General features: G+C 43.5%; 1 protein-coding gene across 3 annotated transcripts; it reads right to left on the bottom strand.

Moving 5' to 3' along the window:
* Positions 1-2,106: 2,106 nt before the first annotated feature.
* UNK (unk zinc finger) lies at positions 2,107-60,296 on the bottom strand. Of its 3 annotated transcripts, none has more exons than XM_024214109.2 (17): positions 60,142-60,296; positions 36,464-36,673; positions 33,932-34,108; positions 33,348-33,478; positions 33,083-33,218; positions 31,329-31,446; positions 30,305-30,389; positions 28,070-28,212; positions 26,819-26,866; positions 25,829-26,029; positions 18,018-18,086; positions 17,238-17,412; positions 15,852-15,953; positions 14,169-14,357; positions 9,603-9,784; positions 8,578-8,835; positions 2,107-8,190 (listed from the first exon to the last, which is right to left on the bottom strand). In XM_024214109.2, exons 1-17 carry the CDS (start codon positions 60,237-60,239, stop codon positions 8,035-8,037), a joined length of 2,478 nt encoding a protein of 825 aa, XP_024069877.2. In that variant the 5' UTR covers positions 60,240-60,296; the 3' UTR covers positions 2,107-8,034. The 3 variants fall into 3 exon arrangements, with proteins under 3 accessions (XP_024069877.2, XP_024069878.2, XP_024069879.2); XM_024214110.2 differs by having other exon boundaries at positions 9,603-9,700; XM_024214111.2 differs by lacking the exon at positions 15,852-15,953.
* Positions 60,297-61,200: the final 904 nt, after the last annotated feature.

Here is a 61,200-nt window from a genome sequence, read left to right as displayed (position 1 = left end):
GGCTGGGGCCAGATGTCAGCGGGCGGCTACGGCCGCTTAATGACTTACTCCAGCCCATGCCCCGTTTCCTGTTGGAAACCTGACCGTGAGCCAGGGCTGCTGAGGTGCAGAACCAAACGTTTGGTGGCTGAGAGGTGGCAAAACCTTAGCTACTTATTACCATTTAAAAATAACGTTGCCCTTGGAGCTACTCCAGGCCAGGAAAGAGGTGAACCCACCACAGAGCTACAGCAGAGGCCATGCAGTGTTATTTTTAGTCCTCTAACTCTCGCTAGGAGCATGGCTTTGGCAGGGACTTTGCCACATTGACTCAGAAGGCTTGGGGGAAAATGTTGGGAGCTGGGACGACACAGGAGATTGGTCTCCCACTCTAAGTGGAAATGGTGACCGGTGTCTCTTGGCCTTCCTGTTACTCAGACAGGCTTGTTACCAACCCCTGCAAACGGTTCACCTAGTAACAGCCCCCATGCCGTAGGTGATGAACACAAGGGGTAATTAAACAATGTTATTAATGATTGCTGCGGCGCAGCCGTGGTGGAGGAGGGAGCAGTTGGCCACATAGTGACTGGATGCCTCTTAGAGAGATTAGCTACTGAACTGACCACCAGTGGCTGACACTAGTGTCAGCAGAGCAGCAGAGAGAGCGGAGACAACCTGGCTGCCTTTTCAGGATGCCGTACGGGTCTTGTGAGTGAAGCTCTCTAGGATCTTTCGTGAGCAATGTGGGCTATTGGAATAGAGGCCAGACCTTCCCAAGGTGACAGACAATTTTGGATGCAAATTAGAGGCATCTTAAACAGCCTGGGGCTTCCTGAAAATTTCAGCCTTCTTAGGGTGTCTCAAGTTGGGCACCAAAAACCACGAGTGACTTTAGCAAATCTTGATCAGCCCCCTCTCATTACACTGCAGTGAAATCCAGATGCAGGGCAGCACCCGTGCTCAGGGTGTGCTGTGCCGGCTCCAAGAGTCACACCCAAGCTAAGTGGCCTGCTGGTGAGCTAATGTTAAGTCTTTGACTTGCGGTGCCCTGAAGGGAACTCAGGCGCTGGGCTCAGGCCGTTTGTCCTGGGGTGCTTTCTTGCATGGCTCCAGCAGGATAAAGTTCAATGCACAAGAGGCGTTTAAATAATAAAAAAGGTAGAGTCTGGGGGAGGGTATGGGAAAGCTGCACGAGACACTCCAGCCCCTAATGCACCGGGGGGCAGGGGAACAGAGAGGCTACATGGGCCCACTCCAACCCCTGACACACCATGGTGGGGATGGGAACCCTGCATGAGCCCCTCCAGCCCCACACAGAGCCAGGACAGATGCTGCAGGGCCCCCAGCTAGTTCCTAACACATATAAGGCCTGATCCAAAGGCCAGTGACATCTGTGTTAAAAATGCATTTTCCAAAGATCTTCATTCTCTCTCTGTGACAGCTGCCATCTTCCATGCCACCAATGTACCCTTATAGTGCCTTTCATTCAAGGATCTCACCATGCTTTTAATGCTATTTCACACAGAAAGTGGCAAATTTGGGAACAGATCCAAGGTCCCACTCCCAGGGTCCTGCTCTAACACTGCCTTTGATACTTTTACTGATTACATCATGGGACCGCTTCTTCACCCGCGCTACGTCTCTTAGGGTGACCAGACAGCAAGTGTGAAAAATTGGGACAGGGAGTGGGGGGTAATAGGAGCCTATACAAGACAAAGTCCCAAATATCGGGACTGTCCCTATAAAATCGGGACATCTGGTCACCCTACGTCTCATTCCTCTTGAAGGAGTTTGAGACCTGATCTCTCAGCCAATCCCATAAATCTGGCTAGTTTGGAGGCACCTGCCAAGAGTCTCATGTGGCTCAGTCATTCCATTGATGGGACTGTCTCAGCCCTGTTACATATTATCGTATAGATACATCTTGATTGTAAACTCTTTGGGGGAGGAATGTGAGCTACAGAGCTGTCTGGGAGGTGCCCAGCCTCTCTTAGCGCTGTATCCCAATGAGCTGGGTCTGTAATTGGCTTCATTTCAGGAACTCTTTCGCTCCCAAGAGCAGGGCCAAGGCGCACGGAAAGTTCACCCCACTGCCCGGATGCACTGTGCGCACATACACACACAAGCTGCTTGGTTTTTTTTTATTAGCAAAAAAATAAAAATTTATTGTCCTCTAGAAAATCCATCCTGCCCTTGGAAACTGTGACACAGATTGCATTTCTTCCAGCCCCACATGCAAATTCACTCTGCCGAGAAAAAGAGTCTAAACCAGGTTTCCGACAGCCAAAACACGTATTTACAGAATACGAGAAAGAACGACAGCTGAAATCACAGTCTATACATGGAATCAACAACACATTGTACACACCACGGATTACCATTCTGCCACCGTCTACACAGACTGAGGGACGCTCCTTCCCAATGCTCCTTCTCCGGGAAGTCCAAGAGAGAGATTGGTCAAGAACTGCCACCAGATCTACTGTAGTGTGTATTGTTTAACGCATTTATTTTGTTTTAACATCGGAAGCTACAGAGTGGGGAAGCCCCATAGATATCTTTGATCCACAGTCACTAATTTGCAGGAATACTTCACTTTTGCAATACTTTTCTTGACACCAGTAACATCTATTTTCGGTTTGCAATGCTCCAGGGATTATTATAATCCTGGAGGAAAACACTGGTAAGAATATTCTGCCTTCTGGGAGGAGGAAGAGGGAACAAGAGGATGAACTGTGGCTAGTGGAACACCAATGAATTACTGCGTCCATTCAGCGTTAAACTCTTCCTCACACGGTGAGGAATTCTCTTCATTGTCTGAACTGTGCAAGCCCTTGCTAGTGGCTCAGATTAAGCTTTGGAGATGTATGGAAAGTATAAACCCCTTCTGTATGAGAACAGCTGCAGCGATCCCTTTGGGGGAAGATAACATGTGTTCCTTAGTTGGGCCATTTCCCTGTATCACCTGACTACTATGCCACATACCCCTCTGCCACAGTTTGGGTTTGGCTGGGTGTCCATATGGTCAGGAGATGATCTAAGCATGGTATGTAAATGCACTGTAGCCTCCCAAACATGGAGAAATGCTCAGGCTCATAGCTATTCTCTAAGGAGATTTTCTAGCATTTATATATATATATGTAAGTATGTATGTAGAATATTGTTGCTCTAATTCATCTGTTTCAAGTGGACAGACTTGTATATTTTTCATAATAAAGTACAAGTTTATTGACCTTTAAGAATACTGTGGTTTCACAACACAATTAATACTCCCTTCCCTCAAATCATGGCTAGGAAACTGCCAAGCAGGCAGAATTAGTCATTGAGGTCAGCGTTTCTAATGAACCCTTCCAACGCTACTTATCCAATAAGGACTGTGTGTGGAGGGGTGGAAGCTATGGGGGGTGTTCCCAGACATGCCCTATCTATTTAGCATCAGCCAACTGTGCTGCTAATTCAGAAGGGCTGGAAATTGTCCACTTTGACTAAGACTTTTTTTTTTTTCTTTTAATGTGACTCAGTCCATAGAAGGGTCCCCTTGGTCTGATTTAATTATTCCATTCATTACACTATGGACTTTTCTGCTCCAAAATACACAGCATGTGACAATACATTAGCGGGGCTGGATGCATTAGCACCAATATTTCAGCAGGCCCCCTTTTTATAACACACAAAAGCTGACCACAGAATTCTGTTGCTTTAAGAGCAGCACAGTGGCTCCACGCAGGTATCACCTGGCTCAGATGATGTAAAGTCAACAGCTGCTAGAGAGAGTCAGAGCCTTTACCCTTTGTTTTGCCCCCACCCCCCAACTCACTCTTATTTTATTTCTAATTTCTAGCAAGAAAAGGGCCCCAACATTATTTATCAAATACACAAAGATCAATTTCTCTGTTCCATCTGGAGCAAAAGAAATCATTCACATTTCAGATATTTCATGTTTTGAAAGAGCAGCAATTAAAAATTCATAGAAACCTAGATTTTAAAAGCCTTTGTTGAAGGACCAGAGGAAGGAGAGAAAAAGTCACTGTGTGTACAAAGAGAGAGTCAAAATACACTGTATTGGGGAGGAGAGTCACACTTCACACCTGGTGCTAATCCAGTCAACCTGTTCTGCTAGGACTGGTGTGGGGCAGGGGAGAACCAGGATTTGAGGGCAGGGAGGGGGAGGATTTAGATTCTTTCCAATTTGGATTCTTTGGTCCTTCAGGATACAGAGAAACTGTGTTTTGCTCAGAAGGCAAACTATGTAGTTCTCTAGGTTGGAATTTCTCTTGTACCCCACTTGGCTAAGCAATCTGCCAATGGGGAAAAGTCTGAGCCCCCTAGCATGACCAACTAGTTCTGCATTACTGAGGAATTACCAAATCCTAATGGGACAGACATGAGTATGCTGATCATGGGTCAATGTTACTTTGGGAGGAGAGGGGAACACATCCATAGAACCTCCCCTGTGGGAATCAGTTGCAATTATGCAGCCAGTTCTCTGGACAAACTGATTTGTCCAAAGAGCACAGGGTCACAATGGACAATCCTACAGGAAGGAAGGAAGGAGAGTAATAAACCACAATGTTAACAAAAACAAACATTACAAACTAATTTCCATCCAGTAGCCACATGGGCTGATCAGCTTCAGAGCTTATAAATATTACAGACCTGATTCAAGAGTTTATTTCCTATTATTTTTCCATTAGTTACCAAAACAGTTTAGTAAATTTCATTTTCATTGGGTTTTTCCTTCCCCCTTTTTTTGTGGTTTTTCATTTGTTTTTAAAAAAGAATGTTCATACATTTAAACAAATGATCTTTCCTTAAGATCAAACTGAGGCAGGTTTGCAGGCCTTTGAGACCAGTCCCACCTCATGGCACAGACATTCAAAGGCTATAACCAAACAACATAGCCACAATAGTCACCCAGCATTATCGCTCCATACAAAAAAAATTAAAAAATTGATGCTAGTTGCAATAAAATATACATGGAAAAAAGCATTTTTACCAAAAACAAGTTAATGGGGGGGGAGGGGAGGGGGAGGGAACAACTACACAGAGCTGCACTTAGAGATCATCTGGGAATGCATATTAATCCCTTCCCTGCAGAGGAAGGATGGAATCATGGAAGCAAATCTAATTATTTCCTTGCATTAAATACGAAATACTTTGAAAGTCTCTGGTAACAGTTTAATTGTTCCTATTAACAACCATGGGCTGCTGGGGTTTCCGGTGCACTTCCAGGGTGGGGAAGGTGGGCAAACTAGCCCCAAACACCCAGAACCAGGAGTCACTGATGGGATTAAAGATCCAATCCTGCAGTTTTTAATGCAGGTAAAACTCCCAGACATGGAGGTTACTGTCCTTTCAGACAGAACGGATACTTTTCAATGTGTGTTATAGTGTCTAGAGGCTGCCTGCAGTAGGTGCATTAAAAAATGCTTAAGAAAGAAAGAGAGACTCTGATGGGAGTTTTGCCGCTGCAGATGCTGCAGGATTGAGCCACAAATGGGTAATAATAAAACAGTGTCAAACTCAGGCCTCAGATATGCACACACTGTGAGCCATGCATTTGTACCTGAGAGCAGAGTTTGCCCCATTAGTGTCAGCCTGTTTGCAGTGTCTGTTCAGAGCTGAGAGACCCAGGGCCTGCCCGCCCCGTCCGGCGAAAGAGAATACAAACGAATTAATGACCTGGTTGGCCAGTTGGTTGGGAACCCAGCAGGTTATTGCCTCCCCCTGAAATCAGAAGTCAATTTACACTTAGGAAATGGTTGTAGAAAAGCTCAGCTACTAGACAGGGTCCTGGCCAGTGGCATTTTGTTTTTTCCTGGAGGGAAACAATGAACTTGAACATTTGTTGCTGGTGTAGGGCTAATCTGGAGGTTACCCCCCCTCTCCTTCCCCACCATACTAACCTAGGAGTAAACTGCAATGCCAGCCCAAGTGAACAAGTAGAAGGTAGCATGAGCTCCCCTGCTGATGGTGCTGGGAGGTAAAGAACTATGGTGCTCACAGCAGGACAGATCCCCTAGAAGGATCCAGTCAGACTTTGCAGAAAGCTACATGTCCAAGAGATGAACCTGCACAGCAGGAGGTGGGAGAATGAGAGAGAGCCCAAGGACACCGGAAGATTTTCCTTGCAACAAGGAAAAGGAATGTCTTGGAAAAGGAAGTGTGTTCATGGGACCCGAGTTCCTCCTTTCCCTTCTGTCCCCATTACCAGAAGGAGATTGAGTTTGGTGGCACCATATCTTTCCTGTTACACTCCCCAGGTCCAGCTGCTGTCTGCTAGACACCTGCAGGTTAGACTCTATTGCTAACTCCACCAAGTCACCAGGAATGTTTGTACACAATGGTTGGTGGTTTGAGGATTTTCAATGTCCAGTTGAAATTAAAGTTCTTTTCCTTTCTCAACTGACATGGTATCTCGTCCCAGTAACTGTATAATTACCCTGTGGAACTCTCTGCCACTGGACATTACTGAGCAAACTAGCTTTAGTAAAGTTTCGAATCAGTGTTATGTATGTGAATAAGAATAGTATCTGCAGTTACACTTGCTAAGTTTAAAAGTCACAAGTGTTATCAAATATCATGCTTCAGGGCATAAAGCGGTCAGCTGTGATCAGGAAGAAATAACTTACACCTGTCTCTGCAGCCTCTGGCATTGGCCACTGTTCAAGGCTGGAATAGATGGAGCAGTGATTTGCTCCATGATGGAAATTATTTTGTTGCCACCGGCATAATGCTGTGTCAACAGCATGAGTACTAGTGGCACCTGTAGCAAGAGTGCAGCTGGGGAACAGCAGACGGAGCATGTATCATTGTCCTGCGAACTGCCTGCCTGTTTGGGCTGAACACCCCAATAGTGACACAGAAATAAGTGGGTTGGTGTGGATACCTCTGTTTACCATGGCACAGCAATGGCTCTGCCCATGGAAGGAGAACCCCTCACAGAGATCTTCTGAGAATTCATTACTGAAAGTGCTAAATATTAACCAGATGCACTGGCAGAGAAAAATTACAAACTTCCTGGGTTCTGATCCCTGCCTCAGAACCCAGGAGCAGCTCAGGCTTCACCTTCACCCACCAGAAAATCATGGAGAGCACAGAGCTGTGGGAGCCCTGTTATCCTTGAGGCAGTGACACAGGAAATATCTGGCCAGTTCAAGTAGGGTCATCACCTCACAGCTCATCTCCCAACCTGACATTCTCACTCACCAACTGGAATCTCTTCCACATGCATCAGCAATTACAAAGCAAGTCCCCAGACTACCATCCGACCTGAAGCTGAAATACCTCTCGACAAGACGCCACCAGGGGGAGAGACGGAACCTGTGGTTCCACCTTCCTTCTATGGATTAGCCTTAGCTTGCCGTCTGGGCAGTATTTCTAAGGACTCTCAAACCCAGGACCCCAAAGCATACCTACAATGTACACTAGCCACTGGCCTGGCCTGGCCTGAGTTGCTTTAAATTCAGTATTTTTTCCCTTTTCTTGTTTTCTTACAAATATACAAATTGTGTAAAAAAAACTTCTAAAAAGTGAACTTTGTTGTTTAAATGGACAGGCAAAGTTCTTGTGTATTCAGAGATCAGCAAGCATCTGAGTGAGCAAAGCTCTAACCCAGCAGACACCCAACAGGGCTTCTGTCAGTGGGGATGGCTTTAACAAGCTGGGTCAGTAGAAGAGTAAAGGTTTGAAGACATGATCAAGCAATGGGAATTCATCTCCTTCCTCCGCCATGAGTCCAACCCTCACTCTGGAAAGCACCTGGAGGCCCCTCTCCCCAACTCCAAAACTCCCAAAATAGTCAAAAATTTGTTATATCCTAAATAGAAAAGAGGAAAAACACAGACTCTTCGCAAATGGCCCTTTGCGCTGTATTAAAAACAGCTCTCAAAGTTCCTAAACGGTTAGAATTAGTGGGGAGTGGGAGAGGGGCAGTTTAGATGGGGGATGTAAAATATTAAAAAGTGCTCTGCAACTAATTTTTGTTTTTTATATATATATATATATATAAAGTTAAAAAGTTCTATGTGATATGAGAAACCAAGTGTCCTTGAAGGGTCACGATTGGAGAGTGTGTGGCCTGTTGGGATGGCAGATGGGGCATTCGCCCTCCTCGGCACACATTTCACACAGCACGGCATGTTGGCACTGTAACACCACCCGGTTCTCCTCCTGACACTTAAGACATTTCACTGATTGCATCTGAAATACTGCCTGCAAGAGAGGACAAACCAAAACACAATCATCACCAACCTGCACACGGTGGAGTATATTCCCATCAGCTTTGTGAAGTGAAAGTGAGGCAGCACAGGCTGGTGTATTGAGCGCTGGGTTCCTGGGTACTTTTAGGTTCTATTCCCTGACCTACTTAGATTTAAAATTGTACTCTAGCTATAGCCCTGGTCTCTGTAGCTGTAGAGACCAGGGCTACAGCATTTGTTTAATCTGATTATAACTCAATTTGAGTATGTTCACTCAGGCTGAGCAAAAAAGTTGCTAACTTCTGTTTTGGCTGGATAGACAAGGCCTTAGATCTCTACAGACCAATTGGAAAGTAAGAGGTAAGCGAAATGCTCCCACCCCAAGGTCCCTCATGCTCACCTTGTCGACTCTCTCCAGGTTGGCGCGCAGCTGTTTCTGTAGGGTGTACAGTGTGGAGAGTGAGAGGGTCTCTAGATCAGAGAATGAGCGCAGGAGCTGGGGGTCCTGGCCAGCATGGATCCTCTCCAGCTCCTCCTGGAGTTTCTTCACTTGCAGCTCCAGGGCTTCCCTCTGCTCCCGGGCCAGCTCACATTCCATGTTGGCTGTGCTGGCACGATCGTTCGCTTCCTCTGCTTCCTTCTTCCAAGCATCACATGCCTGCAAGTCCGAGCAAAAAGAGTCAGTATAAACCCTCTGCCAGCATCCGAGACTAGCTGAGACTCCCTTTTACTTATCTACCTATTTAGATTCACACCAATTTACCAACATGAAATTTACACCCCCTTAAAGTCAGTGGGCCAGATTCCGAGGTGGTGTGTGCCCTGGCATAACTTGAATGCTGAGAGACCAAAGGAGAGGTGTAGCAAAAAAAAGTGGCTAACTGAAGGATGTAAGAAAGTGCAAGTTAAATCATTGCTACTCTCTGCAGTAACTAAGGCCTTGGCTACATGGGAAAGTTACACTGGTTTAATTAAGGTGTGATTTTACACCAATTTAATTAAACTGCTGTGAGCCTCTGTATGGAGATTCTTATTTCGGTTTAAAAGTGGCTGCTTTCAGTTTAGCTTAAACGGATTCCTAATTGACTATGCTAAAATGAAATAAACTTGCTTTAAACTGAAATACGAAGTGTCCACACAGACTTTTGTGCCACTTTAACTAAATCAGTTTAAGATGGCGCCTTTTGTTAAACTGGTGCAACTTTAGTGTGTAGACAAGGCCTTATACCATTCCAGCTCCTAAGCACATGAAGTACACCAGCTCTCATTCCCTTACTCATTGGTAAGTGGGTGTAAAGAGGTCTAAGGGATTCTGGCTCTAAGAGGGTCTGAATTACATCACCTTACATCATCTCTATGTTTGAAATGCCTCTTTGGCTATGCCTTGACATCCCGTTGCCACATCCCCTGCAAATTGCACTGTACCTGTTTGGCTTGTTTCCAGGACTCCTCCCACTGCTTAATTGTGCTGTTGGCTTCATCCAGTTCTTGTCGCAGTCTCGTCAGCTCAGCAGCACCTGGACCTGACAGAAACGCAGGTGAGGTACTGGGCGAAAAACTCCCAGAAGCAATGTGCTCCCATATGCTGCTGTTCATCCCATTTAAACCTGTTTCACGAGGAGACAGAGAGGGTTATGTCACAGGTGTCGGAGGTTTCCCCACTTGTTCCCTGCCCCTGTGAAATCCAGGGCTCACAGTGAATGTTTAGGAGGCAGAGGATTGTTTTAGGAACCAGTTCACTCCTTCAGGAGATAGTCATCCATTTGGGGACAGCAATGCTCACATACTGAAGGTCTCACGCTTTTAGGTAGCTGAGTGTGTAGTTTGGGAACTGACGTCTCCTGCCGCCAGACAGAAGCTCCCCTTGAATGTGGCTCTGTCTACACAGGCTCTAAAGGGGAGTTTTTCAATCAAGTTAGCTTACCCCAACTGAAATCCCCCCGTTTGCACCTGTAACAGACAGTTTAACTTCCTCAAGATCATGTCAGCTTGCCATGCAGTAGCCTAGTTAGCCTTACGCTAGCTCAGCAGTTCTCAAACTTCATTGCACCGCGACCCCCTTCTGACAATAAAAACTACTACATGACCCCCAGAGGAGGGAACTGAAGCCTGAGCCCGCCCGAGCCCCACTGCCCTGGGCCTGTAACCTGAGCCCCGCCACCCAAGGCTGAAGCTGAAGCCTGAGCTCCGCTGCCCAGGGCTGAAGCTATCAGGTTTGGGCTTGTGCCCTGGGCGGTGGGGCTTGGGCCCTGATGGTGGGGCTCGGACTTGGGCCCCAGGCTCCAGTAAGTCTAATGCCAACCCTGGTGACCCCATTAAAATGGGGTCATTGGGCATCTCAACTCACAGTTTGAGAACCGCTGCGCTACCTTAACTGCAAACACCCACTTTGTTTGCCTGTGTAGACAAAGTCAGGTGTGACTTCTCCTTCAGATTCCACAGTAAGCAAATTAGTGCCACGCATGCCATCTTCGAGCACTAAGACGGCAGTGATCTAGCTATAGCCACATTCCTGCCTAGCATATTCAAATCCATTTCCCCTCTCACAGTAGGACTCAGGGCCTTGGGTGACACAGTGGAAGGAAATATATGATAAACAAGGCCGCACATTGGTCATGGAATCCAGGATTTGTGTCTTGCCAATAAAAAAGTCTCTGTTTTTACTCAGAATGAACCTCTGCAGCCCTCATCCAGGGCAGAATCAACAAGAAGCTACGGGATGACTGGTGCACACACAGCAGAGAGCTCTGGGTACTCAGGCCTTGTCTCCTCACCAGCTTGCACCAGTTTAATGAAAGGGTTGTTTAAAAGTGATGTAGTTTAGAAGCGATTTAGTGGCAAATCCCTGTGTGGACACTCTTAAATCAATTTAAACCTGGCTTATATAGGTTTATCTTAATTCAATTTCTAACTGCATTAAGCAGAATTGATATAAGTCAGGTTTAAATCAATGTAAGAGTGTCCACACAGGGGTCTGCACCAGTTTAACTCAAACTAATTTAAAGACCAAATTTAAGATAAACCAGTGCATACAGACCAGATGCAGAGAGCATCTCAGTCAGAAGCAGCACTCAAGAACCAAGAAGCTGGTTACCTTTGCTGGGCATAGAATCATAGAATATCAGGGTTGGAAGGGACCTCAGGAGGTCATCTAGTCCAACCCCCTGCTCAAAGCAGGACCAATTCAAACCCAGTGGCAGAAACTGGTTAGTTTGGGGTCTCTACTGCTTCTTTCAGGGCTTGTCTACACTAGAATGTTGTACCACTTTAACTAAATTATAAAAGTAACACAACGCCCTAGTGCACATGCAATTATAATGGTGGAAAGGTGTCTTAAACTGGTATAGCTCATTCCTGTATGGGAAGGGGAATAAACTATACCGGTGTCAGGCACTTTTATAGCAGTATAACTGCATCCACACTAGAGGTGGTATAATTATTTTGGCAAAAAAAATAAATCCCACCACAACCGACATAGTTATGCCGGTTCAAAAACTGTCCCTGGCTTCCCACAGCTCCCATCTCCTGCCTCTAGGGAGGGACTGTCTGTCCATTTGCCCTCCTGCTGGTAAAGCAAAAGGATTGGCAGTGGGGGAAAGGGAGCCCTACAGAAGTTTAATGCTTTATTTTTATTACTGTTCTAGATTTCTTGAAAGGGAATTTGGCAATGATTAGGTTGCTGGTGTGCTGATACCACAGCCTATCATGCTGACCATGAAGTCTGATTGTTTCCTTGTACTCCCCTGCCTGTCTGGCTCCATCTGTGGTCTCTTGTCTTGGACTGTAAGCTCCCTGGGGCAGAGACCATCTTTTCTGTGTTTGTACAGCAGCTAGCACTCTGGGTCCATGACTAGGGATCTTAGGCCCTACAGTAATACAATACAAATAATAACATTCACACTAGGCATTCTATCTCGGCTGCATTCAATGAGCTGTATGGACAAGTCCTACATTCTAAACCGGTAAGTTACTATGTCAAAAAACCTTAGCAAAAGCTGAAAAGACTCAAATTATCCCCACTCCTCTACTGTGTTCTAAGATGTATTTTGCTTTTAAAAAAAATTCAGATCACTAAATGCATTTTGCAATTTTATTCCATTTATTTGATTCTGCACTCTGTGTGGTGCACTCTGTGTGGTTAGATGAATACAAGCTATTCAACACTTTTCTGCTGAAATAAAAAGTATAGCTTTATTAAAATAATGTTTTCTGTTACGTTTCCCTTTTCTTACTGAAATTGTGACTTTTCCCATGATAAAAACCAGCTGTAATTAAATACCATTGCCTTCTGATAGGTCTTTTCTCATTAATGTCATTGTATAAGCCAGTGGTCCCTAACGCGGTGCCTGCGGGCACCACGGCACCCGCCGGGGCATCTATGTGCACCCACGTACTGGCCGGCGGACAAGCATCCGCCGAAATGCCGCCAAAAAACGACATCATCAAGAGGCATCGCCACCGAAATGCCGCTGATTTTCGGCAGCATTTCAGCAATGATGCCTCTTGATGATGCTACTTTGGCGGCATTTCGGCAGCGACGCTGCTTGACGTTGCCGCTTCTCAGCGGCATTTCGGCAGATGCTTGTCCACCGGCCACGGTCCTCGGTGGCTCGTCGTCCGGCGCCCGCCACCCGGAAAAGGTTGGGGACCACTGGTATAAGCCATTCAAGCAAGACCAAAAAGGCTTGTTCTGAACAAGCAAAGAATGTGATTGCAAGATATGAGACACAGCGTTGTTAGATGCATGAAGCAACAGATTAGCAAAGCATTTAGCTGAGATTTAGCATTGAAAATTAAAAAATCTCCCAAGTTTGATAAGTGCTCTCACTATTGTCTAAAGGAAGCCCTGTTGTCTGTTGTTGTCAGACACATTGATAACAAAAGAGTCACTATAACATTCAGCCAATCAAATGATTTGATTTCTTGAAATATCTGTGGGTTCTTAACAGATCCTGCTCCCCCATTCTGCCTGTGTTGTGCCGCTCACAGCCCTCAGTGTAGGGGGCACACCTTTGGGAGTGGAGGTAGGGATGGAAGGGAATGTGGCTGGAGCACTGCTGCACTCGGCTGAGCCCAGGTTATAGAATGGCAAAGTGAAGCGAACTGCAGCTGGGCATATTAATGGGCAGCAGGTTTAAAACAAATATAAGGAAGTTCTTCTTCACACAGTGCACAATCAACTTGTGGAACTCCTTGCCAGAGGAGATTGTGAAGGCTAGGACTATAACAGGGTTTAAAAAAGAACTGGATAACTTCATGGAGGTTAAGTCCATTAATGGCTATTAGCCAGGATGGGTAAGGAAGGGTGTCCCTAGTCTCTGTTTGTCAGAGGGTGGTGATGGACGACAGGAGAGAGATCACTTGATCATTGCCTGTTAGGTTCACTCCCTCTGGGGCACCTGGCATTGGCCATTGTCGGTAGACAGGATACTGGGATACTTTGGTCTGACCCAGTACGGCCATTCTTATGTTCTTATATTCTACAGTATGCTTGAGGATGCTCTTAATTACTCCAAGGGCCAGTCCAGCCCCCATTTGTTCTCAAGAACTGAAGGCGGCCTAAAACCATCTTCCCTTCTCCACCTCAGCTCTGTTGCGCTGAGGATTTAAGCTATAATCACTCATCCTAAGCTCTGAGCAGAAAGAGATGCAGTCTATTTGTTTGAGCACAAGATGGGGAGCCAGGAACTCCCAAGTTCTCACCTCAGCAAGTCATCATTAGCGCTATGTGAACTTGGGCAAGTCACTTAACCTTTCTTCTTCAATTTCTCTATCTGTAGAATGGGGATATTTGCTCCCTTTAACACAGAAGTGCTGTGAAGATTCATTAATTACATGTTGGTAGCAGCTTGCAGTATTGTTGTTATTATGGGAAGGAGAGGTATAAATGGCAACACTGAAATAAGACATTCAAATTAAAGTTAACTTAAAAGAAAATACTTACATGGTATAGACACGTATGTACATGTAACACACACACTGTGCATTTACCTAATGATCCATGAGAAGCTGATGTCCCCAAGAATGTGTTTTCTGATTGGCTTAAGTGTCCCTGGGGCTGATGGAGGAAATGCGATGATAGGCTGACCGGTGGAGAAGGAGAGGCAGAGTGAAAAGAGGCGGAACTTCCAAGGGACCCAGGGATATTTACAGGAGCAGAACTTTGCAGCAAACTCCCACCTGGACAAAGAACACACAAAGAGGATGGGAATGTATGATCATGAAGTATGGACCAGAGCACAGCACAGGAGTTTACAACAGCAGATGTTAGCTTCCCTCTGCTTATCAAAAAGGGGAGCCCTGGGAATTCCCACCATTTCCCTTCTACATTACACAGCTCTCAACCTTCAGAAGGGGCACTGTGACCAGCATCCTTCTGGCCAATTAGGACCAGATGTGACTCCCTTCAGAGTACGCCAAGACTGCTGGTCAACTGGCCAAAGCAGAGAGAGGCACTCCCTCCAGACCCTGAATGCGCTCCCCCCGTAGAGTTCACAGTCCCTGCCAGCCTACGGAAGACCAATTGTTTTCGATATCAAGTGAGCAGCTTTGGAATGAAGATTCACTTGCAAAATTTGCTCTTCCTTTTTTTAATACCAATAAACTACCGGCAGTCACCAGCAAGAGGATCACATCACCACTCGGTCAATCTAAAATGAGCAACTGGCTTCAGCTGTACTTGAAAGCTTGCATCTAATGGTAACGGAGTCAAGCTCCACTACACCAGAGAGCAGTCTCCTCTTGCTGCACAGATAGCTCCAAAGAGTTTTCTCCCCACCCCCTTCCATTCTGTACTGATATATCCCAGCTTAAAAGGCAATGGTTAACACCCAGACCTAAAGGAAGTGACAGAAAGATCACAATTCCTCTATTCCATGCTTCTTGTCTCTCTAGGCCAACAAGGCTGAGCTGTGGCAGGAATGGGGCCCTCAGAGCACACAGAATCTGGATGTTGAATCAGTATGTTGATCCTTTGAGGGGGATCGGATCTAAAATCGTCCACAGAATGGAGTTTGGTTTCTCAGGTAAGGTTCTGAGCAGTAGCTGCATAGGCAAATAAAAGCCATTATGGAGCGAGCATTAGGTTATACAGAAGAACCTGTTTCACTGAGTATGGGAATGGAGGCAGCTAGTCACCAATGCTCTCTGCAAAGAGTCCTGAGATCTATAACTTTCAAGCCACTAGAGACAGGCAAAATGGATCTCGGTTCAAATGTCACATACAGAAGATGAGACATACATTGTATGCTTTGATATAAGGCCATACACTATCAAATGATCCTGTGACAGTAGAACAGTATTGCCAGGTCACTGGGTTCCCTGTGACTTTTCCTGGAATTTTCCTCAGGAGATGTGAGTTGCTATATTTTCAGCTGTTTTTATAGCTACCAGACACATTTTAGATGGTCGGTGTTTACAGACCAAGACAAACAAAACATGCTCATCTCAGAAACATTCCTAGGCCACTGGCAAGAACTCATCTCTGCTAGCCATGGAGAGTGATCTTTTGCTCTCAGGACTCTCACGGGTTGCCTGAGTTAGTTACAATTGTTGCTTCCAACCAATAAATCTTTTTTGAGGCTGGTTTTAGAGCTTTGTGGGCTGGTTCAGCCTAGCTGATCTGGCAACACTGCTTGGCAGACGATCACAGAAAGCTCTGTTGCTTTCATGTACCTATCATGATGCCACTCGTGTGGGGCACCGTGCTGCTGTCAAATGTCTTCTCCAGGGCAGCCACTCCGAATTCGTTCAGGTCCAGGTCATCCAAGGCAGATTCTGCCGGACACAGAGGTACCAATTACGTTACAAAGGACCAACAACTTCAAGAGATAGTGTGGCCCAAAGAGCCTACATACTGCAACAGCCATTGCTGTCTCCTGGACAGTGTACTCAGCCCTTTTCTCGATCCTGTGCAGTCGCTATTAAATGATTCGTTGTGAGTGTAATAGGCAGCTTTTCATATTGGTTTCCGTTGCCTGACCTGATTCCCCAAGATTTTATATCAGCTCGTTCCCAACAGTTACATGAAAATAGACAAACAAATCTGAAATAATAGCAATCCTCACAGATATCCCCCATAGTGATGTTCTGGTTCTGTCCGTACTATGCGACAACACCTACCCATGTTCTGTCTGGTTATGGCTAGTGCTGTATCACCAATGTACTGAGGAGAGGCCTAGAAATGGACTAGAAGCAGCAGGCAGATTGCAAATCAGGTCTGAGGTTCAAAGACAGTATAAGGTGAAGAAAGCTTACACAGTGCCTGCCCAATGCTATATCTAACCATCTCATTAAAATATACCTCATCACAGACCTACAGATATACATATCCTTATATACATACATATATAGACGTTCCCCCGGGCCTGTTTATTTGGATTAACTACTTTTATTGTTGTAATTAATTTACATCAGAAATGCTGGCTCATGAAAGAGGATATAAAGAACCTGACTGGCAGAACAGCAGTGACTCCCCTATGGGAGCCCCTTGCTCTACTCTTCTAGGGACTTTGTCCTACACTTGGACCTCTGGATGGGGAGAGATCAGCATATAGCTGACCAGCCCCTCCTGTTAAAATCCGCAAAGGGAAAATAAAGAAGTTGTAGCTGTGGAGACGGTCACTGATTTTCTGCTCTACACAGTGTATACCCCAAGTCTGACAAACCCACGCACTCTCTCAGGAACGGATGTTATTCATATAGAGTGAAAATCACCCCTGTGCAGAGGGCCAGCTTACGATCTATGCACCATCAAACCTCACTTAAGCACTATTTTGAAGGCCCAAGTTGCACTTAAGGAGTGCATAGCCCTGGTGCTGATCCTCTGTGCAGGGGTGAATGTCATCCATAATGACCTGCAGAAAAGATCTGCCGAGCCATAGTCATAGAAACCCTAGAATCGCAGGGAGGTGCCAACACTCCCAGGGAAGTGTGGGATAAGAAACTAGAGCACACGGTAACATCCCTCAGCCTCATGGCTGCAACATGTTATTCCAATTCTCATGCCTGAAGAGCCCCTCCTGAGAGCCCCGCTCCATGTAAATAAACAAGCAGTGTTACCTATAACAGACTCCACTGTGTCACTGGTAGGGTAGAAAGGAAGGGCATTGGCGTTCATGCCTGGGATGCTGCTGGTGCCAGCTGGGCTTGGTGGTGTTGCTGCCAGACTGGAGGTGATACTGGAAGAGATGCTGGAAGTCAAAGGGCTGCCCACTGGAAGAATCCCCAGTATGTCCTGAAACAAGAAGGGGGAGGTAAGAAATTAAACATATCCACAAAAGAATCACTTCAATAACATGCAGAGATATGGCATCAGCCAAGGCACATTGGTGAACGTGTTCTTTGCTGCTCCCATTCAGACAGATGGTTACTGCCACCAGTGTGGGGGCGGGGAAAGAGGGGGAGATTAACTGTTTGTGTTTCATTTCTACAGGTTTGTTTCTTTTCAGTCTTACAAAGATCCTTCAGGCCTCACTGAAACAAACTCACATGACCCACATGTAGTATACAATCAGGGGTCTGGGTCACTCACTCAGCAAACACATTTCCTGGAAACTGACAGGAAACCCTCTTTACAGGGACTCTTTCTCTGCCACAGTCCAGAACTGTGAATCTACCCTGAACTCACGCAGGCCTTGGCCTACACACACAAATCTCCAGAAACCCCTGGAGGGTCCTCCCTTCTCAAAAGATCATTTCTGACCTAGAGTGCCCCGACTTTGTCTGGCCTGTCACTGGCTTCCTGCCGATTCATTTGGCTCCACAGATCTGGCTAGCATTCTCATTTGAGGTGGGGTGAGCTCCAAGCAAGGTCTCAGAGCTCTGTTGGCATTACCGTACCTGTTTGGGCTGTAACAGAGGCTGCTCCTGGGTCCTGTATTCCAGTGAATGAGATTTTATTTTCGCCTGCTGCAGTAAATAAACAGAACAAAAGATAAGCAGGGGGATTAACAGCTAAATTGGAAATGGCTGACTGATGGCTTTTGGAGAGGCCATGAGGAACATGGACAGCCCCCACCCCTTCTATTAGGCTGTCCTGGATGCTTTAGAATCCAAAAAGCGGAGCTGGGTGTTTAACAAATGGAGAATCCCCCTGAATCGCTCGCCCTCTCGATACACGGACATTCTGCTCAGTTATTTATGGATCTATTGCAATTATGTTTGCATTTAACTGAATTACCCCTTCATTAACATTAATAACTTCTTAAGAATACAAGACCAAGTATGGATTACTTTCCATTGCCCATAGTCTCTGCCATTCTCCAATAAAATTGGTAGGAAGCACATTACATTTTTATTTACTTTCAGAATTATTTATTTTTAACAAGATGCTTTACTGTTTATTTTGCTACTTCTCCAGACAAGGTCCCAACCAGGATTACCTAGTTTAAAAAGGAGAGGGAAAAGAAGTGATATCAATTTCCCCATCTGCAAAATGGGGATAATGATACTGAGCTCCTTTGTGAAACGCTTTGAGATCTACTGATGAAAAGAGCTAGAGATTATTATTACTACTACAAAGGGATGTAAAAAAGATGGGGTAGAGATGAGCCAGATGCTCCTACTTTCATTTCCCATTAACAAAAACAATAAAGGCACATGTAATGAAATTAAAAAGCAACCAAAAAAACAGACTCAAAGAAATCATTTTTTTAACCTGTGGAACTCAATGCCATTATAGATGCCACTGAGCCAAGAGCTTAGTGGGATTCCAAAACAGAGTGGATATCTATATGGAAAAAAATATATCCACAGTTCCACTACCTCAGATAAAAAAAATTACAAGTGATTTCAAGCCTCTTGCTTCAGGACATTATTAGCCAACCACCAACTACAATAACTAGGATCAGGAAGAAACGTCCCTCATGAGCACGTCATTGCATAATGGTTTATTATGGAGGTATGGCTGCTGTTATCCTGCTGTATCTGTGATAGAAGGCAACATGGGATCAACTACACTCCCTGAGGCTGTGAAAAGGTGCCCAGGATCTCCTCTGCTTGTTTCATTTACTGGGCAGGATCCTTGTGATTCAGAGAAACACATTCCAGACATAAAAAGGGCTGTTCATCATTTTATTGAGAGTACAGAGAGTAAACAGATCTAAGAGAGTAGGGAGAAGGGGAGGCTCAGGCATGATGCACAACAGTATCACACAAAATGAAGCACTTGCCTGCCATGATCTGCCTCGGCTTTTTGGCTCACCCTTTTGGGGTGAGGGAAAGATGGGGTGTTAGACAACAAAAAGTTGTCATGAAAATGATGAATGATTGACTGCTGAGGATGGACACTGTAACCAGAATGAATAAAGAGGAGAAAGAGCAGCAGCAGAGCATAAAATTCCTCTCTTGTTTTACTTAATTGATTCATTTTCTCTCTTTAAACTTATGCCCACAGGGGGCCAAGGTCTGGTGACCAGGCAGGTGAGATATGGACACAAAGATCTTTCTGTACTGCTTTCCCTAAATAGTGCACTGTGTGTATGTGGCAGTCACAACTGAACTGATCTCAGGCTTGTCTTTCTTTGTGTGCAATTGATGCTGTGTTATGTTAGCGCATCTGCGTGTGTTGATAACACGCCTGCTAGATCACCCAGTGCATCTCTTCCTTGCTGACACTCATCTGAACGCAAAATGTGACATAAGCAGGAGTCAGCAGTTAGAGTGGAGAGAGAGAGAGAGAGAGAGATGCACACATACAAACAGAATCACTGCCCATTGTTTTTCCCACCCCTGCTGAGAGGATTCTTGCCAACATACTTGGCAATGTTGCAGCTATGCCTCACTGAAGGTTCTTAATACATTTCAGGGCAAGCCCCAATGTCTGCAACCCTGAATTTGGTGCAACACCAGTTAAAAACTCCACATTTTTCTCCTTTATGCCCAGGTACAATAGTAAAGAAACGCCTGTATTTCTGAATAACATTAGAGAGTACAAAACTAACCAAAACAGGCAGAACAATTAAAAGTGGAGATGGAATTTCAATCTATAATTTGCTCTGTTGAGTCGTGGGGGAGGAAAGCGTGATGTAAATTATGGATGAAACACAGAACATGCCACATCCAGCACAGAAGAAATCTGCTGTGCAGCATGTTTGCAGGTTATTAGCACCTTTCATCCAAAGTGCTTAAAGGCCTTTACAAACACTAATAAAATAAGCTGTACAACCCCATTGTGCGGTAAGTGTTATCAAGCAGAGCATGAAGAGGTTAAGCAACTTGCCAAAAGGGCCCAGAGAAACTCAGCAGCAGAGTCACGCACAGAACCCAGGAGTCGTGACTCTGAGACCGTGCTGTACATCACACTCTGTCCTCACTGCACATGAAGGGGTGGAAGAGGATCAATACTAAAAGGGATTTCATTGGCGCAGCTTTTCCAGTCTTGTGTCACAACCTGATAGGATCTCAAGCTAATTCTTTTGTGCACAGCATGAAAACTCCTTAATGAAAAGTGATTTGTGTTACTTGCTTAGGAAGCCAGGCCAGATATTCAGGTCTCTTGGCAAAATCTGCTGTCTTTCTTTTTTTAAAACCTAGTATCATTTATCCAGCTACATTCAGATTCTTATACTTGTATTGTGGTCGCTTTAGCATGCATGCTAAGCAACCATCCTGTTTTACTGGCCATGTGTTTTGGATGACATACTACTTATGCATTCAACTGAACCATTATGGAACATCACACAAAGCCTGGTTCACCAATGTGAACTTTAATATGGATGGCCCAGATCCCTTCAGAGTAGCACAATGACAGCAGAAAATGGCAGAAGGTAGATCCTCCAATTTTGGGTCTTTGCCCAGTTTTCTGCCAACTGTAAATTTTCATTTTCATTTCATGTAAGAGTCCATCTTTCGTTTCTTTGAGAAGAGCATTCTCAATCCTTTGCTGTTAGCTAAACATTAGCTGATGTTTGAAAATCACTTTAAAGATGAAGAGTTATGTAGCTGCTAAGTGTTAATATTATTATATTATTACTGCTCTGTTAGCTCACCCTTGCCAAAAACTATCTTCAACCAAACAACAATAACAGCAAAGGTGCAACTTCCCCTCCATTCATCTCAAGGAGAGAGGAATGAGATGGCTCATTTAAATACTATCACTATGAAATCTACATCATACCCAGGTTACAGAACTAGGCAAAAGCTTCTGACCAAAATGTTCAAATATGAGCGCCTAAAGTTGGGTGTCTAATTCCTGGCCTGATTTTCGAAAGGGCTGAGAACCTGCAGGACCCACTGAAGTCAATGCAAACTGTGGACTCTCAGCACCTCTTAAAAATCAGACCACTTTTATTTATTAGATGCCTAATTTTGGGCATCTCCATTTGAATATTGTAGATTTTTCTTTACAGGGCTTTAGCACAGTCAGTAGCATAGTTACTATACAACTTGGCTGCATGCACACAAGCAACACCACACTATGTTAAAGCACAGTGCCAGAACACAATGTGTTCTTAGTGCAGACTGGGCCTCACTCACACACACTCATCTGGAGACAGGGCCCTTCTAAGTGTCATATTTATATTCCCTCCCCCTTCCTCCTCAGGTTGGGCTCTTTGCCCATGCTTTCTCCAAAGCAGGCTCTCCCTCGGGCCTGGTCTCTGTTAGCAGGAGACTGGGGTTCTCTTGGCCCTTCAGCCTTGGAGCTGCCCAGTTACTCCTTTACTACAGCACTTGCAATGGAAAACGAGCATGTGGCTTTTCTTTTGTTTTTAAACAACTACTACCGGTACAAGCTGCTGTACTTAGCAGGGAGATGTGGTGGAGTCACAGCCAGCCCTGAACTTTGATCCCAAAGACACATTACATAGATTTGCAATTCCCGGTTTCTTAAGCCATGCCCGTGTTAAGCAAACACCAGAACTGTTTTTGAAAATGGTTTAAATTAATAGGGCTTAAACGCAGTCCATTCCACAACTAAATCATTTTAACTAAACCAAACAGTGGTCAAGACTAGCCTCCTGGCAGGCTTGAAACATGACTTTTTCACCCAGCTGTAAAAAAATCATGTGGGCACACATGACATTAATGACTTCTAAATCATGTCATTTTTTCAAGACCTTGTCTAAGCTGGGGATTTCAATTGTTTGTATTGTAACCGAAGTGCAACGTAGACAGTGCCTTTTAGGCTTAATGCTAATTTTCTCAACGTAATGTAGACAGGGCCTAAATGTGGCCAGATTAAAGGCAGATTTTCTAGGCACCTCTGCTTTCAGTAATCTACAACCATATCTCACTTTGGTAGAGACCAGCCCTCATGAAAAGATGTCTGTGAAAATGTCTTTTTCAATCCCTAACAAAAATCTACTTATCACACTAGCAATATCATCAGCAACAGCAATTTACAGAACATCACTTTACAAATAAAGACGAAGCCACCATCCCTGTCCAGGACACAGATGAGTCATCAATTTCAGAAGGGAAAATGCAGAGAAATTACTGGTAACACCAAGGAAGGAAATTAATGGAAGAATTGGACCTGAAGGTGGAAAAGGTGGCACATGGCAGACAAGAAACAGGAGATTGTTCTAAGCTTAGGGAGCAGTATGATTAAGGCTTTAAACTGAGAATGGAAAGAGACAAAGGGAGCAATTATGCAAGAGGATTGGGAGGCACATCAAGAGTAAGAGGAATGACAGTTGAGTTCTAGGTCAGGATGAGATTATGTGGGGAAAGTGAGAAGGAGAAGTTACTTACCTCATGCAGTAACTGGTGTTCTTCGAGATGCGTGCCCCTATGGATGCTCCACATCAGGATGTGTGCATGCCTGCAACCTCTTGATGGGAAATTTTTGTCGGCAGTATCTGTGGGTCCACGCCTGCACCCTAGATATCCTTGTGCTCCAGTATGAGGATATAAAGGGGATGGACCCGCCATCACTCCATTTCCTTCTCAGCCATGAATCCTCAGCGAAAGGACTCTGAGTTAGAGGGGAAGGATGACGGATACTGGAGCATCCATAGGGATACACTTCTCGAAGAACTCCAGTTACTGTACAAGGCAAGTAACCTCTCCTTCTTCTTTGAGTAGTGTCCCTATGGGTACTTCATGGCAGGAAATTCCCAAGCAGTACTTCAGTCACAGAGGAGGGTGCCGAGGAGGTGGATTCAGTTTGTAGAAAGCATTACTGAAAGTCGCGTCGGCTCTGGAAGCAGGCACAAGAGTGTAATGCTGGGAAAACGTGCACTGAAGACCAGGTGGCTGCCCTGCAGATGTCTGAGATAGGTATGTTTTTCAGTAGGGCTACAGAGGAGATTGACCCCACATACACCTTTTGTGGCTCCGTTCACCAATTGAGGACCCACCAAGGTACAGATCCACGCTTGGATAGACTGTGCTTGTTGGGGTTGTAGATGGTTCCCATCCAGGCTTGAAGACACCAAAAGTGTGGTCTTGTTAAAATGTATAGGCTTTCATATGGCCCAGAAGTTGCAGAAAATCCCTTGCTGTGGTTTATAGGCTCTGTTGTATTGTTGAAACGAGGCTGGACATTGTGGCAAATCTGTCCTTCGGCAAGTATGCTGTGGCAGTGAAGGAGTCCAGAGTGGCCCCAAAGAAGTCCATTGAGTGGGTGCGAGGATAGACTTTTCCACATTGAGGCGGAGGTCCAGTGAATGGAACAGAGATTGCTGTTTGTATCTCAGGAAATGAGAGACCTTTCAGGAACCATCATCCATGTAGGGAAACATGATTATTCCAATCTGGCGAAGATGGGCTGTGATAGCTGAGAGGACTTTGGTAAAGACTCCTGGGGCAGTGGAGAGGCCAAAGGGTAGAATGCAATACTGGTAGTGGTCCCTGCCCACCAGAAAATGTAGAAAAAAATCTGTGTGAGGGGTGCATGGCTATACGAACATAAGTGTTCTGAAGGAAGAGGGAATTATCACTGCTAGGGTTACCATTCTGAAACACTGAGAGCAAACGAAGATGTTCAAAGTCCTGAGGTCAAGAATTAGTCTCCATCTCCTGTTTTTCCTCAGGACCAGGAAGTTCCAGGAATAAAACCCTTTCCAGATAAAGTGTGGTAGAACAGGTTTGATCTTATATTAGGAGGCCTCATGAGAGCCTCATGAGAAGGGTTCCTGAAGATGGATGGGACAGGGGAGTTAGGGGTCTGGAAGGAACTGAAATGGGATCTGGAAAGGGTCCTGTAACTGCATTGGTACCAGAGGCTGATACTTGATTGGCTGGTGAGATGGTACCAGAGGATGTGTCAGTACCAGTGGGAAATTACTCTCGATACCCTCAAAAAGTTTGTGGGAAACTGGTGACTGTGTCAGTACTAGAGGACAAGTCACTGTTGAAGATGGTAGGGTCAGAGGGTAAGTAGTGTGGTGACAAATGGGCCTACAAATTTACCCAAATTGGGAGCTCAACTCTAAAAAGTAGGTAAAAATTCATAAGATGTTAAAATAACCTTTAATAACAAATGTTGATGGGAAAAGGTATGAAAGGGAGACAGAATAACTGAATTAATCTAAACAAAAAGGCCGAGTTGAGATGATTCAATGACTGTGTTGAAATTATGCTTGTAAAAAACAGGAGATATGGAGCCGGAAGTTAATAAGCCAAAACTGGTAAGTCTGACATTAAACCTAATTGGTGGACAAAATAATGAGGAGTGGGCTATTCCACCCATCGCTCCCTTTTTGGGTCCTTAAAAGAAAAAGAGTTTGTGGGGAAAGTATCAAAGAACAAAAAGAAGAACAGATGGAAAAAAACAGACAAAGGCTACTGGTGCGAACTTCACCACCATGGCTGCCGCTGCTACCTCCACTGTTTCCTGGTGGGCCTTCATCATCCTGACGATAATTTTACATGAGTAATCATAAAAATAAAATACCAAAAAATTAAGTGAAGAGAGGCAGCAAGCTGTGTGTCTAGCTAACGGAAAACATGATGCTCCATCTCAAGTCACAGACAGTTCAGTAAGAAGTGGAATGGTGGCGGGTCAACCCTGCCTTATATTCTTGACCCAGAGCACGTGGATATCTAGAGAGCAGGTGCAGAACCATGAACACTGCTCATAAAATTCTCCAATCAAGAGTGTACAGGCTCATGCACATCCTGATGTGTAGCACTCCCAGGGACACTACTTGAAGAACAAGGAGTCTCAATTTAATGTGGAAGCCAGGGAAGAGATTCCAGAAGAAGGATGATATGGTTGGAGCAGTGGGAGAGGAAGAGGACTAGCAGTGGTGTTTTAGACAGACTAGAGAATGAAAGGTGACAACAGCAGAGATCAAGGTGTAGTGATCAAGGTCACCAAGATGTGAACAAGGATTTTAGCAGTGAAGAGAGAGAGGAAAAGATTAATTCTGGGATATTCTACATCCGAAGAGAACCTGGATATGGAAGGAGGATATATAAATGACATCAAGTTGCTATCCAATGGTAATAGAGAAGAAAAGAAGTGGAGAGGGACTTGAAGTAAAGGGGAGAAGCTAAATTTTTGACAGACTGAGTTTGCAATGGCAGTAGGACACCCACAAGTTGATGTGAGATTGAATGGATTGATGGAGGTTGGGAGTGGAAGAGTATATTTGGGAATCAAACATTGTGGCAATAGTGTGTTACTTTTGTTCCACAGATGGAGGAATCAATCCAAACTAAGTCAGGCAATTGCTCTCCACCACCCAACACTCCCTTCTTACCTGGCATTTGAAGCTCTTCAGATACTCAGCTCCCACCTGATCCTCCCGCTCAAACCCTGGTGCCTTCTTGTAGCTGCTGGCTGCTGTTACTGAGTCTGTGGGAAAACCAATGCTCTCCAAGCTGTGTTGTTTCCCAATGGCACCAGGAGGGGACCCACATATATTAGATGGACTTCCGAGACTGCTGTTCCTACAAAGAATCTAATGGGAGAAGAAAACACAAAGGTCATAAAACTGGAGAGTTCAAACAGTCAGCAGCGCTGAGTCAAATGATTCCTAAGGACACTGATTCTCTTACTTCCTTGTTTGTGCATTACCTTTATTGATGGTCAGCACAAAGAGACAAATCTAGACAGCCAATAGGGGGAGCACAAAATACTGTTTGTGTGCAAATCTCACAAATATAATGACTCTTTGTTGTAATTTCTCAGCAACGGAGTGGTGGATTTAGCACGGTGATTTGTAACTTGAGGCTCTAGAGAAACTTCAACCCCTCTGCAGCCTTACATGCAACTCATGGAGTTCACAGGCCTGATCAAAGCTCTTCTCATTTTCCTTAAGCTACAGGGTGATTCAGGTCAGGATCCTGCCTGCACTTTGAGGAGGAACAGTGTTTTAACCCTGTTAGACAGTAATAAAAACACCTGAGCCTGCAGGAGCAGCGTATATGCTACAGCATCTACCAGTGGAGCTGCACCCTGCTAGTCTGAAAATCCTAGTGTAGACAAGGCCAAAGTATCGACAACCAGTGTTAAAACAAGGCTCCCCAGCAGGTTCTCTCCTTTGGGCCACAACCATGCATCATGCATTTAAACAGGATTATTTTTGCAACTTAGAACTGTGTTTGCACATGCTTGTTGATCCCAAAGTTTGAAATGCTGCATAGAGAGGGCTGGAGATACAAAGAGGAAGTGCTGGGAGCGTCCTACAATGTTATGATTTTTTACACAGACTCTCTGCTGTTTTCCCTCCCCTGCAGTCACTACTTACTGTGGTAGAGGTGGGGCTAGTTGGCAGAGTTCCTGGTTTACTCCACACCTACAGTACAAATACAAAACAGAACAGGCCAAGTGAGGTTGGTTACTTCACTGAGTATTTTCCTTTGATTAATTACTCATGTAAAATTATCATCAGCAAAGCTATATTTGTTTGCAGACTACATGCAGCTGCCCTGATGACTGAGGAAATGGCAAAAAGACATGTGTTTCCTTTTTTGGTATGTGTTCATGGATGAGGAAGGGATCAATTTTAAAGACTGAAGAGCTCCAGAAAGAGAACAGACCTCAGTGATCATCAGATGGAACAGACATTCAGTTTCCCTGTGGCTTGCCCAGCATTCAGATGGCACTTTCACAGAAAATAAAAGAATGTTTGTACTTTATTCCACAGTGTTATTTACTAAGAGAAAATAAATGAGTTCAACTCATCTAAACCAGTTTAGAATTTGCAATCATGATTTAAGACCAGGCTATTGTAGCTCTTCAAAATCTTCATCAACAGTTTGGGAATGCTGCAAGCTCCAAAGTGGCTTAATGCAAATAGGCAAAGATTAAAAAAAACGGGGGGGAGGGGGGGGGAGAGGGAGGAATCAGAAAGAAAAGAAGATGCTTTGTACCCCACTCACTCCTGTGTCTGTATGTTGTCTACTTTGATTGTAAGCTTTTCTTGTCAGAGACCTCTTGTCTTGTATGTACAGCTAATGGACATAGAACACTTTGGGGCACTGTATAAACCAGTAAATGTAGCAGGGCTTGGCCACCCCTCGGTAAATCACAAATATTCTGTAATGCAAGACACATTGTGCACAGGCTAAACCTCTTTGAGATTTCATGCATAAGCAAACTAAACTGCAGTTTCGTACTCGGGATTATACTGGCTCATGGCTTGTACATGGAAACAGAAGCCCTACATTTTTCTCCAAGCAGAAAGGAGTTAGGCTGGATGAACTGCTGCAATGCACTCTCCACTTTCCTGAAAAATACCTTAACCCAGAGCTAAAAAGGAAACTTTTCAGAGAATGAAAAGCAGAGAAGTGCTATAGGCATGGAGTGGGTTTCTATGAGTAAGGCTGAAACCTATGTCCCTCCCCAAATAAGCTCTCTGAGGGAAGTACTGAGCTGAGAGCCAACAAAATTCAAATCCTTTGGGAAATGTTCCTCCTCTGGAAGACAGTGGTACAACAGGTCAGGGAAATGCAGGTTCATAACATGTGGACAAATGCTTCCCAGCAGGGTCACATACATTGCTAAGGTCCGGGGCATGTGGACTGGAAGGGCTCACTGGAACAGAATCACCAGCAGCTGATGGCATATACATCACAGGGCCTGTTTGCGTTGGGCTGGATACAGCTGAGGATGGCTGTAAATCTTCATTGAGTGGAGGCTCTGCGAGAAATAAAAGGGCACGCAATATCACTCAAAGCTACATGAATGGCCAAGGATCACAAGATGCTTGGGAAGACCAGCAGCTACACACATCTCCTGCTGCTAGTTCTCCACAGGGAATGTTTCAGGGATGCTTATTTTTAATCAGTATAGAAGCAACAAGAAATCCTATCAGGCAAAATGGGCATTTCTCATCTTATAGTATTACTCTTTCTTCAGTTCTGCAATCTGCTGGCCTCTAGCTCAGTAATACCTCTTCCTCCAACAGTATTTTTACTAAGCGAATTACATGCTACACATTCAGGATATCCTGAACTAACTAGGGGTTTTATCCATGCTATGCACACAGGTGATTGATTTGTTATGATTAGCTAAGGGAGATAGATACATTTCTGTAAGTCCTCAACACCAACCATTACAGAAAATGGTAATGTGTGTACAAGGCTATGGAATTGCACCCTTCCCTTTAAACATCAAAAATACCCAGGAAAATAGTGCAGGCTTTCGCTGCATTGATTTAAAACATTATACAGCCCTCAGCAACAAATGGCTATCACTCGTGAAATTCATCAGGATGATTTCCAAGAGATTTAGATGATCTTGGATATGATCTTATTTTCCTTTTTATAGGGGCTTCCACCTGTGGATCTCAAAGCACTTCACATATAGTAATGAATTAAGCCTCATTACACTTCTGTCAAGACAGAAATTATTATTTTCACTTTTAAATGGGCAAATCAAGGCACAAAGAGATTTGCTCAAGGTCATGCAGTGAATCAGTCTCAGAGCAAGGATTAGAGCCCATTTCTACCGGCTCACAACCACTCTGCTCCGACTACCTAAATTCAGCATTACAACTTGAGTGCAGAATCCAATAGGAACAATGGGATGTGAAAGAGCTAGCCCTCATTTATAAATGCAAGTATCGACAGTAATAACCAAATTTATCAACCAGAATTATGACAAAGAAACTAAAAGGGACCAGAATTCAAGTTTTCTATCCGTTATGCATGAAAGTGGCTTCCAGTATGGAAGTCCCAAATTCAGACAGACATTTGTAACTAGCTCTATTACATCCAGAGAAATATGAAGAACAAGCCAACAACAGACTCTCTGCTCTCTTTTAAAGGGGCATTGTCAGGAGGTATAGAGGTTTTCTAGAAAACAGTTAAAAAACTTTACTAGTGCCGTTTAAAAAAAATATTAATAAAAACAGCTCTTATCTGGATTTAAATAATCTTGTGCAGTATTTGTGACTCAAATGTTGGAGCATCATTTAATACTGTATAAGAGAATTAGCAAGAGAACCTGCCTAATAACATTCCTTAGTATTTATATAGCACTTTTCATCTTCAAAGCATATTACCAACCATTAATTAATCCTCACACTAAAATACTTTCATTACTTAATACGTGGAGAAACATGCACAGAAAGCTGAAGTGTGCAGAAGGTCACTCTAAATGATCATGATGGTCCCTTTTGGCTTTAAAGACTATGACTTGTCCAAAATTGCAGAGTCAGGGAGTCAGTGTTGGAGTTGGGATTAGAACTCAGGTGATCCTGACTGCCAATTATAGGAGGCAAAACTAGACTAGAAACAAACCTATTTTTGTTGTTTAATCTCAGTTAAGATACAAGATGTAAATTAAAAACACAAATGGTAAAAATAAATTTGATTTTTAAATGTTAATAATCTCATGTTAGAAATTACATTCTAAGATTTTTAAGAACTCATTTTTAAGAACGCTTTGAACTTGACTGTGTCCCAGTTTAACCATATGAAGAAGAAAGGCAGTGCTCTCTCTATACTATAGTCCTTATAATTCTGAGGATATGGAGAGCTGAGCTAGTGAGATATAAGAGAGGGAAAGATGTTTCAAAAGCGAAGGCAATGAGTAACTATGGTTGTAGCCCTACAAAACATCTATTGCCTTCAGCTGTGCTCACACCTCCTATTGGCATCATGACTTTAAATGAACTACCAAAGAAAGCTCTCCCCTTTGTGGTCCTATCTACCCTGGCCTGGAGCACCAAACTAAAGACATTTATGGCTAAAGCCTCACTGAAAGATGAGAGAAGAAGCCAACATACGTTCTACATGTGCAAAGGCACAGAAGGGTCCCCGAGGACAGCTGCCAGACTGCTGCATGTCGTTGCACTTGGTGGATTTGTAGATCTGAGACGAAAAAACAAAACAAAACACACAGAGACATTGTAAGAAAAGACTGAGCGTAGTGACTCAGGCAGAGAAATACCTAAAATAGATTCAATAGTGAGACAGAAATACAGACTAGAGTCACAGACACAAACAAAGATGTCAGAGTATCCACTTCAATGCTTTGCTTTAAAGAAAGAAAAGCCACTGGAGTTCTGGTAACGTCAATAATTGTCCCATCACAGCTAAGGTCACCTAAGGGTTAGCAGTTGCCATCAGTCCCCAATGACTTCAGTTGGAGCTCTGGGTGTGGAACAATAGTAAATTATAGTGTTAGGGGAATAACTGATAAATGACAGGCTAGAAAACTGATCCCCTGTTTAGTAAGAAAATGATCAATAACTGACAATGGTTGTCAGAAATGGGTCCTTCCTTCCTCTGATGGGGAAAATGACATTGCTAGTGTAGGCCAGACAAAACCACTTTCAACAGCATAATGTGAAGTGCGACTGCGACATGCTTTCTGTAATTCTTCTGGAAAAGCTTTGGGCCAGTCTGCACTAGCAGTTAAGCCATTTTCAGAACTGGTTCATGGGGACCTGTTATTGACAACTGTCAATTACAAATCACTTTCATAGTAGATAAAACCTATTAGTTCACCTGTGTACCCATTCAACACATCTACAATACACACATACACACTACACGCTTACCCTCTCTTTCTCCCTCACACATACTCTTTTCCTCTCCTTCTTTACCTTCCCCCCAAGGGACACTTGTCAAGTAGCTGTGGTCCAAGCTCACCTCAAATGTGCTGTTTCTGCACTCAAGGACCATGTTGCAAGCAGATCATCATTCCCTGCCTGTTTGCTGGGCCCTTGCTGCCTATCAACACCTGTAATCCTGGAATTCTCCCTCTCAAATAGCAAGATGTCAAATGGGAAGGTCGGGTTACCATACCTCTGGGTGAAACTGCTGCTCTGTGCGAGTGTGGCAGTACTGGCATGTGTCCCCATTCTCACACTTACTGGGGTCTCCCCACTCGTCTCCATGTTTCACACTGGGGCATGGTGAAGATCTGTATAAAGAAGGGGTAGTGGAATGCATCAAACACAAACATGTATTGGCCACTCTCAGCCCTACCTCCTGGCACCCCAACATCCCAAACTGGGAGCCAGGCTCTACTGCTCCCCTCTATTGTACACACTCTGCTCTCCCAGCTTCTTCTCCTGCACTCACTTCTTGGTGCCTATGCAGCTTCCTCCCTGCTACCTCTGCAGCTTCTATCACTTGTAAAGACTGCCCAATTAAAGAGATTTTTTTTCACCATCTGAGACTAAATGCTGACTTGAACCAAAATAGTTTAACCGTATTAGTAGGTGATATGATAGTGTCAAAGATACTGGATCTGTTTTCTGTTTCAGAACTGGGTCTTCATATAATGTTAATAAGTTAATTGACTAATCCCAAAACACATAGCCCTGTAAGCTGGTCAGTTTCCAGGGTTACATTGTGGCCCTGTAGAAGACTGGCTGTGTGGGGTCACCAGTGAAAATGCAGGCCTGTTCCCTTTCTTTCTGCTGGGAACCTTTTCTGTTTCCCCGGTCTGCACTCTTGATGTGCCCCACTCCCCCTGTTCTATATGGTCTTATCCATTCCCTCAATAAACTGCAGGGGAGGCACATAGCAGCAGCAGCAGCAGGGACTGAGCAGACAGCCGCATCAGTTGTTGGGGGAGGATGGCTGGCAGCACAGAAGTAGGAGAGATACTGATGCTCTCTGTGCACTGGTAGGGGGCCCTCAACTCTTCCAATACTTGTAAATAAGGCACCCGAGGACTCTCATGGTGTGTATGCTTGTCCTGGAGGTGATGGGTTAATGCTCCTTTGATTTTACGGGGTTTTAGAATTGATTGAAAAAATGTTGTGATCAAAATGTTGGGAGGAAAATGAGACTATTCATGATTTGCCCACCATGTTTTTCAGCCAGTTTTGATGTTTTTAAGAGGGACTGAAAAAAAGCCCCCCTGAGGCCGTAATAAAAGTTCTTTTGTGCTCTTGGAAATCAGAGCCACTAACCTGGACAAACTGTGTTCACGAAGACACCTTAATGGTGACGAGTCAGGAGATGGGAAAATGATGCAAACACCTCTAAACTAAGTTGCAGGACCCTTTAACAGTCAAATGAGGAGTGCAAAGCAGGCAGCACTGGTGATCTCCCCAAACCCCTTTCAATCTCAATCATCAGACATATGAGATGGCCTGATAATTCTGAAACGTTTACCTGCTCTCAGTTAAGCCTATAAAAACATGACCTACACGCAGCGTGTGGTTTTGTTTACAAATGGAACTAAATTCCCCTTTTAGTTTTTTTTCACCCTGCATCATTTTTTAAATGAGTTTTTTGTTTAACTCATTATGGTTGTTATGGAGAAGCCACATGCAGGTTCTGTCCACAATGAGTAGACCAGAGCTGTAACATGATTTGGTAACACAGTTATTTGTTTATTATAGGCATTTATTATTGATCCTAGTTATAAGGCAAATTCCCAGGCCTGGGACTAGCATGTTAACCCAGTCCTTCAGCACAGCAGAACTGTCAGAACAGGCCTTAAGGAAGGGCTAACAATATTAAATGAAGCAAATCCAAGGTCCTTGGCTGGGGACCACCCTGAACTCCTAAGCTGGAAAATGAAAGACCCAGGATGAGGGTACCTGTATTTGTGTTTTCTTGGGCTCCTTCTTCTATCTTTGCTGTTGTGGTAGTAGGGACAGGCATAACCTTGGCGACAGAGACGGGGGGGTTTCTTGCATTGCTCTGTCTTGTAGTTTCCCAACACGTACGTTGTGTCTGTGAAGGAAGGTCCCACTGGTTACTTGGAGATGACAGGTGTTTTGCTTACTATGCAAAAGCCCTTGATGGGAGCGGGCACTCCAAGCACACTGGATTGCCCCCCATGCAAGACCCTAAGGGACTCACCTTGCCACCTTGGCTCCTCACTGAGTATTTTCTCTATCATAGCATGGCTAGCAGCGACTGCAGATTGACCCTCTATGCCACCCTCTGATGTGGTCTGACCATTCTGCAAAGCCTCCATAGCCTGAAGCTCCCTTCGGGAATAGAGTTAAATGAACAATAGGCAGACAGAGCAGATGAAGAGACAGATATGTGTGTCTAACAATTTTGTCAGACAGCAATTGCTACAGCACTTCGAAGTAGTTGTATGTTCGTGATGTCCACTGGCTTTTGCCATAACATACATAGAAACAAGTGATCAAACACCGGCAGTTCATTCCCTGGGAATTTCAGCCTCAGAAGTTTGAACCCCCTGCAGGGTTCTCAGGCAGGGTGCCACTAGCCTCGTGCTTCCCCCTTTTTGGGGGAACCCCTTTGAAGAGGTTTTTGTGTTTCGCCTTGCTAGGGAGGGAAATATTGCTATCACTCTGATACTTAGCAGTATTTTGTTACATTTGTGTATATTCTTTGATCAGCTGACCTTCCGTTCAGGTCCAGTGATCACCCCTCCATGCACAGCCCCAATGTGAAACTCCATCCTCTGCTACCTGATGTCGTAAACAGGAGAACGTAGGTCATGAGGCCCATGAGCAAAGGCGCAGTGGAGGCCGTTCTTTGTGCAATTTCCTTTGGAGTCAGTCTCATGGATGCAGATTCCAGTTTTGTAGTAGCGCAGATGATATCTCCTCTCTGTGTCACCAGTAGTTCTATGCAAGAATGGACACCTGAGGGATAGGGGAAGAGAGCCAAATTCTGGTCACGCTCTTGTTGCTAGGGTGGACTCACCGGTATGAAAGGACATGCTGATGATGAAGACTGCTGTTGTTGTCAATTTTACCCTGCCCCTCTCTTTTATCATGCCTCACAGCATTCTTTAAATCCTAAATCTGCCACTGCATACTAGATAACAGCTTCTCTCACAGACAAACAACTGGATCCTTAAGCCTTCAGAGGCTCATTATTCTATAGACTAGTGTTTCCCAAACTTTAATAACCTGTGAACCCCTTTCACTAAAATGTTAAGTCTCGCGAACCCCCTCCTAAAAATGAATATTTCCAGGGATTTTCTCCTTTAGCTGAGTATAAATTATAAAAGCAGTGATCTTGGAAATATAAAATTTGTTTTATGACATGTTTATTACACACTATTTATTATTAATTATTATTTATCATTACAGTATTTTTATTACATTATGAAAACGGCAAGATCTCACTTTCGTAGCTTGCATCACTTTGAATAAGCCTGTTATAAGACAAGGCTCCTATGTTTCATCAAGGAGTATCAGATGTGAAAGAATGAAGGTACTTAAGAAGCCAACTCAAAGAGTTCCTCCTACACAAGCACTGAGGTCTTGAGCAGTCCAGGCAAACAACGCATGTTACAACAAAACTTAAACTTGTTCTTCATAATAATTTTAAAAACAATACTAGCTGCCTATTTAATTTTAAAAACAGCAAAAAATATCCACCCCCCTTTCCATTTCTTATAAGGACTTTTGAAGTTTAAATCTCCTCAGTGTGATAGATATGCTTGCTTTGATCTGCTTAGCTCTTGGAAGTCCAGGGGCTCCGGGCTGCTGGCCCCGGGCTGCCCGGGGTCCCTAGGGACAGCTCTTTCTGCCATTAGGGAATTTTTCCCCGAGAACCCCCTGTAACATTTCGCGAACCCCCAGGGGTTCACAAACCCCAGTTTGAGAACCACTGCTATAGACCAATGAGTGTCAGGGATCCGGAAAAGAGCAAGAACACTCTCAAGGCTTTACTGGTGTATTAGCAATGAATGAGGGACATCACACAGCACACACATTTCCTTTGCAGCTCTCCTTTCATTTAGGTTCCTAGCAGTCACCGTTTCCTGCCAATGTACTGCTCCAGGCCCCATGGGCTAAGCCAGTCCATCTATAGCTAGACAGACCCCCTCACAGGAGAGAATGGGTCAAAGGAGGAAATACAGAACACTATCATTTTAGCTGACACTTTATTTTTTTCTTTCTACTACAACTTAGTCATATCCTGAGTGGGGAAAAAATCCACAAACCTGTCACTAAGAAATGTAAAAGAACCAGAAAAATACGTGAAATTGATGTACTTGTGGGACCTATCCAAAGATATGGACCAACCAACAGCAGTAAGATGGTTTCATTCACTACTAACCTGGGCCAAATATGAATAGTGATCTGGAGGTCAAAGGCTCCATATCCTATTACCTGCCCATCCAGCACCCCACTAATGAGAGAGAATCTGAATAGAAACTGACACCACAGGTCTGGTGGATTGTTTCACTTTCTTCCACCTACCTTATCCTTTATTCAGTTAGCAGAATTTCCAGATATGTCTAACCTTTTTTGTTTATATTGCCACCATGAAACGTAACTGAAATTGCATCAGTCTATATTTTGACCACCGTCAGGATATGCTATTATTCCTCTACACTTTATCTTGTCTCTGACTCTATATTCTCTATGTTCACTCCTGCATGGCTGATGCCTGCCTTAGCACACCGCAGCAAAAATCTTCTAAAGTATCTCTCTATTCCAGTAGAACCTACCAAACAATTGATGAGGAAAAACATGGCATTCTACAGTGTTTCTCCACCTTGTGTACCTCCCATGGCTCTACTGACATATTAATGGTCACTAGGCATCAGTAAAGGGTAATTAAATTATATAATTTTAAAAGTTGAGGCTGGATGGTTCAGGGCACAGGTAAGAGGACACAGAGCTTTTCACCAGTTCAATTCCAGCTCAAGCTGATAGTGACATGAGCTAGTTTGATGTTTGCATGATGGCCATTCTCAGTCCAGTTCTCCTCAAAACTCTGCTGAAGATGCAAGGACTGAACAGGTAATGGAGACTGAACTTCTCTCTCAGTCCTAGAAGTAGTACCTCTGCTTTAGGGTTGAAATACAGAGGTTGCTCCTGCAGCTTTTACATCTGTTCTTATGTTACTCTGTATGATCTTAAATTTAAAAAACTGCTTTGCTGAAGCATCTTGTCTCTATAAACACTGGTTGGAATCAACACCTGGACTGATCCCAAGAGCTGACTGGCAGAAAGCAGGAATGAGCAGACTTTACTTACTCATCTCCTTCTGGGCAGATTCCTGTGGTCTCATCATATTTGGTACAGTAAATGTCAGGGCTGTAGTTAAAGGTGCCATCCCGACGGCGGATAGATCTGCGACGACGCTGGTTGACAAAGTGCCAATGGAAGCAAGTATAGGGCCGGTGCTGAGTGCATTTGTGCTGCACAAAAAGGGGGCACTGCTCAGTGCGGAATTCCTTCAGGTAACTGTAGGCAGAAATCAAGGAGAAGGAGATTAGAACAAGGAGACTGGTCAGAGCCCAAGTCAACTCACTCTGCAGAGCCCATGCCAAACTACACAGCATCCATCACAGGGATGCATGCTGTGTTTCCCACACCCTCCCCCATTTTAATTCTCAATAACAGATTGGAAGCTGCTGGTTTTCTGTAGCAGGGAGACATTAGTTTCCAGGCAGCTCAACTCAAACTTGGAATTCAAACATCAGCGCTAAAAGCAGTTGCGATCAACAAAGAATTTCCTATCGTATTTTTAAGTACCATTTAAAAGAGGGCTGTCTGAATGCTTAGTGAGCTAGTTAAATATTTAGTAAGCAAGCAGTATTTTTAGATACAGATCTATCTAATTCCATCCCTAACTCTGAAAGGTGTGAGTGGGAAGAGATTTTTCTTCCCTTAAAGAGATACAGTCAGGTTAAAAATCACATTAAATAAAAACACCATAAAGACAGGTTTAATGCCTCAGATTATTACAGCTGGAAGAATTTTTAAAAACAGATATATTTTTCTCCATTTGTCCTGACTGGTTACTTTTTGCTTTTCCTAAAGCTTGGACAGTGAAAATAAAACTAGTCAGTTTCACTATCTGGGTCTTTTGCATTAAGGACTCAATCCTGGTAGCTGCTGAGCACTGGGGTTGCCAATCCTCCAGGATTGTTCTGCAGTCTCCAGGAATTAAAGATTAATCTTTAACTAAAGATTATGTCATGTGATGAAACCTCCAGGAATACATCCAACCAAAATTGGTAACTCTACCGAGCAGCCTCACTTTGAAGTCTAATGGAGTTGAAGGCACTCAGCATCACACGACTGCTCCGCACTTAGCAGGATCAAACCCTTGCTAAGAAAATGTTGCAGTATTTGGACTGTAAAAAACCCAGATGATATTTAAATTATTTTTTTGAAAACAGTATAAACATTATTTTTTACAGGAGTTTTAAGGACTATTTTGTTGGATTTTTCTTCCTTTTAAGACCTACATATTTTTAAGGCCAAAACAACTTAACAGTGTCCCTTTAAAATCTCAAAGGGGTAGCCGTGTTAGTCTGGATCTGTAAACTGGATCTGGAACTGAGCCTCTGTTGGTGACATAGCAACAACTGAATCTCAAAAACAGTCAGCAGAGGATTAAAAAATGGTTTACTTTGACACAGTGATCTGACTGGGATCTGGATACAGGTTATTTCAAAATACCACATTAGTCGAAACTCAGTAGCTGTGCTAAATTTATTAGGAACATAAGAATTGCCCTATTGGGTCAGGCTCAAGAGACGTCTATCCCAATATCCTGTCTCTGACAGTGGCCAGCACCACATGCTTCACAGGAAAGTGTCTACATTAGGTCTCATTCAGGTATCTAACAATTATTGATTGTGAGGTTTAGTCACATATACACTATAAGGCAGGAAAATAAAAAAGTATTGAACTTTGTCAAGGGCTCACTCCCCTCTTACATTATTATTGTCTTTTTAATGTTGATTTTAAATAAACAGAAATGCACCACATGCTTGAAGATGAAGAAAATAATCTCAGGCTGTGTCTGTACAAGGAGAAACGTGTGTTTTTAAAATCATTAAAATATGGTGGCTAACACATTTCAAAAATAGCCTTTTCCACAACAAGGACGAGGCCTCAGAAATGCATAACATATTCCAAGCCTTTTCATTTTCAGAGGCCAGAATCTTGCTGGCAAGGAGTTTTGCAACTGAGAAAGGTGAAAGGATAATTTTGCAACTGAGAAAGGTGAAAGGCTTTCCCAACCATTCACTTCCAAATCTTTTGGCCCTATACACATTTAAGACCTGATTTTCAGAGGTGCTGAGCACCCACATATTCCATTGCCTTCTATTAGAGTTGTGGGTGCTCAATACTTCTGAAAATTGGGCTCTAGGGCTTTCTATCATGTCCAAAACCATTTTTATACACCCTTGCAAGCTAGTGTGGCTGTAACACCGAACAGAGTTATAAGTATAGACCCCATATAGTTATAAAGCAAGTCAAAAGCATTTTCAGAAACTGTGCTATGGACTACGGTTGTTTTGTTTTTAAAAAGGTCTGCTCCTCTGAGAAGAGATCCATGCCTCAACCAGGTTCGTGACAACTGTGTTGAAAAACAATTGCCTAGAAAGGCTGCGCCGTGCTTGAAAGGTTTTCTAACACAGCTATTCCTAGCACAATTTCACGCCATCGTAGGAACAAGCACTCTTTGTAAAGGGCTGACCCTTATCAAACATGTAAGTTTTAGCTTATCAAGCCCAGTTGCTGTACCATGCTAATGAGCCTTAGGGAAAAATGACTGTCCACTGATGCCTGCTCATCTGGGTTGGGAAAACCAATTATGCTAGTTATGAGAATTTGAGAAGTAACATGATCACTTAAATGCCAATACCTAGAATGCTTTTCACAGTAATACATAGCAGCACATAGCCCTTTTCATCCACAGATCTCCAAGTGCTTCACAATGGTGAAATAATATTATCCTCAATTTAAAGATTAGGAAACTGCAGCAGAGAGGCTAGGTAATATGTCCAATATCAGACGACAAGCCTGTGACAGTCAGCAATAGGGTTGCCAACTTTCTAATAGCAGAAAATCGAACACCCTTGCCCTGCCCCCGAGGCCCTGCCCCCGCTCACTCCACCCCCCCCGTCACTTGCTCTCCCCCACCCTCACTCGCTCATTTTCACCGGGTTGGGGCAGAGGGTTGGGGTACAGTAGGGGGTGAGGGCTCCAGCTGGGGGTGTGGGCTCTGGGGTGGGGCCAAGGATGAGGGGTTTGGGGTGCAGGAGAGGGCTCCGGGCTGGGGCCGAGGGGTTTGGAGTGCAGGAGGGGGCTCAGGACTGGGGCAGAGGGTTAGGGCTCAGGAGGGAGTTTGGGTGTAGGAGGGGGCTCAGGGCTGGGGCAGGGGGTTGGGGTGCAGGATCCAGGAGGGACCTCAGGGGACAGGATCCAGGCAGCTCCTGGGAAGCAGCATCACGTCCCTCGGGCTCCTAGGCAAAAGGGCCACCACGGGGGTGCCGCGCACTGCCCCTGTCCTCAGGCGCCGCCCCTGCAGCTCCCATTGGCCGTGGTTCCTGGCCAATGGGAGCTGCAGAGCCAGCGCTTGGGACAAGGGCAGCGTGCTGAGCCCCTGTGGCCGTCCCTATACCTAGGAGCTGGAGGGACATGCTGGCCACTTCCGGGAGCCCGTGGAGTCAGGTAAGGAGCCTGCCAGCCCCGCGGCAACTGGACTTTTAACGGCCTGGTCAGCAGTGCTGACCGGAGTCACCAGGGTCCCTTTTTGATCGGGTGTTCCTGAGGTGACTTTTTTGAAAAGTGCTGAACCCTCTCAACTTCCACTGAAATTAATGAGAGTTGAGGGAGCTGAGCACCTCGCAGTACTGGGCCCCAGGACCCCTGCCTTCTAGATGTAAGCTTGCTTGTGTATGAGCACTGATATTATTTTAAGATAAAGAATGGAACAGATGGAGAGGAGAGGAATTTAAACAGCTTTAGCTTAGCAGGGAAGTTTAAAAATGCATATGCTGACTAAGGAGTTCAGTCTCTGGAGTGTAGGTTGTTTCTGAACCACAGTTCAAAATTAATTGCATTTTATGATTGGCTAAGTTCCCTGGAGATGCATGTATTATAATGTAAATGAGAGATAATTACATAAGTAAATGGTTCACAAGAAAAGTGTTTAACACCTAACTGACTTCATCGGAAACTCATTCTTTAATGCTGTCTATTAAATAAATGATCTCTCACTTTCAAAGCAAGCCTTGAAAACATGTACCATTGAGCTCCATACCACGTGCATCAAATGTGTATAAACACTTCCGCAATACAGCTCAACAGAGCTAAATAAGGGCTGTCAGAATAACTCAGAAATTCCAAGATTTTCAATCACTGGTTTTGGTGCAAATTCAAAGGCTATTTTTTTTTTCAGACCAGTGGAACATTAAAAATCACTTTCTCCACAACGAAAGGTAAATTCTTCCTACAGCCATGCACTGTCTTGATCCAGGAAGCAAGATCTGGTTCCACTGTGAAAATATGAAAAACAGGCCATTCAACCAGCCCAGATGGAAACATCCACTTTGTTTTGAGGTGCTTGGAAAGACATTCTGAATTGCAGGTATTCTAGCGTGTTCTTGGGCTGCAGAAGAGATGCACATGACCACACTAGCCATGATGGAATAGCTCACAAAGCAGTCATTAGAGCACTCTTTGTCTCTGTTGAGATTCATTGCAGAGAGAATACAGTGTCAAAACAAGCCCTCATGTTATCAGAATGGTCTCTAGACAATTTCTCGGCAGAGGTGAGATAAGGAATCTCTGGAATGACCCTAAATTTAAGAACAGTTGGTCAAACTAATGGTTATTTAGTACAGGGTCAACCAAATGATGCTCCCAGGCAGTAAGAGGAAATATAGTAATGATACTTTGCATTTCTCATCTCCGATCCAATGATCTCAAGAAACTTTACAAAACCCCTTTGATGTAGGGAAGCATTATTAGCCCCATTTTACATATAAACTATCCCTATATTTATGAAACAAACAAACAAACAAATAAGACATGTGTCTATCCACTTTGCTTGCATTATCTGTGGTGTCCCTTTCTGACACCTTTTGTATTGTAAGCTCTTCAGGAAACAGACTGTTATTCTCTGTGTTTGGAAAGCATGCTGTATGCTTTTTGGGGTTTACACAATCAAAATAAATAGAACGGTAACAATGCTAACTGAGGCAAAAGGACTGCTGAGTGGGGTGTTACTGTTTACCATTCCTACCAAACACATAAAGCCACTCTTCATTTTAAACAAGCAGAAGAACAAGTAAGAGAACAATATAGATCAAGACACGGGGTCAAATTGAACCTGTTGCTGAACCAGTTGAAAGCAATATTTCAGGCTAATATAATTAGGGATGGTCTAGATAATACTATGTCCTGCCACGAGTGCAGGGGACTGGAGTAGATGATCTCTCGAGGTCCCTTCCAGTCCTATGATTCTATGAATTTGGCTAGACAGTGTAAATTAAGCCAGATTATGTTTAAAATGAACTTGGAAACCATGTTCTAGCTTAGTTTTCTGTGTAGGCTAGAACATGCTTTCTAAACTCAGTTTAAATACTTTTTTCGTTTAGTTTCCAGAGGCAAATCAAATCATGTTTATACCGAGCTAGTGTAACGCTGACAACCCGTCGGGGGATGGGATCGAACCTCGGGCCTCTGGAGCTTAGTGCATGAGTCTCTACCACATGAGCTAAAAACCAACTGGCTGTTACCTAACGTTGTATAGCAGACTTATTTTCTCTCTCTCTCTAAGTGGTCTCAGTGCCACTAGATGGGTCACAACACCACACCCAGGAGATTTGTGGGTTACACTAGCACTAGCCAGTTTTGTCTACAAGATCAATCACATCAGGGGATGTAGTTATTGCACATTTCATTATAAAATAAACAAAAAGCAAGATTTTTTAGTCACCCAGAATTTAAGGTGATAAAGTATTTGCATAGAAAGAAAATGTAACCATATTTAAATGTATTTTTGAATTATGCTAAACCTGCTTCGAGGCACAATTCAGACATAATTCAGTACTACCCACATTGCCAGACTGATGTGTTTTAACCGTGTCAGGGGCTACTGGTCCCTTAACACAAATTGTTTTGTAGAACTTTAAGAACAGTTGAGCAATCATGGTTCATGGTCTAATACAGAGGAGGGGTTAGATACTTCCCCAGCTTTAGAGAGTCCTGTGGCACCTTTAAGACTAACAGATGTATTGGAGCATAAGCTTTCGTGGGTGAATACCCACTTCATCAGACGCAGGAAATTCACCCACGAAAGCTTATGCTCCAATACATCTGTTAGTCTTAAAGGTGCCACAGGACTCTCTGTTGCTTTTTACAGATCCAGACTAACACAGCTACCCCTCTGATACTTCCCCAGCTTTGTAGTCCAATCTCACAGACTATTTGGATTAATAGATTTAGTAGAAGCACTCAGATCTATCACTTTACTCCAGGCCTGTCTCCTTCTGTCCCAACTAAAATCTCAGCCCCTCTCTCTCTCTCTGGCATCCCCTAGTGGATGTCTAGTCATTAGCTCAAACTCAACATGACTAAAACAGAGCTCTTAATCTTTCCCTCAAACTCTTTCCCCTGCCTCTTTTCTTCTATCACTCTGGCCAACACCACCATCCTGCCCATCACTCAGGCCTTTAACCGCGTCTCATCTGCTGCTTGAGTTCCTTACATCTAGGATAGGCCTAAATCTTGCCAGCTCAAAGAAATAGCCTTTCCTATACATCCACGCGAGCTAAAACCCTCATCTAGGCTCAAATCATAACATGTCTCGATTACTACACCATCTTTTCCCCTGGTTTGACAAATGCAATCTAGCCCTGTTCATATCCATTCAGAATGCTACTAACTAACATAACATTACACCTTCAATCCCAGTCAACAATATGGCCTGAAAGGACTGAATCAATCGGCAGCAGCGTATCTGTTTACCCTGTACCTGCACAACTCAAAAAGATATACACTTTCTGCATTTACAAAAATGAATGCTAACCTTAACCTTAAAAATTGCAGGCTTCATGGCTTTTCCCAACACATGCAAGTTTTTCCTCTCCACTTAGACAATATATTTTTGAGAGAATTTTGACATGTGTATTTCAAGGACATAATTAAGTTTATGGGACTACACATGTAAGGAAATTTATGCATGTGCTTAAGTATTTGCAGGACTGGGCCAAAAGCATTTGAGTGGGCACAGCGTGGAAGGAGGGAACCCAGAAGAATCTTGAGTTGTGGAGACAGGAAAAGGCCCTTAAAAGGCTAGAATTCCACATCTGAAACATCAGGCCAAAGCAGTCTTAATCTGGACACCAACAAATTCAGGCATCAAAGATTAATGGACATTTTTGAAAATTTAGGCCTTAGCCTTTGTTTCTCAGTTTCCCCCATCTGTGAATGGAGTTACTTTCCTAGCTCATAAGATTGTTGTGAGGCTTGATGTTTGTAAAGCATGCTGAGTTCCTCAGATGAAAGCCACTATAGAAATGTGAAGTATTCTCAGGGTGGACAAACAGACCCTACTGATAGGCCAGAGCTACATGGTGACATTATGAAATAGGGCTGATGGTGGAAGTAATTCAGGTACCTAGATCATCCAACAGCAAAGGGATCTTCCAGGGGAGGGGATAACAAGACTTACATCCACTCAAAGCCTTTGCTTTTAGAAAGGTGGCCATCACTGATCCTCCATTGCCCTTCGAAGGAAGTTTAAATAGAAATTTAACATCAGTGTCAGAAAAATGATAATGTTCCAGACCCCCAAGTGGTTTGGTGGGTGGCATTATGGTAAAGGCAATCCAACAGGAATGGGTTGAATCTTTTATTTTATTGTACTTTACTAGATCTTACTTCCCTTTGGTATGGTCCCCCGGTCACTAGAAAGCCACATGTGCTGAATTTCTGAATATTTACAAGATTTAAGGGTTTCTTATCGTTTTTTTGTTTTTATATCCCCAATGTTTTCTGCACAATATAAGCTTTCATTTGAAACAAAATTACATTTCTAGTCTTTCTGGTTGTAATGTTGGCTTCAAAATGTAACCAGAAAGTGTTATTGTGTCAGAGAAGGGTGAGATGTTCCCCCATTCCTCTCAACATAGCATTAAGTCTAAAGCCCAATTATGACAAATTTAAATATCAATGTTAACTATTTTGTTACTGATGTTCTTATCAGAAACATCCAGTGGGGCTGGGTACTCCATTCATTTGAAAGTATTTTCCACAGGAAGAAGGCTAAAAGACAAACTGACTTTGGCTATGTCTACACTTAAACTGCTACTGCAGCTGTACCACTGTAGCGCTTCAGTGTAGACACACATTACAGCAATGGGAGGGGTTCTCCCGTCGCTGTAGTTAATCCACCTCCCAAAAGATGGTAGCTAGGTTGATGGAAGAATTCTTTCATTGACCAAGAGCTGTCTACACCAGGGGATAGGCTGGCTTAACTACATTGCTCAGGGGTGTGGATTTAACACTCCTCTGAGTGACATAGCTGGGTTGACCTACCTTTTTAGCTTAAACCTGGCCTTTGTTTTGTTTAGCACAAACTTGGCCTTTGCTTCCTCCTAAGGAGGGACTTTCACCTGCCACTGCAAGGTAACCTTGTGTCCCAGTTTACAGGAAAAGACTTGATTATGTTTACGGTGCCCTGATTGATTATACTGAAACCTGGGTTTTGTCCCACTTTCATTATAATCTGCTGACTGGCCAAGCTCTTTCTGCCCTTTGGCTGTGTGCCTCCGCACTATACAATACTCCTCTCCCTACCTTACAGTATTACAGGATCCAGCTGTCTTAGTGCCATGCACTGCCTGCCAAATGCTACAGTATATCATGTATGAACTGGGTGTAAGAAATGAGGCATGCCAAAGCCTGGTGGAGTGATCTCAAAGCAGGGAAGTGGGCTGGTAGCGCATCAAGGCAGGTGATCCCTAAATTCCTCATTAAAGGCCTGATCCAAAGCCCTTTGACATCAACAGAAAGACTCCCACTAACTTCAGTGGGCTTTGGAGCAGGCCCTGAAGAAGGGAGGGTGTGCCAAATGTATCTGTGTTGGGACAAGGAATCAGGAAGACTGACGTGAGAAGAGTTGGAGGAATCTGGAAGTCAAAGGAGACAAGAAATCAACCTTTCAAAACTCTTCTCCTTCCCACACCATAAAAAACACAAGCCCTACCTTCCTTTCATGCACCCCCAACCCTCACCTTCCAAATCCTTTCAGTAAGGCCCCCACCCCCAAAAGTTCTTCTCTAGTCTAAAAGTCCTCCTGTACGCCTCCTAATCAAAATTCTTTCAGCACCTGCAGAGACACTAGGGAACAGAACACTAAAGAACAGAGGCTGGATCTCCTGCAATATTGTGATACCAGAGAGAAAGCCTGGCCATTAGATAATTATTTGAATAATCCTTGCTAAGACACTGTCTACAAAAATTAGGGCAAGAATGAGATCTACAGTGTTGTCAGTTACAGAGCGCCTCAGCTACACAGGGTTTTTTGCACCAGTGTGGTTGGTTATACTGGGAAAAACCTCTAGTGTAGACTAGCATGAGAAGTGCAGCATAAAAAGTGACTTGCACTGATGCAATTTACCTTAGTTTGAAACCAAGTGTTTTTATAGTGCAAACTGGTATTAAAATAGAGGCTACAGGGCCAACAGAGCTGAAAGCCAAATGACAATAAGTTTTTGGCAAAAATCTTGCTAGCTTTCATCATGATTTGAAGGAAAGTCCTGTGCAGATTTTGCCAGTATTCTCCCTCAATTTCTACTGCTCATAGACACAGCATCACTGTTTTCTTTCTCATATTCCTCTGTGGCCTCACTGCAACAGGCATGTTAGTTCTTAATTGGTGCAAAAGTGTTGGCAGGGAGACATTACACACAACAATCTTGCTGAAACAGTTACAGTCTTGCAAGAAAATCTATTTTTGGACTCCCCCAAATCTGAATATAGTGGTACTTTCCCATACAACCAACCAGAGTTAGCCAGCCAGACCTTTCCATTTTGCACCAGACCAGGAACTGCCTTTGAATTCTCCCTCTTCCACACATCTGCCTTACACAAAATACAAATGTCTCCTTTCTCACTGAAGTATATAAGCATTATCCAATTTTCTTCCCCATAGGGGAAGATAGGGACAGTTTTGAAACCCTTGAAAAGATTATACAGCATTTAAACTAAAAGAAAATGAAATGGATCAATGTTATGAAAACAGGAGGCAAACTGTGAATGCAGGATGGGAGGGGGAAGAAGTATGAGAAAAGAGAGTCTATTGAGCTTGCATCTGTCAAGATGACAGCCTTCACATGCCTCAGTATCTTCTTTATCACCTAAATAAATTGAACCACCAACTGAAAAGAGGTCACACTGCAAACAGTGCTATGTGATTTCAGAGCTGTTATATTTCCCCTCCTCCATCAGCTCTTGACAATACTGCCAGTCTAAGGGCAAACAAAGAAGGGTAAAAGTTGAGGGGATTTATTAGAGGCTTGTGGATTTTTTGTAAAGTGTTCACATATTTCCATACACTTACTTGCCAATTGCCACAGTATATTGAGAATATGCTGTATGTCTTAACGATTTAAAAAATGACCTTCATAAATCTTTTTTTTTTAATGTAGCATATTGTATGTCAGTGCAGAGAATGCTTAACAGTCTCCCCACCAAATCCAACCACAGTTCATCGCTGGAGGCATGGGGTAGGAAAGTTTGAGAACCACTGGTCTATACTGAAAAAGAAAAAAAACCCCAAAACCCTAAAAAAATGTGCCAAACCGTTACAGGAAGACAGCCACATGCCAACAAAAGCCATTGGCAAGGACAAAACACTGTTAGCTTCCTTTGTTACTAGCCAAGTACTGATCATATTTTGTGGGGGCACAAATCATGTTCACAGCTAAGCATCCTACCAAGCTTTATATTAATGGGCAAAAAAGATGTGGTTTTCAATCATGCTATGCTAACTCAATTGAAAACCACACTTATTTTTCCCATAAACACAGGCCTGGCTGGCTAAACTTGGGTTAAAGTTGCACTGAAGTCAGGGCCTATAGGGTACCAACGGAAAAAGATTCGTGTTCACAGTGTACACCTTCTATAGGCCTGGCCTTCATACAAAGTTGCACTGGTTTAACTGCACAATTTTAAACCAACTTAGTTAAAATTGGTGCAACTTTGTGTGTGGGCATTCTAAAATTTATTTAAATCTAACATATTGATTAAGCTTGAAAGTTACATGGCCAAGCATCAATATAATAATTTTTATACAGATCTAAGAGTGTTTTCGCAAGTGTTTGCCCTGTTTTAACTATACCAGTTTAACTAAACCAGTGCATGTCTGTGCATAGATTAGCCCATAGCTGCAATGTTATATTTCGGAACAGAAGTGTCTTTAAAAGCAGTTGTGCACAAGCCAAAACCCCACATGTAGTCTGCCTTTAGGTTTCTTTGGGTTTAACTTATTTTGCCCAATCTAGACATGTCTGAATACATATTAATTAACATGATTCTAAGTACAACTTGGCACCTAATTTAGGTAGGGCACATAATGTTTTTAAATTAGTTAGTTGGTTGTGGCCAACCCTAGCTAACATGTTTTTAAACATGACTTGACCTATCTACAACAAAAGCAAAGTTATGCTTAAAATAACATTAGTTACCATGTTTTCAAATATGACTTATTTACCCAATCTAGAGGAACTTGTTGTTTGCTTGCTGGTTGGCCCTCACTTTAGACTGCAGAACATTTAGTTGAAAAAGCTTTCCAAATGTCACCTGATGCTTTGGGTCCCTTTTGAGCCTATGAACTGGACAGTAAGGCCTGGTTTACACTAGAAAATTAGGTCATCTTAGTTATGTCAGTTGGGATCTGAAAAATCCATACTCCGGCCCAGTACAGTTAAACCAACCTAAGTCCAGTACCAGGTGGATGGAAAAATTCTTACATTGACCTAGCTACTGCCTCTTGGAGAAGTGGATTACCTACGCTGACGGGAGAGCGCCTCCCATCAGTGTAGGTAGTGGTTACACTGAAGTGCTACAGCAGTCCAGCTGCAGTGGCGCAGCTGTGTTGCTGTAGCGTTTTAAGTGTTGACAAGCCCTCGCTACAGCAACGGGAAGGATTCTCTGGTCTGCAAAGGTAATCTACCTTGCTGAGGGGGGTAGTTAGGCTGATGGAAGAATTCTTCTGTCAACCTAGCACTGTCTATATGGGGACTTAAATTGGCTTAATTACATCTCTCAGAGGTGTAAGAGACGTAGCTATGCCAATGTAAATTTTCAGTGTAGACCAGCTCTTGGTGAAAACCAGGCCAATACTGAAGACATCGCCTCTAGTTGAGGTCTGAATGGCACCTGTTCATTTCAATGATGGGTAAACTCTGAAACTTAATCATGAACATTTTATCTATCTAGAGCAGGGGTCGGCAACGTTTGGCACGCGGTTTGCCGGGCCAGTTTATTTACCTGCTGACGCGGCAGGTTCGGCCGATCGCAGCCCCCACTGGCCGCGGTTTGCCGTCCTGGGCCAATGGGGGCGGCAGGAAGCCACGGCCAGCACATCCCTCGCCCATGCCGCTTCTCACCACCCCCACTGGCCCGGGACGGCGAACCGCGGCGAGTGGGGGCCGCGATCGGCCAAACCTGCCGCCTCAGCAGGTAAATAAACTGGCCCGGCCCATCAGGGTGCTTACCCTGGCGAGCCGCGTGCCAAACGTTGCCGACCCCTGATCTAGAGTTTATCCCTTGCTTATCATCATGATATCTGAACACCAGTTTATATGTCAACATCATTAACTATTTTACTACTGATTATTTAGCAGAAATATCCAGCTAACATGCTTCTCTAGTGTGGTTATTAAAGGTATGTTTACACTGGACTATTTTTTACCTCGAGTTAATTGGATGCAGACTACAGATGTTTGTTCTTTCCCTAAATATTTGTAGGAGGGGAGGGATAGCTCAGTGGTTTGAGCATTGGCCTGCTAAACCCAGGATTGTGAATTCAATCCTTGAGGGGGCCACTTAGGGATCTGGGGCAAAATTGGTCCTGCTAGTGAAGGCAGGGGGCTGGACTCGATGACCTTTCAGCTCTATGAGATAGGTATATCTCCATATATTATTATTATCAAACATGTGGGGAGTGCCTACAGGCCTTTATAAACATATTACCGGTTAACTTCAGGTACTTAGTCAATTTGCTCAAGGCAAAAAGGTCTAGTAAAGACCAGATGAAAAAGACCATATAGGTCTGTGTTGTGCAAATCATGATCTCTGGTTCCAATATATCTTTCTACACAGCAATTCTACCACTGTTGGTCTAGCACCAACATAGCTGGCATAGGCTAGGCACAAGTGTGTTAATCACTATGTCAACTTCTTCTGCTTTCCAGAAGTTCCAAAGCTTAGCATCCTATATGTGGGAATTTACAGAGAACACCTCAAATAAATATTGTTTTCAGATACTTATAACTGAGTTGTGGCAAAGCACAGACTGGTATTCAGCTACAAACTATTTTACAGGCATTTACTGTAAGTAGACCAACCTTTCTCACTCTCTAATTTACCAACAAATTCTTAAGAAATACAAGACCAATAATCATCCCTATGATGAACAGACAAAGAATCTTCAAGATTATTTTGGCCAGTGATTCAGAGACTCTCTCCCAAACAAGATAGATAGATAGATAGACTTGTAAATTGTTTGCAGACCTATACTCAACTGAACCAGAAAAGGAGGACAAAAACTCCACAAGAAATGATTGATTTACAATGCTCCAATTCTGTCTAACCCAAGTTTTGTGAATGAAATGTATTCATTTGTTTCTTTGCCTGCTGAATGTCAGTTTTGTAGTAGCTTCTTTGGATGGGTATACAGTTGTGAACAGATCTTTTCTACTGTGAATTTCAATCAAAACACTGTGATTACCTATCAGATATGAACCTGCATTTTGTATCACACATAGCCAACACAAAGGTAAAGCCAGACATCAATAAGCTGGTTTTAGAGAAGCAGTGCCAGTCTTTCAATTGATATTCCTTTCCCTGCAACCCACAAATCATACTTTGTGTTTTTATAAAGCACAGTGGACACTTTCAGCACTCGATAACAAAAGTGTGCCTTTATTTCAGATTAAAATTGTATATCAATGTATATGCAAATTAGGTGTGGCCCTCATGATCACTGAAAGTTGCCTGGGTGGTATCTTATGCTGCAAAGATTGTGTACCACTGCTCTAGAGTGTTCACCCATGGTTTATTTCACTGTTGTGATGGTAATTCTTACCGATATCTCACAGTCCTTTGAATGTTGCAAGAAAAGCCAGCTCTCTTAGTGTATGGATATGGATTGATGGACAGCCTTCTTTAGTATGTAATATAACTGGATCAAAAAGAAAAAGACCCAACCAGTAAAATAATCTTGACTTCATAATTAATTCAGATTCTTTTGTAATTAATCATCAGGTACTATCTTGGGAATCTATTCTCCCCTCTGTATGTGTGTAATACCTATTGACCTTAATGGGAGTTATGGGCACAAAAGGACTGAAAAATAAACCCATTAATTATAATCTTAATAAACCAGTGAGCTGTACAAAATGTTGTTAGTAGTTTTGCTCATCACGATACCAAGGGCTGGCCCTAGATTTTTGCAGGGATCTAGGAAGCTCCTTCCTGACACTTGTGTAGGTTCCCATCCTCCAGGTACTGGTAAAAAGCGCATTCTATTCAATGTTTTTTGGTGGTCTGTGACTTTTTTCAAAAAGGTTAAAACTAGGCCACTTTGCTGTTGCTCAGCAAACCAATACTTTTACCTGCACCATTGTGGTCCAGATTTCTTCTTTTTAAAAAACAAATTAAGACTAGAGCTCTTATTGTTGCAAAAATTAGAAATGTGAACCAAGTACAAATTTGTTAGTCTCTAAGGTGCCACAAGTACTCCTGTTCTTTCTTCTAAGTACAAGTGAGGCAGTGATGTCTGCAGAAGACAGCTTGAAACCACAGCTCTAAGAAAAGTGTAAATTGCTCCTTTTCATTTCAAGGGGATGTTAACTCTGACTGTGATACTTTAAATGTCAACAGTGTTAACTATTTTAAGACTGTTCAACGTACACAAAGAAAGTTTGGGAAAGTACCAGACTGTAGCAACCTCCCCACCTCTCCTGATACCTGAAAACAAAAACAAGTTCCTAAGAAGGGAACAGGGCAAGGCAGTTAGGAAATTCCATGTCTTCCATAGCCTGCTAGCACAGGATAGGAATCAGACATTAACTCAGATTGGGACTAGAGGATGGAGTTCTAGTTGATGGGATCTGTGCATGTGAAGCAGGAGCAGGACTGCATGGAGCATTTTGTGAATACATGCACCTGAAGCACTACAGATTGGGGTGCCAATGGTTTCAATGTGACTTGGATGACAATATGTCCTTTTATATACAACTGTGCATTAGAAAATTAATTTAAAGAAATTATTTGAACATTATTACTCCAATTGGCAAGAACTCCTTTAAATATCTGCCCTATGGCTTTCTATAACTTTGCATACATATTCCAGCTAGTTTCTTTGAAAATTTTAATTTATGAAGCTACTATTACATGCCCACATAAAATTGCTTTTGGGAAGCTATTCTTGAAAAGATTTTGCATTGCCTAGGATTAAAAACTGGTCAGGTTAAGTCATAGTTCTATAAAGAGAAACATTCTGACTGAGAAGTTAGTTGATGCCATACTTAGAACGAAGAGCAGATTGAAGATTTATCAAGTTTTCTAAAATGCTGGGGGGGAAACGTTTGCTGGAGAGATACACACACAATTCAGAATGAGCAAAACTTTATAATAAAAGTTGGCCTTCACTCTACAAGGGGTATATAAGAAGAGTAAATACTAGAGCCGGTCAGAAAAACTTTGATAGAACCATTTTCATCTCAATACACAGTTCTGTTGAAACTGAAAAGCTTCTTGAAATCAAGCCTATTTTGCTGGAATTTAATTTTGGAAGAAAACCGAAAACAAAAGTCCTGGCAATGTCAAAAAGTCCTGTTTTGACATTTTTAAAATGAAATATTTTTTTTTTTGGAGTTTCAAAACAACTTTTTGTTTCTAATTTTTACTTTTGCATTATGTAATAGAAAAGTTAAAAAAAAAAAAAAAGGAAATAGAACTGAAACGCAGTATTTTAATTTTGTCAAAACGTTTTGAACAACCCAAAACAATTATTATTTCCCCCAGAATGTTCCTTCATGGAGAATTTAAAAAATTTCAGTTTTCATTCCTATTCGGGATGAAGCCAAATGTAAAAATCTTGAAATCCTTCCTGAAATGGAACTTCCGTCATCTGCACAGCACTAGTTCACATCCTACACAACAGTCACCATGATGTGAACTCTCTGACAATTTTCAGATGTTGACATGACTTCCACAAGGACAAAATTGATCAGTCAATCTTCTGAAAACTATAGTCTTCCAAACAAAGGCCCCAATCACATATTGTGATTAAAGACAATGGAGCTGCGTACAAGTACAACATAAATCAATGGAGCTCACCAAGACACAGAAGTTCCCCTGCATCAGGGGTTCCCAACTTGGTTCGCGGCTTGTTCAGGGTAAGCCCCTGGCAGGCCGCGAGACGCTTTGTTTACCTGACCGTCCGCAGGTACAGCCACTCGCAGCTTCCAGTGGCTGTGGTGCACCGTTCCTGGCCAAAGCGGTGGTGCCGCTTCCCGCAGCTCCCATTGGCCAGGAACGGCGAACCGCAGACACTGGGAGCTGCAAGCGGCCGTACCTGCAGACGCTCAGGTAAACAAAGCATCTCGCGGCCAGCCAGGGGCTTACCCTGATCAAGCCGCGAACCAAGTTTGGGAACCCCTGCCCTGCATGGAGCCCTACTGACTTCAATCCCAATGCAGGATCAAGAAGGCCTAAAACATTAAACATCCTCCCACCCCAAAAACAAACAAACCCAAACCATCTAATTATATTTAAAGTCTGTGAGTATATGGTCAAGAGACTACTGGTTTCCAGCTTGTCTCTGTAACCATTTTCTATAGTAAACATACATTGTGAATGCTGCATTTCTTGCAACTGCTCCAGTACTTCACATTTTCACCTCTCTGTTACTGTTCACATGTCCTAATAACAATACATGATGGAATTGCTTTCAAGGAGGTTCAGTCAGCCAATAAACCAGCCTGTACTTGCCCAATAATGTAAACAGACATTTACAGACAACACAATACAGCAGAGTGTGGTGGTTCCTTGTTTTAAATTTTATAACGATCGGCATTTTGGTTTCTTCCAGGTATCTCAAGAGTTATTAGTGAGCTGCAAGCTGTCTTTAAAATGTACCTGTCTCTTTTTAAATATGGCCAAATTCTGCTGTGACACAAGCGTAAATCCAGGGTAAATGTATTGATTTAAAGGGAGTAACCAGTGTAACAGAGCTGAATTAGGCCAATCATTTATTATTTTTAGAGATCTGTTTAAGAGTATAAAAGGTAACTTTTGAAAAAAATAAAATTAAACAATTTTAAACAAACTGCTTGTAAGTAAAAAACATTTCTGGTCATACTGAAAGGATGACTTAAAAAAACTAGACCCATTTATAGGATAACACTAAAGGGTGTGAAGTCTATTGTAGCTAATAACTTCACTGAAAGTATAAATCTAACGCACTGCTGATTTTTAATCATATTTCCAGAAACAGACAGTTTATGCATATAAAGTCTGAACTATTTATACAGCATGTTCACCTTGTCATCTCTGCCCAATGATAAGAGTCGTGGTTTTAAATCTTAAGGGCTCAGGCACCGCAAACACTTCAGACTTTTTTTCAAAAACTTATTTCAACGGTATGCTTGTAAAAAAATGAAAATGTGATTATTTATGAGTAAGAATTTAAACATAAGATTGTTTGCCAAACTGTTCAAAGGAATTCCAAACCCACATAAAAATAGTGGGATCAGATTTTTTATTATGATATAATATTTATATAGCAGTAGCACCGATTGGGAACCCATTGTGCTAGGCACTGTGCAAATACATGGAAAAGCACGTAGCTTGTCTTGACTCCAAAGTTAACTAGAGTTATAAATCAATGTTGCACCTAACTGAACTCCCATCCACATACAAAACCCCTTAACTCAAGTGCAGTGATGCTTTTAACGTAAGTTTACTATGAACTGGGCCAGGAGGCGTGTATAAGATAAAGCTTGTGTGTGTACAAGGCATCAGCTTCTCACACAACCACTATGCACAATGGATGCAGGCTAGCACTACTTGAGTGGTGCTAGTTATCCAGTGCCTTCCCCCAATTCTCTTGTGAGCCCAAGAAGGGCAGACTAGTTCTCCCACAATACACTGCAAAACAATTCACAGTGCAGTCAGCTTACTTAGTGCTAAGAAACATGGGATATGCTCCCAGAAATCTTAGTGTCACTCACAAGTGAGTGCAGACCCAGTATAGACAGAGCAGCTTGTCCATGGCACAAAATAACACAGCAGTGTTATTTTACAATGTTGCACTTGATCAAGAACATAAGAATGGCCGTACTGGGTCAGACCGAAGGTCCATCTAGCCCAGTATCCTATCTACCAACAGTGGCCAATGCCAGGTGCCCCAGAGGGAGTGAACCCAACAAGCAATGATCAAGTGATCTCTCTCCTGCCATCCATCACCACCCTCTGACAAACAGAGGCTAGGGACATCCTTCCTTACCCATCCTGGCTAATAGCCATTAATGGACTTAACTGGATAAACGCATGGAGATTCTCTTTTAAACACTGTTATAGTCCTAGCCTTCACAACCTGCTCAGGCAAGGAGTTCCACAAGTTGACTGTGCGCTCTGTGAAGAAGAACTTCCTTTTATTTGTTTTAAACCTGCTGCCCATTAATTTCATTTGGTGGCCCCTAGTTCTTGTATTATGGGAACAAGTAAATAACTTTTCCTTATTTACTTTCTCTACATCACTCATGATTTTATATACCTCTATCATATCCCCCCTTAGTCTCCTCTTTTCCAAGCTGAAAAGTCCTAGCCTCTTTAATCTCTCCTCGTATAAGGACCCATTCCAAACCCCTAATCATTTTAGTTGCCCTTCTCTGAACCTTTTCTAATGCCAGTACAGTAACGCCTCACTTAACATTGTAGTTATATTCCTGAAAAATGCAACTTTAAGTGAAACGATGTTAAGCGAATCCAATTTCCCCATAAGAATTAATGTAAATAGGAGGGGTTAGGTTCCAGGGCAGCTTTCCCTACTCTGCAAGCACCGGGGCGGGGGTTCAACCCTCAGCCTGCTCACTCCACCCCTTCCCCCAAGTCCCCACCCTTGACCCGCCTCTTCTCCCCCCACACCTCCTCCCCCTTTACTTCGCAGGCTGCGTCCTGGCTCCTCTCCTCTCTAAACGCCGCAAGCCAGCTGGCTTGCGGCGTTTGGGAGGCAGGGGAGGGAGGGGGAGCCTGCGCGCTGAGTCCTCGCTCTTCCCCCCTCCCTCCAAAATGCCGCAAGCCAGCTGATTGCTGCGGGCAGCAGGCGGGGGGAGAAGGGGGAAGATGCTGATCCGTGGGGTCTGCCGGTGGGCAGGAGGCGCTGGCGGGGGGGCGGGGAGGCTGCCAGCTATGGAGAAAGCAGGCGGCCAAACAACGTAAGAGTGGAGCACTGCACAACTTTAAATGAGTATGTTCCCTAATTGATCAGCAATGAAACAACATTAAGCGGGACGACTTAAAGTGAGGAGTTACTGTATATCTTTTTTGAGATGAGGAGACCACATCTGTATGCAATATTCAAGATGTGGGCATACCATGGATTTATATAAGAGCAATAAGATACTCTCCGTCTTATTTTCTGTCCCCTTTTTAATGATTCCTAAGGCTAACTTGAAAGGAGTAACTCAAGTGTAGATAATGTGCACTAACTCTGCAGTGAAAATATACGGACAATCTATGCCCCAAAGGGTTTATAACTCAGCTAGAACATATTCAGATCATCTGCACCTGAACCAAGGTGTTCTCTTGGGGGAGTAGGACTGGAAAAGGGGTTACTGTTCAAAATAAATGTGAGCACACTAGGATGGATTCATTCATGAGTCTCATCAAATCTCACTCACATCTGAATGTTTGGCTTTCTGCAAAGTTCTCAAAAGATCTAACACTCAGGTGAGAACATGTGCCAAAGAAAGTATCACTCCAGTTTCACTTTTCTGGACTTCACAAGAAGGATAAACAAGTCCACAACCCTTATCACACAGTTAAAAAGAGCTCAATAACATCCACATGGATTAGGCTGACTAAGTCAAAACAAAATCTTCACTACATGACAATTGGTTTTCTAAGGCAATTGATCACTTGCTTTAGTTTCTTCAAACTCAACCTCTATTCTGATTTGCAGATTGTGGGTACCTAAGATGATAACTATACCAGTTAAACATAAGAAACAATGTGAAATAATGCAAAACAAACAGGAGGTTTGGCAGAACACATGAAAAGTATTTTTCCCTTCTGCTAATGGGAATCTAAAGCCAGACCAACAAAGATGTTAAATGAAACACTTCATTGAAACAACACATCCAGCCAGCCAGCCAGCAGAAACCTGAAGACTGGTTTGGGTATCTTAATGACATCACTGTGCTCTTGCAATTAAAGCAGTATCACAAGGAACCATCATACATGGTGACAGCTAATGCAATAAATCCAGAGAGAACTTAAAAACAGTGGGGGTACTTATAAAATTGCTATTCATCTGAATTCTGCAATTTCCAAAATTCAGAGATTTGAATAAAAAAATAAATCCCCAGGGGAAAAACATGAGATCTCTCACTCAAATAAAGAATGTTGGCACACATAACAATGTACTTCATTTCCAGCTATGTGTTACAATTGCCACTAATGTCAAAGCTAAGATTTTATAAGGCTCTTGGTCAACTAACAAAAGGAGCAGAACAAAAGGTGCGTATTAGCAACAACTGTTGTTTCATGTTTCCTTTTGCTGTTGTTCTAGAGCAAATAAAAAGGACCTTCAGTCCAGATATAAAACCACAGTTCAAAGTAAATTAGATTACATATCAATATTGCCAACAATTGAGAAAATACCAATGAGGAAATCGGAACATTTCCTAATAAACGCAACCAAAATTCTTTAAGACAGAGATTTCCTGTATTGCCCCTGTTCCCAGAGGACAGCACAGGATGTGGATAATTAATTCTATTTTAATTTACAATTTGTGATCATAACATCCTTTTACTGAAACAAAACCAAAAAGAACAAAAAAAGTAAAATGAGATATTTAAATTTTATAGCATGGTCACATAAGAAAGAGCAACCAAAATAGGTTCCCATATATTATAAAAAGAGTTTATGACGTGATGTGCTCTAGTTCATAAATTTTCAAACTTCTTATAGTAAGAATCACATCTTAAGAGGTAGTTTCACACACACTTCCCTTCTCATCCTGCAGGTCACCGCAACATTCCTGTGGCAACTACAGCAATTGCTTTCATGGATAGATAGAAGTATTTTTAGCTGCCTTTTATGCAACTGTTTTTGTCCTCTTTGAAAAAAGTAAATCACACAAATTTTGCTCTATTTTGTTGTTTCCATTCCCCTTCCCCATTTTTCTTGGTCCCCTTCTCCTCTCCCCTCCAATTTTCCTGTTGCCTGGTTTCTCTTCCACTGCACGTGATTTCTTGCTGCTTGGTTCCCTTTTCCCCTACTTTTGTGGGTATGCTTAAGAACCATGTGGTCTGCTTCTCCCCATGCGATATTAGACATAACCGTCTATCTACCTAATTTCTTTTTCATGTGGACATTCCCCTCCCACTCATGACTGATAGCTTCACTCCCACTGGTGACCTCCAGTCCCCAAGGACAGCTCCTGTTTCCTCTCCTCCACCTTTGTAGCAGTGGTCCTAATAGAGAGAGCTAAGCTAGATTCTCCTCATTTGCAGTAGAGTCAAAGGATTCTAAAATCTACATCTGTTGAAGTGGCTGGTAATATGGAGAGCCAGAACAATATGGCCAAGCAGCTCTCTGCAAAACACCAGCAAGTGCCCTTCAGACTACAGTTGGGAAATTGAGATTAGTGGTTACTAGAAGTGACTGTGAGTTAGGACTCCTAAATTCTATTCCCAGATCTGCTACAGATTGACTTTGTGATTTCTTGCAGGCAGATTACTTAACCCTGGTATGCCTAAATTTACTCCCCTGTAACAGGCATGAGTGTTGTGTGATTCAGTGCTTGTAAAACACATTAGGTTCACTGGATGAAAGGAACTATGGAAATGCAAACTATTATTTTCTAGCAAGAAAAAGTCCACCAATACACACACTAGTGATATGGGTAATTTGTTCTGCTGATTTTTCCTTCTAGGGGCCGACACACCCTAAAGAGAAGGGTGACACAATTCAGGGATATTTTCTTCACAGGGCACAGTTCCAGTCTAATATTTTTATAGGAGGTCCAAGAACTGACAGTTATTTCTACCCCCATAGCCCCTATCACCAACCCTCCCCTCACCGATGCTCCCACCACTCAACCCTTCCATCTTCTTCCTATATAAAAAAGAAAAATGAACTTTATTGCCACTGCTTCCAACCTGAATACTTCAACTGCCAAGGAGACACCACTGACATGGAGCACTGAACAACACACTCTAATGATATTTTTATATTCTTGGGGAAGACATGCTCCAGCAATAATTCCCTCATGGAGAAACAAGCTCTAGTGAGGGATGCTACACACACTAGCAATATTTCTTTTATGGAGGAGTCATCCTTCAGTGTAATGGGAGGGGGGGCACGGAAGAGTAACATGCTCTGCAATAGCTCCTTCAAAAGGAGACACTTGTGTAACATTTGCCACATATGGTTGGGGCTGTGACACACTAGTGATATTTCCCATATGTGCACGTGCAAAATATTCAAGTCATAGTTCCTTCGGGGCATGCGGGTGAGATATGTTCTAGTGAGGAATTCCCCACGTGACGCATTCTAGTAAGATTTCCCTTAGGAGTATGTGCGTGCAACATGGCCTTCCGGTATTTCCATAGAGAGGTGACAGTTCTCTGATGGGGGTGGGAGCCTAGACCCTCTTAATGTTTTCCTCATGGGTGTGTGAGAAAACCCCTAGTGATGATGTCTCCTTCACGGGTCCATATGTGAATGTATGACCTGCCCTGGGGGCATGTCCCTAGTTGGTGGGCATGTGATCTGTCCAAGCATTATTTGTCATGAATGTGTTTGTGAGGCAGGGGAGGCACAACACGTGGATGGACATGCTCAACATAGCAGCCACCCACACCAAGGATGGGGGTGAAAGGCTGATGTGCTTTGGCCCTAGGACCAACACACCCTCCTGAGATGGGGGGAAGGGCAATGTATTCCAGTTAGGGCAGATGCACCCAGCCAAGAGACACTAGGAGGTGGGGGGAAGGAAGCAGATTCAAAATGGGGGTGACCCACCCTTCTGCTAAGGGTGACACACTCTGCAACAACATCCCCACCATATGGAAAGGAGCCAGGCAGCCTCACTGGGGGGGACACCCTGATAAAGGGGGGTTCAAAGGAGACACCCCAAAGGCACCCCGGGGGCAAAGCTAGTGGGGGGGGGAGAGCTGAGGCCCCAGTGCATCATGGTCAGTGCGTGTGGGTGTGTGCGCGTGGGGGTAAGGTGAGTCACTTCAGTACCTGCCCCGCCCCCTCCCCTAAGGCGGGATCCCACCGGCCCGCGCCGGCCACGGCCGGTTCCAGCCGGTGCCGGGCGGGCGGTTGGTCTCCGTGCGCGCGTGCCGCACGCTGCCCGCTGACGTCAGGCGTGTGTGGCGCGCGGGCGGGCGCCGGGCGGAGGGCGGCGGCGGCGGGTGTTCTCGCTACGTACGTGTAGTGCTGCGGTTTCTCGGGCTGCGCCTGCAGCGCGCTGGCGGGGGCCGCCGGCCCGGCCGCAGGGGGGCCGCTCGCCACTGGGCCCTTCGACATGTTCCTGCCTTCCGCTCCCTCCGCCGCCGCTACCGCCGAGGAGACTTTATTATTCACTCTGCGCGGTCCGCACGGAGACCGCAATGCGCAGGCGCCGCCGCCGCCATTACCGCCCCGGTTCGCAAAGCATGATGGGATTTGTAGTCCGGGCGCTCGCGCAAACTCCACCAACTCGGGACACAGCTTGGCGGGGCTTCCGGCCTGTAGAACTACAACTCCCAGGGGCACGGTGTGGACGTTGCCCCGGACTTACTTCAGCGCGGGGCCTGATGGAAGTTGTAGTTCAGCTGCCCCTCGGAAACCTAGCTATGCACCTCCTGGAGGCAGGGGAAAGAGCTGGTAGTTCATTGAGGACATGGAAGTACTGCGGCTTAAGTAGGGTGCATACACCAGCGAGTCAGACCTGTAACCACAGCTCAGATAAGAGAGGGTTATGGTTAGACTTGGAAAGATCATTGTTAAATGTTGACTTCACCGTGCACACCCACCCACCCAAACCAGGGAAAAATATTTTCATCAATAATAAAAATTTATAGATAGGCAAAGTAAGAAAATGCTGCTCGAGGGTTTGATTCAAGGCTATTTACAGTGTATATTTTCACATGTGATGTTGACAACTTGTTTTAATTTATCCCATGATTTCCTACAGCTGTGAAAATTTAAATAGATAAAAATTTAAAAAAAAAATGCTTAAAAATAGACATTATCCATCTACATTATAAAAAAAAAATAGAATTATACCAAGTTATGGTTAAATAGGATGTGGGGAGACATGCCATTGCTGTAATACATTCTAATCTACTGATTTTTTTAAACAGTAGACTTTGTAACAAACATGGTCCTTAAGTAGCCTCCTGACAACAGTTGACTTTTTTTCCGTACAGTAAATTGAAAGAAAGACCTTTGTGAATAGTGTATGTTTTGGGACACGTTGCTTTTGTGAAGGTAATGGATGAGTTGG

This window comes from Terrapene carolina, unplaced genomic scaffold, assembly GCF_002925995.2.
Source record: "Terrapene carolina triunguis isolate 2854851 unplaced genomic scaffold, T_m_triunguis-2.0 Scaffold192, whole genome shotgun sequence".
Taxonomy (NCBI): domain Eukaryota; kingdom Metazoa; phylum Chordata; order Testudines; family Emydidae; genus Terrapene; species Terrapene triunguis.
The sequence above is the reverse complement of the archived record's forward strand: the minus strand, read 5'-3'. Positions and strand labels throughout refer to the sequence as shown.

Excerpts from the sequence above, each read along its gene's own strand:
- UNK (XM_024214109.2), bottom strand. The coding sequence starts at position 60,239 with ATGTCGAAGGGCCCAGTGGCGAGCGGCCCCCCTGCGGCCGGGCCGGCG. Across the intron at positions 34,109-36,463 it reads ATCTGCCCAGAAGGAGATGA|GTGTCCATTCTTGCATAGAA; the intron begins GTAAGTAAAGTC and ends CCTATCCCTCAG. Across the intron at positions 18,087-25,828 it reads TGAAGAGCTTCAAATGCCAG|CAGGCGAAAATAAAATCTCA; the intron begins GTAAGAAGGGAG and ends TATTTACTGCAG.